Genomic DNA, 72,089 nt, shown 5'->3' on the forward strand with positions numbered 1-72,089 from the left:
AATAAATTTATACTAGTTAGTTGTCTTGTGAACACTGTATAGGTGCACAATTATTTGTTGGTGGTGATAAATTTATAGTTATTAGTTAGTTGTTTTAGGCACAATGCACGTGGACACAATTATATTAGTTATAGTATTTGAAAATATGTGTTAAAATTTCGCGCTCTTATAATTCTTTTTTTCGGTGTGTGAAACTCAAGGGCCTCATATTTGAAAGTTCGTCTAGGGCCTCTCAAAATATTTAGAATCTCAGGGCGGCCCTACACGGGTTCAAAGGAGAGCTTTTGCTAGCAAACTTGTTCATGATTGTGTTCAATTGTTTATGAACAAATTAAGTCAAATAAAGAGTGTTTTGATCTCAACTCATTTAATAAAACGATCATACATAAGAAATATTTGACCTCAACTTATTTAATAAACAAGCATATAAAATATTTTTGAATTCGCTTCGCTTGAATAAATAAAGATAAACCGAACACATTTTAAGCCGATCTCAAGTTATTCACAAATAATTTGGTTGGTTTGCAATTCAAATAATAGGACTGAAGATGATTTAAGACACAAAAAATCTCAATGGTTCTGAAAATATCAATAACCAAGTCAAAACCGTTTGGGCCAATAAAACCGAATCGATAATTAGTTGTTTCACTTTGATTATACGATTTTGGACTTTTTGATATATATATAGTTATATACCAATAAAATGAAATCCCAAAATTTGAAATATATATATATGTAAAGTAAAGTTATAATCTCTACAAATAATTAAAATTGAACAAATGTATTATACAATATATATCTATTGATCCCTTTCTTCAATTTTTAAAACCGCACCAAACCATATGTTCCAATTTGATTGCGTTTGCTAGATTTATAAATTTCATATTTTTTTATTTTTTTTTTATTTTTTTTTATTTTTTTTTCTAGATAGAGAAATTTTGAGCAGTTTGCTTAGGGCTCCTTATGCTGTTAGTTTCCTGTATTATAAAGACATGTATTGCAAATGATAAATTATTTATTCAATCATCAATAACATATCAGACTTTTCTTTTCTATACTTTGTGAGTTTAAAGTTGTTCTCAGCTTCTGTTTTCTCAGTTACACCAGGATTAAAAATTTTCAACCGTTAAAGTTCTAGTCTAGAAACCAAAAATCTAGAATGCAAAATAATTTATAAAATATTACGTTGTAATTAGTGTCACAGTCTCTGTATTCAAAGGCAAGTTTGAGCCAAAGACCTAAATGCCACAAGTTTAGTCTAACCCCGACAGAAGTTGACAAAGTTCAAAATTTTCATTCAGGACCAGACCCCAAATAGGACCATATGGACTCCAAAATTTTTCTGCCAGTAAGTGAGAATCTTCACTCATTTTGGATTTTAAGTAATCTGGACTTAAGTCACATAGCAGGAGCGCGAAAGTGACAAAGTCACTAAGTGAACAGAGCAGATCAAATTACGAATGCCATATATAAATACATTGAATAATTGGCTAAAAATTACAATTTTTTTTTGTAATGTGCATCACTAACTGGTCCAAATCTGACTCCATAATCAGGCTGTAGAAGTTATATAACTGCAAGAAATGTATATATAAAATAAAATAAATAAATACTTTTAATAGTAGTATAGAAAAAAACATAAAAAATATAATTTATATAATATTATACTTAACGTGCAATAACATTTTAAGAGGTGTTACTATTGCAATATTAAAAATAATATAAATTTAATAAAAGAAAACAAAAAAAAAAAAAAAAAACTATTGTAATATTTATTGAAGAGAGATTTATTTTATCATTCGCAAAAATCCAAAGGTGCAACAGTTCGTCAAACACGTGCCAAACATATTGTGGGGCTACCCAAATTCTATTCGATAATAATATATATAAAAATCAGAATTCTATACAATTCTAATAAAAGGAAAGATATAGATATGAGGGTAATGCGCCTTACAAGAAATGAGCTCGATAGGCCAAACGTTGATGGGTCGTAATTACAAAAAAATAAATGAGATTAATAGGCAAAACTTCATACCTCCTCCTCCTCCCTCCTTTTATTTATTTATTTTTTTCTTTCTTTCTTTTCTGGTAATATGGGATGGGATAAATGACTAATAAATTTGATAATTTTCTTTTCTTTTCTTTTGCTGTACTTTTAGGCTTCATTTGAATATACAGGAGAGAAAAGAAAGGAAATGATTATGAGAGAAAAGAAAAAAAAAAACAGGAAATGATTATGAGAGATATAATAATATTCATGTTTGAATGGGTAAGGGAGAAAAGAAAGGAATGAATAATATTCTTGTTTGGATGTATAAGAAAGAAAAGAAATGAATGAATAATTTACCATCTTACCCTTTTTTTGTGTGGTCAGTAGGGCAAATCATTTCAGCCTCCCCAATAGCCTCCATCTCTATTCTCGTTCTCAGCCTCCCTCTCTCTCTCTCTGCAACTGCAAACTACAAAATGGAAGTTCAATCTTCCAAATGTTTTTTCTATTATTATTATTAGAAATATATATATATATACACACACACAACATAATATACACATTGTATATATTTACTTGGAACTGATCCGGCCTCCAGTTCTCATATGTATTCCCCCCCTCCCCCTCCCCCTCTCTTTCTATATATATATATAAATATATCTTCTTTTTTTCAAAACCCATTTATTTCATGCCTCTCTCTCTCTCTCTCTCTATGCAACTACAAACTACAAAATCTACAAGAATCAGAAGTTAAAAACCCATATTTTAAATCATTTCAACCTCCCCAATCGCCTCCATCGCTATTCTCATTCTCATATCGTCATGTCATTTTAGATTGTTCAAAAAATCAAAACCCATATCTATCAGTTTTCATCACCCGCTGTTCGCAAAGCTTTAGCCGGCCTGCTGTCTCTCAACTCTCAAGCTTGCCCCTTTTTTCAATGGCTACTTTTGTCCTTAGTTCCAATTCTCTCCAAATCCCTCCAAATCTTGTCAATTTTGGAGGGATTCCAAATGAACTATCCCTCCGAATCCTTTCTTTTCTCTCATATTCTTCCCATCTAAATTAACACACTAATCACTATCCTTCCCTTTCTTTTTTTTCCAAGTCCCTCTAAATCCCTCGATCCAAATGAAGCCTTAAATTTTTTGGCTATAATCTTTGCAATCACAGATCATTTTTTTGATAAATGACACTGAAGGAATAATTAGTAAATGAAATTTACTAATTTGATTTTTCAGACAATTCCATACAATAAGTAAGGGTTAAATGGACAATATGTCATATAAATATAACTTATACCGTATTATTACACAAATATATCATATTATTATACACATGTAATACAACTTCAACAGTGTGCAGTGTGCAGTTACTTTTTTTTTACACACATTTTTAAGCAACGTGGCTATTTCTCCTCCACTCATTCCAAAATTGAGGAAATTGTGCACTGTGCGACTGGAGGTGATTTTCAGCCCTACATGTGTTACACGTTGTGGCAGTCTTAGTCCTAATTTCTTGGGTCCTAATCACCACTGTAGTACAATTATGAATTCGAAAATGCTATTTTTGAGTGAATATTTATGTTATATTCAAAGTACAGATAACCATAGGATGGAGTAACTGACAACTGAGGCATATAGATGCATTGTCTAATAAAAGAACAAAATGAATTCGAAAATGCTAGGCCATTAGGTCCATTGCTGATGATTGTCACACCAATTTTTATATATAGGCACAAGTATGCATATACACAGATATTTTACAAATATATATATATATATATTTGTAAAATTAATAGAGTAGAACATATAGCTCTCCCTTACCCACTTCAGCTCTTGGGCTTAACCGAAGAATTAACTTCAAGATCGATTATTCATTGAATTATACAATTAGTGTAAGAGATACAATCAATATAAGAGATGGAGTTACCCCTCATAATATATCTATGTGTGTGTGCGCGCGCGCGCCAGAGTCGCCATCGCTAGTTGTTGAAGTACCAACTCTGCCTCCGCTACTGCTAGAATTAGGCTGCGGCCAGTTTCTAACAAATGCGGGAGCAAAATATTTTTACCACTACATAACCAAACTCACACTCGTGAATATGAGTTTCGTAAATCAAAAGTTCAGTCCAATTTCAAAATTTGTATAACATTGTTCGTTAGGGTTTGAGTGTCACAGATGTGGAACCAATACCGATAGTGTTTACGAACAACCAAGTGTAGAGCTGAGCAGAGAGCGAAATATTATTGAGTTTTTATCGGATTATCGAATTACATATATTAATTCTAATAGTGAGAACTCGTGTCGAACTCGAACACTATGACTACATTATTGAGCAATGTTTTAATAAAACCCTATTCGCTCAACTCATTTGCAACTCTACCTATTATAACTTAGTTTTCAATGGAGGAGAGTTGCAACCATCCTATCTGCTCATTTTAATCACGATTTTGAAAACCTTTTTGTCTTTTCCTAATCGATATTGTATGTCCCATCTTAGTTGACCAAGAGGCTTAGCCCATTATGTTGAGCTAGAAGACCGTATTGTCAGGCGGCTCAATATAATTTGAGAGTTTTAAGTAAAAAATGATAATAATGTGGTCTTTTAATAAAATTTACCTAAATGCAGAGAGTCAAAGTTAGAAGTTAGTTTATGCTAGTAATATGTTTATTATTTGTTTTGTAATTTTAAAATTTAGACATAGTTAACAATATAAATAAAAATGATAGACAACCCAAAAAATATATATAATTTTATAATAATAAAAATTAACAAAAGTATAAACTAATTTAAATTATAGAATAATAGAAACTTCCTTTGATGATTTTGGTCCAATCCTCCAACAATTTCTTCAATAGAATAAAAGTGTATTCAATTGTAAAGTGGAGAAGATGCAAAAAATAAAATAAAATAAAATAAAAAAGAGGAAGAAGAAGAAGAAGAAGTTATATTGATAGAGGAAAAAAAATATGTGAAGAAGAAAAAAAAAGAAAATAAATAAACAATAAATAGAACGAATAGACAAAAAGAGAGCCACCTTTACCATGTGAATCAAATGGAAAACAAAAAAAAAGAAAATAAATAAACAATAAATAGAACGGATAGACAAAAAGAGAGCCACCTTTACCATGTGAATCAAATGGAAAACGCTAAACCTCCTAAATCTTTTCTTTCTTTACGAAATGGTTAGAGATCTGGCTCAGTGCTCACAATTGGTCAGCCAAGTTGAAAATATGGGGCCACTTTTTTAAGGTTGTGAGTTTGGACAACTGAGGTGACCTATTGATTGACCAAGCACCCGTGTTCACTGTTCGAAAGTTCTAGAGCAAAGTTTTCCATTATTTTAAAAATGCTAAACGGCATTCACCGTGTTCACAGTTGTTGAATTGTAAACTTGGCTGTGGGATCCACAAGATTCATTATTTTTGATCCCTGAACTGTTTTTCAACTATCCTTCTTATTCCGTACTAAAGTGGTGGGTGTTTGGGATTACTTCTTTAATATTGAAAAGAGATGCTTGGGATTGTTTCTCTAATAATGAAAATTGCTTTCATTACAACAACAAAAAAAAAAAAAAAAAAAAAAAAAAAAAAACAAAACGGTCCAATGTATTTGGTGAAAAAACAAAAAAATAAAAAAAAATAAAAAACCCTTATAAGTGGTCAAAAAAGCACGTATCTCAATTGTTGAATTGTGAACCTGGCTATGGGATCCACTGGATTCATTATTTTTTATCCTTGAACTGATTTTCAACTACATTTCTTATCCCAGTTGTAAGTACCATTGATTTATGTTATAAAGCATAAAATGAAATTGAAGAGATAAATAAAACAAATAGAACAAACAGATATTATGTGATTCAACTATTATGACTTATATTTACAGTGCAAAGAGTCCAAACAACTATATCACTCTTATAATACTCTCTCAATACATATACAATACAATAGTGGAATCTCTTTTATATTAGAAAAGAAATTATGAGAATGGAAATAATTAGAAAATAAGAAATAAGGAGAATTTTTCTCCACTCATTCCTCTAGTAACACCAAATCTTCATCATGCACCGTGTCTACAATAAATCCTGCAATAATTGCATCCAAATTAACACACATTGTTTTTACAAATGAATTAATCAACCATCCCAACAAATAAAACATGCTACTTAGTACTAAATCGCCAATTCATCAATTCAACTAGTAAAAGTGATGCAAATTGAACACTTCCTCACATAAACACGTGCTACACGCAGTGGCAATCGTCTTCTAAGTCCACCTATGCTGGATGAAAGAGAGAGGATAAGGGATGGATGACATATCATTTGGGGAACAAAAGAGAATAAATATATATTTTCCTATGTTAGTTAAGATGGAAGGAAAAAGAAAGTTTTAATTATTTTTATAATTATATTTAATAATATTTATAATATTGTAATTTATAGAAGGTACTATTGTAATTTAAAGTTTATATAATTTAGGATAGTGTTAAATTTAAATTTAAATTTTATAATATTTCATTTGCCTTCCTTCATTTCTTCTGCTCCATTTTTTAACCAATAAAAATTTGTAAAGTAAAAAAGATGGATCATTCTTCCTCTCTATTCTCCATTTTGTCCTTTATCATTTCTACTGAACAACAAAATTTTGTTTCTTTTCTTTTATTTTTTTTTCACACTCTTTGTTTTTTTCCTACCGAACAAATTATTACTCACCTTCACGGGGCCATTCACCTTGAATTCCTTCATGATTGCTAGCAAAGGTAGGGCCAAAGTTTGAAATGTGGTTCTCATTTCATAAGTACAACTATCGGTTTACAGCCTCACAATTCAAGATTGAAAACGTATGGCGCGTAGCTGCATAGTCTGTTGTACACCTCAATATTAGATTCTTCGTGTCATAAGGGGCTCTACTAATTTTGTGCCATTTTCTTTGCAATAATAACTTCATCAACCTCGAGAATGATGAGGCAATTATAGTTCCGAGGATGATGGTGGTAAGGCAACGGACTGAATTTTAATATGTTTCCACTTCGAACTCCAATACTTTCATTATAATTTTTGATTTAATTGATACTGTTGTTGTTGAATTGGTTATAAAATCCTCAATTTGTAGCTCAGGTGAATCTAAAGAACCTGTCCAATAGAGTTCCGAGTTCTTAAAAAAAAAAAAAAAAAAAGGTAGTATGATGAGGCAATAGACCAATATATTCACAGTAATGGTAGCAAAAGAAGAATGCCCATAATAGATTCAAAAAATCATCACAAGCATAAACCTTTTTGGCATGCAAATTAGTCAAGTTGCCCAACAAATAATGCATGGTACTCAAGTACAAGAAGAAGATAACAATCTTTTTATATAAACCATGTCATATAGATCTCTAATCACGGGAAAACCCTTACCTCGCGAAAAATACTTTAGTGTTGTTGAAATATCGAAGACATGATATCACCGACTGATTAAAAACTCGAATATATTGATCTCACCTACTAAATAAATATATTTTTATTTATGTAATAAAATATAATTAGTTGATTCCATTCCTGATATGATATTACCAAGTCTTCCTCAAGTAAACGTGTTGCTTGTGGTGATGGTAATGATCACGCGGGCAAAGTACCACACGTCAACACGTGTAAAATGCGGTAATAACATCATTAGTCCACTTAGTCCAGTTTTATTGGCTCCCTATTCATCAGTACTCCATTATAAATATGTATGCAAGTCTTAAATGTATTACCATTCCAGCTTCACATGACCACAATGGATTTTTTCTCTCTTTTGCTAGAAATTATAGCACTTCTAGTTTTGGTGGTCCTCTGTAGTTTCAAAAGAATTAGACCAAACGGTACTAAAAATAGCAAGAGCATTGGAGCCCCAGAACCATCTGGTGCTTGGCCCATTATAGGTCACCTCCATCTTCTTGGGGGTGAACTCCCAATTGCCCGAACTCTTGGAGCATTGGCCGATAAATACGGTGCCATTTATTCACTCCGGCTCGGCAGTAGTCCAGCGCTAGTGGTGAGTAGCTGGGAGGCAGTAAAAGAGTGCTTCACTACCAATGACACAATTTTCGCAACACGGCCAAGCATGGCAGTGGGGAAGTACCTCGGCTATGACTACGCCCTCTTTGCTCTAGCGCCGTATGGACCATATTGGCGTGATATGCGCAAGATGGTTGCATTGGAGCTCATGACAAAGCATCGCCTTGAGCAGCTCAAGCACGTACGAGTCTCGGAAGTGGACTCATTCATTAAAGATCTGCACTTGCTATGTGTAAAGAACAGAGACTTCCCAGCCAAGGTAGTCATCAACAAGTGGTTTGAGCTTCTGACATTCAATATAATCGTCAGGATGCTAGCTGGAAAGCGATTTGCTGCTGACGAAAGCGACGGCAAGGATTTGGATTTTAAACAAGCAATAAAGAAAGCATTGTATCTTGGTGGGGTTTTCGTTGTGTCCGATACCATTCCATGGCTTGAATGGGTTGATATTGGAGGGCATGTCAAAGCTTTGAAGCAGACTTCTAAGGAACTTGACGCAATCTTCGAAAGATGGCTGCAAGAACATATTCAGGATAGAAAACAGTGCAAATCCAGTGGCGAACGCGACTTCATGGATGTGATGCTATCAACCCTTGCAGAAGACACCGATGCATCCAGCTACAAGCGCGGCACCATAATCAAGGCAACAGTACTGGTAAGAGTCTTAGTTATAGCATGAAAATTTCTAAATTTCAATTATTTGGACAAAAATTAGGACAACATAGTCATTAAAAACATTGGTGTCATTAGAAAACATCTTACCAGTTACCATGTGGTCAGATTCATGGGGTGAGCAATGAAAGATTGAGAGAGCTGTGGTTCAGAATAATTCTATCATTTGGTAATATTTATTGATATTAAAAAGCAAAAAAAATGATTTTTTTTTTTAATAATTAACAAAAAAAAAAAATTGATTTTATCCCTATGTAAAACACTAGAGTGTCATAATATTAAAAAGCTTGGTTCAACTTAATAGTGTGTGTGTGTTTATAGCATCTATAATCTTTTCCCAAATGAATAAATCATGTAGGAACATTGAAGATCTGGAAATCTCTTTAATTCTACACATTCTTTATAGATTTCCATAACTAACAAAGATATAATCTACTTTCTCAATTTAATAAGAACTAGAAACAGCTTAATTTTCCTACCTCCTCATTTTTTTTCTCTTCAAACTTCTAATTTATCATTATATTATTTAGGTTATTAACCCATAAAAACTAACTTTTCTATGAGTCTTGAAGTTTGTGTGGACTATATCACTATGAAAGAATGATTTTTATTCTATTTGTTCTGTATCACTATGAAAGAATGATTTTTATTTTATTTCTTCCGTCTTTTAATTAAGACCTTTTTTTCAATAACAATCCAATCACCATATCTATAGATTCTTATCATGACCGGTTCAGAAAGCACGGCTGAGACACTAATATGGAGTCTCTCCTTACTAATGAACAACCGCCACGTGTTAAAAAAGGCCCAAGATGAGCTGGACATCCATGTAGGAAGAGACAAGTGGGTTGAAGAATCAGATATCAAGAACCTAACATACCTACAAGCCATTATCAAAGAAACATTGAGATTATATCCACCAGGTCCGGTATCAGGGCCTCGTGAGGCCATGGAAGACTGTTACATAGGTGGCTACCATGTCCCAAAGGGCACACGTTTAATTGTTAACCTATGGAAGCTACATCGCGATCCGCGCCTGTGGTCAGATCCTTCTGAGTTTCAGCCCGAGAGGTTCCTAACAACGCATGCAACTGTCGGTGTTGGGGGTCAGAATTTTGAGTACATACCATTCAGCTCTGGCAGAAGAATGTGCCCTGCTGTCAATTTCGGTTGGCAAGTGATTCAATTGACACTTGCTCGTTTCCTTCAAGGGTTTGACATAACAACACCAATGAACATGGAGGTGGACATGAAAGAAGGCCCGGGCATTGCCTTGCCCAAGGTAAGTCCACTCGAAGTTGTCCTCAAGCCGCGACTTCCTTTGGAGCTTTATCAAAAATTATGAACCAGCAGCATCGCTAGTCTAGAGTGTGTATATGGATCATAAAGATGCATGGTATATGTAGTATTAGTATTACAAAGATCGCATTTGCAGTGTGAAACTAAAATAATGGTCAGAAAGGGACCAAGTTACTATGTTAAACCTAAGCTTTTCTCTTTGTGTAACCTTCTAATACTCCTAATCTGGGATGGGATTACATGTTCAATAACTTTTAGTATCCTCTATAATTTTATGTCTTCACTGTTGTTAAAAGTAACTATTAGTCCAAAAACATTCATTAAGATAAAAAGGAATGAAAAAGTACTAGGGACTCATGTACTATTCATTATTCATTCAATACAATACATACTATTTCATACATTCTAAAATGTGTCACTTAATACCCAAAAGTTTCTAGATACACTAGAAACGGCTAATAAATTCTGTGCACTACATTTTCGCTCATACTATTCCAAGTAATTGGGACTGAGACTTTGTTAGTTTGTTAAATTGTTAAATGGAGTTTCAATCTAAATCACATAATTTTTTTAATCATGTGACACTCCCACACTCTGCGCTCCCAAATTTTGTCGTTTTCGTACTTTGCACTCACCCACACCAGCACTGAGCACTGTGTGACTTAGGTTTCAATCCTTTACAATTTTCTCAACGAGAGTTTGAGCATTGTTTTAAACAATTAAATGGCACATCATGGAGGGAGTGGGGGCAGAGATATTTTATCGTGAATTCAGAATTTCTGCTTACAGTAGGGAGAGAAAAAATAAATAAATATATATAGACACATATATATACAGAGACATTTTACAAATATATATATATATATATTTGTAAAATTAATATAGTAGAACATATAGCTCTTCCTTACCCACTTCAGCTCTTGGGTTTAACCGAAGAATTAACTTCAAGATTGATTATTCACTGAATTATACAGTTATTGTAAGAGATACAATCAATATTGGAGATGGAGTTACCGCTTATAATATATATATATATATATATATATATGCCAGAGTCGCCATTGCGAGTTCGCTGAAGTACCAACTCCACCTCCGCTACTGCCAGAATTAGGTGGCGGCCAATTTCTAACAAATGCGGGAGCAAAATATTTTTACTACTACACAGTCGAACTCACACTCGTGAATATGAGTTTTGTAGATCAAAAGTTCAGTCCAATTTCAGAATTTGTATAACATTGTTCGTTAGGGTTTGAGTGTCATAGTTATCGAGCCAATAATGATATTGTTCTTGAACAATCAAGTGTAGAGCTGAGCAGAGAGCGTTTGGAGATCAAGTCATTTCATAACAATCATACAAAATATTATTAAGTTTTTATCGGGTTATTGGATTACGTACCTGTGACTTAGTAGTATAAGATTTTTACTTTTCAAAGGGAAGTCAGGGATTCAAACCTCATTAAAGGTACTGTGTGTGAGTCTCAACTAAAGAAAAAAAAAAAAAAAAAAAAAAAAACGAAGGAGAAAAAGAAGACGAGAAGAAGAAGAAGAAGAAGAACTCAAGTTCAACTTGAACACTATGACTACATAATTAAGCAATGTTTTAAATTTTTAATAAAACCCTCTTCTGCTAGCATCAGCTACTTTTCAATGGAGGAGGTACAACCCTCCTGTCTGCTCGTTTTAATCACGGTTTTCAAAACTTTTTTGTTCGTACCCTAATCGATATTGTACGTCCCATCTTAGTTGACCAAGAGGCTTAATGCTAGATGTCCATAATGTCATCGCGGGTTCAATAGAATTTGAGGGCTTTAGGTTAAAACAAAATAATGTGGCACTTTAATAAAATCTATATGTTTATGCTTTTTATTTTTTTATTTTTTTATTTTATTATTATTATTATTTTTAAAAAGAACGGTTAAAAGTTAAATTAGTAAATACAAAAAGTCAAAACTTGATACTTTAAAATCTACCGAAGGTATTAAACCACTATGTTATCGAGGTTAGAAGTTAGTTTAAGCTGATAATATGTTCATATATTATTTGTTTTGCAATTTTTAAATTTAGACATATTCAACAATATAAATAAAATTGATGACAACCCAAAAACAAAATATATAATTTTATAATAATAAAAATTAACAAAACTATAAACTAATTTAAATTATAGAATAATAGAAACTGATTTCGAAGAATTTGGTCCAATCCTCCAACAAATTCTTTAATAAAATAAAAGTGTATTCAAAATCTTCTAACCGAGTGAAATAGTGAGATTGCAAAGTGGAGAAGTTGAAAAAAAATAATATAAATAAATAAATAAAATATACTAAGAGAGGAGAAAAAATATGTGAAAAATAAAAAAATAAAAAATACAAGAAAATAAAAGTTAGGAGTCTTAGAAAAATGCAGTAGAAAGTTTCACCACTTTACACCATAATTGTTAAATATATTTTTAATATTTACTGTTGATGTAATTAATCTAAAGATAATGAGGTGAAATATATATATATATATATATATATATATATATATATCTATATATATATATATATATATATACTGATTTAATGACGATGGAAGAGAGAGAAAAAAAATGTAATATAAGGATATAAATATTTTGGGTCTAATATTAAATTTATTTATTGGTTGAAGTTTAATAATATAAAGGAAAAAAAATTCTTAGGTTGGTTTAATATATAAAGGAAAAAAAAAATGGGTGCCCTTTAAAAAGGAAGGTGAAAAAGGATAAAAATCTTTGACCAACTATCAAATCTCTCTATTTGTTGAAGTGTAATAATTAAAAATAACAATTATTGTAGAAAAATTATAATATATAAAGAAATGAAAATTTATGGGCCTTCTAACTTGGCTAGAGACGTATGTCGAAAGTTATAGAGCAAAGTTTTCCAATATTTGAAAAATGCAAAGTGGCAGTCACCATTGTCATGATTTCACGATCTCAATTGTTGAATTGTAAACTTGATTGTAGAACCCATAAGATTCATTACTTTTTATCCGTGAACTGCTTTTCAAATACCTTTCTTATCCAGCTCTAATTACCATTGACCCATGTTGTAAAACATGAAACAGAGGTGAAAAGATGAATAAAATAAATAAATAAAAAAAAACAGAGGTGAAGAGATGAATAAAATAAAAAAATATTTAGCAATTATCGTAAACAAAACAAGTCTATGTCGAGTTGTAATTCCAGTTACTTGTAATGCAAGTCAGCAAGATCGACGGCGATTACGGAATTAAAAAGGTTGTATTAAGTTACCATAATTGAAATCATTTCAAATAAGATAAAAAAACATATTAAGAAGAATTCTAAACAGGGTAAGACACATTCAACACTTTCCATATTTTTCAGAACTTACCGCAGAATGTTTTTAAGCGGAATGAACCAAAATTCAAGTTCTGGCCAACTTGAACCGGTTCAACCTTTCTGAATCAGTTCAAGGATTCAAGTTAGTTTCGAATTCACCAACTGCCAAACTTGAACCGGTTCAAGTAGTCCTGATCAATTTCCAACTTTTAATTTCCTGTTTCAGAATTGTTTGCTAGTTGGTCTAGAATTGTATCAAGTCCTATGCACGATTTTTCATATTTTCAGAGGGACTAGGATATTCTAAACTCTATTTAAACCTTGTCATACACATAGGTTTATTCACGGCTTTTACATTATCAGTTTATTATTCTTAAAAAGCTTTAGAAAGATTTTTGTCTCAGAAATTCTTAGAGAATTTTTTGTTTGTTTTTCTAAAACACATACACATAAACACATAGTGAGTTTAGAGTTATGGTGTTCGAATCTTGATTATGATCATACAGTTACATCTACATTGATCAAACAAAAATATATCTACTTCTACATCAAATCCAGAAGTTGAAGAACAGAAGTAAATGCGATCACACTTTGAAAGGGTTGGAGTATTCAAGGAATGTTATCTGATCTACCTGGTACTTTTCTACAAAGATCAAGCATAAGTCTGAGGTCAAGTTGCTATTGGAAGGGAAGTCGCAAAGCTAGGGGATTGTCAGCAATTGGTGTTTGATAGAACGATAGGGTGTGAGCCAGAGTCAAAGTTCAGTGTACTTTGTTTCAAGCGTAGTGGATCAGTTTACTTTGGACTGTACAGTCCACGAGGTTTTTCTCACGCAAACAGTTGACGTATTTTATCAACTGGGGTTTCCTTACTAAAATCCTAGTGTCATCTCTAACTTTACTTTGCTTTATTTTATATTGCATGATATTAATTTATTAATTACTAAAATAAAGAAAGTTAGAAAAATACAAGATCTGTTTTTAAAATAATCAAAACTTTCTATATATTCCGCTGTATACGACTCACAATTTGGTATCAAAGCCAATATCTACACATTGAGTTGATCCTTGTTGAAAAGTTTTGTTTTGATTTCAAAAATTAATTTTTAATCATGTCTTATGCGTTGAAAGAATGTGGTTCTAATCAACTTGATCATTTGTTTGAAAGAGATAATTATAATTTTTGGAAATCAAAGATGAGAGTCTATTTGCAAAATTCAGGTGGTAAAACTTAGGCAATAGTTGAATCTGGCAATACACCACCTATAGTAGATAAAACTGTGGATGGTAAAAAAGTCAAAGAGTTAAAAGATGTTTTTGCTTTTACTGCTATTGAAATTAAGCGTGGTGATGCTAATGAAAAAGCTTTATATACAATTATTAATTATGTTGTTCGATCTGAATATGCTAGAATTTCTTATTATAAAACTGCTAAAGTAGCTTGGGATATTTTGCAGGTTACTCATGAAGGGACTTCAAAAGTGAAATTATCCAAAATTCAGATGCTTTCTCATAACTTTGGGAACATCGTGATGAAAGAAGATGAATCTTTTTTTTTTTTTTTTTTTTTTTTTTAATTCTAGTCTTCTTAAAATAATTTCTGAACTGCGTCACTTAGGAAAAAAAGGTTAGTGATAAGAAAATCTGTTAGAAAATCTTAAGGCCGTTACCTAAAAGATTTCAGATTAGGGTTGAAACCATCACTGAACATTGGGATTTAATTTCCTATAAAGTTGATGAAGTGGAAGGTTCATGTGATACCCTCGAATTTCTGAATGCGGGTTGGCCAGACCCACGTCCAAATACTCAAGGATATCACAAACAAATCGGCAATAATCAAACACAGAATACAAATATGATCAATAATAATAAATAAAATGATGAAAAGAAACTAACATGACAATCCAATAATTCCTCAGAATAAACTTTCATTAATAAATTTCTTTGATACAAGTAATCTTCCACTTTATAATACAACTCGGGAATCCATACTATGTGGACCCCTAGAAAATCCCAATTGAAGAATAAACCCAACTAAAAAGGAATCCAAAACTAAATCATATATAGAAGTCCTACATAGTCGGAAGAGTGAGCGACTGTCTTTGCTCAGTACGAACAAGCTCTAAGACTGTTGGAACCGTCCAATACCTGAAAAATAATCGTGGATCAGGCCCACGAACAAGTTCTACTCTACTACAATCCAAACAGCGACTCGATATGCAGATACATCCTAGATAACTCAACAATAGCTAAATAGTCCATATATGTATTAATATACACTATAGGACGCTCACTAGTCCATAGGTCTATCTCAATATGAATAGAAGGTAACATGCAAATCGCACATAAAGTAGGCATATATACCTAGACCTACCATGGCACTCAGATGTCTATTATGTCCAGTTATCCATCCTAGGCGATACGCACTCTAACCATGATCCTGAGACTCAAGGTCATATCATGGCTCATAACTATATATATATATATATATAATCCATCCTAATCCAAAACATAAACTAAACATCCATCCAGTATGTTATCCAACTGTTCCGTCGATTTGATATGAATATAAGTAGGATTTAACATTGTAGTTAATCCATTCCCTTATTCCAGAATAGGTAGGACTTAGCGCTTTGATCTAGTCTATCCCTAATATGTCACCGTCTCATATCGGTGCATATAATCCACAAACCAATCCAATAATTGATAAAATAGAAATAAGTAGTTCAGCAATTAAAATCTAAAAAATAATATAATGTGTAATGACCCGGTTATTTCTCTCCTTTCTTTTTTCGACACTTTTCTTTTTTTCCATTTTTGTCTTTTTCCCGATTTTCGTTTTCATTTGCATAACCTCACTTTTTGTGCTCGGATTTGATTCTGGCTTTACATGCATCCATGATATGTATAATTTTACTGTGGTAGAAAAGCATACTAAATGTTTACTTTTCTTATAAATGGTATGGATGCATAACTTCTTCGAAAATATTCTTGACTTTTAGGGGTTTTATGTAATTAAATAAAGTAATTATTTTTCACCTTGGGGACCACTTTGAAATTTAATTTGGAAGGTAATTTCAAAAATGACCTTTTTGCAATTTCCAAAAAATGTGACAAGTGTCACACTCCAATGGAGCTACTTGTTGACATTGTGGTTATAATGACCCGATCATTTTTCTTCCTTTCTTTTTTTTTCGGTAATTTATTTTTTTTCGTCTTTTTCCCGTTTATTGTTTTTCTTTGCATAACCTCACTTTATGTGTTCGAATTTGATTCCGACTTTGCATGCATCCATAATATTTGATTTCCAAGGTATTTGCATTTTTACTTTTGTAGGAAATCACGCTAGTTGCTTACCTTTTTCATAAAGGGCATGGATGCATATATATATATATATATATATATATATTCTATTCTTTTGGGGTTTTAGTGTAATTATGTAAAATAATTATTTTTCGTCTTAGGGACCATTTTGTAATTTCATTTAGAAGATATTTTGAAAAATGACCTTTTTGCAATTTTTGAAAAGTGTGACAAGTGTCACACTCTCATGGTGCCACTTGTTGGCATTGGGGTAGAGTGACTTGGAAGCTTAATCGCTTGACATTTGGGGGGTGGAGATTCACCCACTTGTTGGCCTAGGATAGGTGCACTTGTTGGCTTGGATGGTTGACAAGTGTAGGCTTAGGATTAAGTCTAGGAAGGAGCCATGGATTGGTGACAAATGTAGGCATCAAATTGAGTCTTGCATTATGTGTGTGTGAGAGGTAGTGTAAGAACACCTAGTGAGTGGAGGTATACTAGATCCTTTACCCACCACATTTCATTTATCTTATCTTCATTCCCTTTTGCCCTCATCCGAACCTAAACTCTATTGAAGGGGAGCTTGGTTTAAAGCTTACTTCTTCACTTTTGGCCTTCTTCCACTCACCTTAGACCTTTAACATTAGGAAGTAAAAGTTTCCTCTCACTCTCCTCTATAAAACCCTAGAATTATTTTCCGTTTTAAAGCTTGGTTGCTTGGATTATAGAGATTCAATTCTCTATTAAGGTAGGGGTGGTAGTATGTTTATACTTTGAGTGTTTTATGATCCTTTGGGGTTTAATATGTATTGTGTACATACTTATAATATTGTAGTCTTGCATATTATTAGAAATCCTCACATATGACTTATGATTTATTGATTTAAGCATGTATGATAATTCTATATTCTTGTTGATTGCTTTTTAATATATAAAGCTTATTATTGAAGCATGATTTAATTGATAAGTTGGTGGTATTGTTTATATATTATATCATGATGAGAACTTGTCATTTATTATGCCATTCTAGACTTGGAACCCTAAGACATGATTTGTGTGGTTTCAAATTACTTGTGTATAGAAAGTGATTTGCATGCCCAGATTTTTGCTCTCTGTTTTGTCGTTCGGAGGTCAGAACGTCCGAAGGTCAGAACGTCAGAACGTCAGAATGCCTAACCACGTAGGTTAGAACGTCTGAACGTCAGAACGTCTGACCATGAAGGTCAGAACGTCCGAACGCTTAACAGGTCATAATGCCTGATTATTGTATATAAGTTTTGAACTTAATCATGATTGTGGATTCTCTTGGGACATTGTTGTTATTCATATGGCTAAAGTTTGGCTTTAGTGTGGCAGGTACGAGTTCTCCCCATTTTGTATCATGCACACTAGGGTGGTATTCCGAGCAGGTTAATACCCGGAATAACCGTTTAGGTCTTGGTTTACTCCGGGATTTGATCTCCAAGTTTTCCCACTTTTTGGTTTCGCATTCAATTCCAAGTTGACAACCAATGCTTAATTGTGACTTGTAATTTTGGTTATTGGCGATTTGATATTGTTTAGTACATCCATATTGATGTTGTGTTGTTAAAGAATCATTTAGGTTTACTTAAGATGATCCCTTAGAACACCTAGAACATAGACGTTAAGTGGAATGATTCCTTGTATTCGTCTATATTGATCTTGCAACGATATTGAAACTTTAGGGTATACGCATATACTTCTTCCTACGAGTAACTTGATTACTCACCCTAGTTGTTTGGGTTATTTTACTGGTAAGGAGACAATATTCTCGGATGCTCATCATCCTTAGAGGTTTATGAGCACTTTGGAATATTTTTGTGTATTGACATGCAAATGTTTAACACGCTTACTTTTGATGTTATATTTTTGCATACCATGGATATATGGTATTTTATAAGCTAAGATGGCTTCCTTGATATGTAATGTGTATCTAAGTTCACTTTTTGATGCATGTTTTGTATGTATAACATGAGGCCAAGAGCCATTAGTTTTAAAAGTTCATACAAGTATATTTTTAAATTTGTTTTGGGTCATCGGGATTGCATGTATAGCCTCAAGGTTGCCTTAAACTTGCTTACTATTTCGTCGTTCGACAGTCAGAACGTGTGAACGTCTAAACACTTGAACCTTTTGTCAAAACGCCTGAACGTTAGAACATCAGCGTCTGAACGCTTGAACCTTTTGTCAGAACGCCTGAACGTCAGAACGCTTGAACCTTTTGTCAGAACGCCTGAACGTCAGAACGCTTGAACCTTTTGTCAGAACGTCTGAACACTTGAACCTTTTGTTAGAACGCCTGAACATCAGAACGTCTGAACGCTTGAACCTTTTGTCAGAATACCTGAACGTCAGAACGTTCGAAGGCTTGACCATGTAGGTCCGAAAGCCTAACCCAATAGGTCAGAACGTCCGAAGGCTTGACCATGTAAGTCCAAAGTATCATAACGTCAGAACGTCCAAACGTTTGACCATGAAGGTCAGAACGCCTGACCATGTAGGTCAGAATGTTTGAACACCCGACTATATAGGTCAAAATGTCTGAACACCCGACCATGTAGGTCAGAACGACCGACCTTATTTGAGTGCCGAATAGGTGCTCAGTATTGAGTGCAGAGTGGGTGCTTAGAACCTTTCTTTTCTTTTTCTTTAATCATCTTTCGCTTCTGCGTTTCGGATCCGTTATCGGGTCATCTTTAAGCCATCACTGACACACCGAGTTTATAAAACTTGGGCCATCACAGTGGTGGAACCACTTGGAGGCTTAGTATGATGACACATGGAGGGTGGATATTTACCCACTTGTTGGCCTAGGATAGGTGCACTTGTTGGCTTGGATAGTTGACAAATGTAGGCTTAGGATTAAGCCTAGGAAGGAGTCTTGCATTAGTGACAAGTGTAGGCTTCATTTTTGGTCTTGCATTGTGTGTGTGAAGACCATGGTGTAAGATTACCTAGTGAGTGGATGAATGCTAAATCCTCCACTCACCTCACCTTTTTGTATCTTTCTCATCACTTTGCTCTCAAGCTACCTAGCCTCCATTGAAGGAAAAGCTTGGCTTAGAGCTTTGGACTTCATTTTAGCCTCCTTCCACTCACCTTAGACCATAAAGCTTGGAATACAAAAGCTTTGCCTCACCTTCCTCTTCATAACCCTAGAAGGAAAACTTGAAATTCCTTTGCTTCCCTTGGATTCAAGAGGAACAATCCTCTTATGAGGTAGTGGGTGATTTAAGTTTATAATCTAAGTGTTTAGATTGCTTTTATAGTTACTATAAATTGTTTTCATGTCTTTTACTTGATTTTTAAATTTGTAGGTTGTCACACCTTGCATGAAATTAAGCTAGGACATGATCTTCTTAAAGGCCATGACTTAACACTTGTTATATATTGATTTGGGATCATTTGAATCACTTTTGAATTCTAGAGAAATTAATTAATTAGTTTGATTAATTTCTAGTTAATTGTCCTAATGACTTAGTTATGTAATTCATGGAGCCTTCGTGTCTTTATCATGTATCATGACTTATTGCAACTTAGTTTCATTAATGTAGTTAATGAACTTGCACCCTTACATTGGAATGAGTTAATTGTTCAAGTGTTGTTAAACAAATGATTAAATCAACAATTTTATACTAGTGGTATATTTACATCGATGGATCCATTATGTTATATATCATAGTTTGTAGTCTATGCAGATGCATACTACGATTTCTTGACATTTCGCATGCCAGTATAGTTGAGGACTTAGGGCATGACTTATGTGTTTCCATAATCTTGGTTGTGCATGGAATGTAGTTTACTGCATTACTTGTATCTTGATACTATCTTGATTTGCACAACTTGTTGATTTTAGAACTTGGGATATCAATCAAGAATTGACATGGCTAGAATTTGGTTCTAGTATGGGAGATAGAGAGCTCCCTACATTATAGTGCACACTAGGGGAAGGTACCCATGGGTTCATAGCCCTAAAGTGATCTTAAGATGACAGTTTAATCCGAGCGATATCCAAGAATCCATGTTGGTTGATTTCACTATTTAAATTTCAAGTTGTATTTCTTGAATATTTGAACCTTGTCATGTTGTATGGATTACTCCAATTTTGTTCAATCTCATTGATATTTTAATTCATGTGCCTTATGCTAATATGACTTAGGAATGATCTTATGGAAACATTTTGACATAGACTTTATGAGCTATGACCCCTCTTGAATTGTTCCATATTAATGTGATAAGTTTGTGTACAGCTAGGTCAATGCATGCTCATTCCCTACGAGTAACTTATTTACTTATCCCAAAGTTATCGGGTTGTTTTTCAGGTAAAAAGACGTTTTTTGTGGGATGCATAACACCCCGAGGCTTGCTTGACTACTTGGAGTATTTTTGTTATATTAGAATATGCACTTGTTAGCATATCATGCTTCATTTTGGGTTACCATGTCAAAGGTTATAAACTTTGTTCAAACTATGTAATGTGCACTTAAGTGTACCTTTTGATACTCTTTGGATGTGTATGTAATGAAGCAAAGGGCCAAAGATATTTATATGACATGTATACTAATTTACTTTCATAGTTTGTTTATAAACCTATTTTCAATCATTGGGAATGCATATGTAGCCTTAAGGTTAGCCTTAAACTTGCTTCTGTTTTGACATTCGACTGATTCCTTGCTTTTTGTTTTGTCGTTCGGCTGATTTCTTGTTTCTATTTTGCCGTTCAGCAAATTGTTGCTTTCTGTTCCGTCGTTCGGCAGTTAGAATGCTTGGCTATAGGTCAGAAAGCTTGACCTTTCTGTCAGATCGCCTGACATTGCAAGTCCGAACACTTAACAATAGGTCAGAACAACTGACCTTGATGACTGTCGAATGGGTGCTCAGCCTTAATGAGTGCCGAACAGGTGCTCAGCCTTGATGGGTGCCGAATGTAATACCCCTTAATTTCGGAACACGGGTTGATCAAATCCGCACACAAAATCAGGGAATATCAGCCAATCAATAATAAGCAAGCATAGAATACAAAAAAATAATGATAAAATAAATAAATACCACTGAAAGGGAAAGCTAAATTAATAATTAAATAATAAATTTTCTAATATCGTAATCTCCAATAAATTCTCATTAAAAGAAAAAAACCTCCAGATTACAAGTTGAGAATCCATACAATGTGGACCCCTAAATAAAATCCTAAACTAATAGATGAATAATAAATGTCTATCTTATAAATAATAAAAATATAATGTAAAGTCCTACGTTGATGACACCGGAAGAGTGAATAAGGCCTCTGTTCGTCACGAACTAACTCTACACCTGGAACTAACAAGGACCTGAAAAGATAACAACAAAGGTGAGTTAAAACCCACGAACAACCCTTTTCTACTACATCCTTAATAGAGACCCGATAAATGATACATCCTAGTCCGACTCATGTAATATCTATGTAAGTCCATATACATAAGTAAAAACACTATAGACTCTTACTGGATTATAAGATAGCCTCAATCGGATAGTAGGTCTCATGCAAGCGCACACAAGGTGGTCATGAGTACCTCTTCTACAAGGGCACACACATCCCTATGTCCAGCTACCCATCTCATCTGGCAATATACGCCAACCCTAACCATCGATCCCGAGATCTCAAGCTCGTATCATGGTACCCAATTAAAATATATTTATGTAAGTAACTATAGCTATATCCTGACAATGACACAATTTATGGTCACAACTATATCCTGACAGTGGTATGACTAAACATATAGGTCTAAACCTAATAGCCGGCCCATAAATGTATCAGCAAGCCATATCTTAACAATGGTGCTGTTAAGACCATATCCTGACAATGGTCATCCATCATACACATATATATACAAATATGTATAAGTTTATAAGTTGGTACAAGTATCATGAGAATTGACTTGCAACAAAAGTAAAGCCATTTACTGTTACATGAACAATTAATAAAATACATCATCTACGAAAATTGATATAACAATGTAACTTAATAGACATTAAATCAGTAACTTACCATCCAAATAAGTTCCTTTATGTCCCTTATTGTCATTAAATTATTTACTAGATACAACATGCTATAACTGTCCACATGTAAATAAATCAATGTCCAAACTATGACTATATTTTAATATCATAGCATACTAATAAAAATGTTAATTGTTATATATATAAACCATACAACACTTCATATATATTTATACTATTTTATCATAGCAAATTTACAAAACAAAAACATATATATATATATATATTTGTTATATATATAAAAAAGTGCTATATAAAAATAATATGAAACTATCCGCCAATGTACAACCTATATATATAAACTAGCTATATATATAAACCACCTCCCAACATGAGATTTTTGGGCACTACTGACTGCCATATAAATATAATACTTATCATACAAATAACAAACAAAACATATATGTACTTTGCCGTATATGTTCACAACATCATCCTTAAACTTCGGCCCACTTGGCTAACTTTAAAAATTTTTGCAGAAAAATCTAGATAAAGACAAAATAGATATCCAATACCCCAAAATCACCTAGGCCGATTTTTCCCAACTAGGCCGACAAGAAGTCGGCTTTATCCCCTCTTACCACTTCAAATTAAATCAAAATGCTATATATACAAATTCATTTATGCATTAAAATAAACTAAAATTTCATTATTAGTTATGCACTAAAAACTTATAACAGCAACAATATAAACAAGAACATACATATACACAAATTTCACACCGTCATGACCCAATTTAAACATGAAATTCTAAAATTTCTTTTCTGAAATTAAATCCTACAATCCTTCTAGAGATGAACTGAACATAGATTTAAAGAGAACGAATAGAATAAGGATTTGCCTTTTTTTTAATTTTGGATTAGAACTCTTTTCTCTTTCGATTTTCCTTTTGACGCTGGCAGTTTTCGGGTTGCCGTCGATGCCCCTAGTGGTCCTAATTCACCCACAATAACCGGGCTTACCACTCTCCTCCTTCCTCTATTTTTTTCTCTCCTCTTCTTTCACTCTTTCTTCCTCTTTTTCTCTCTCCGCCGCTCTCTGTTTTGTGGCTTTCCTTGCAATACCTAGTTCTGCCGAACAATAACTATATATATATATATATAATGCAATTAACTAAGATATTTCTAATCTATATATATCAGGCCCACAACTAATCAAAACCATCCAAAATGCCACAAACCATTGAAAACTAACAAACCTATTAAATAATAATAAAAATAACTTTAAATAATATTAATAAAGTTATACACCTATGCAATATATACATATATATGAAAATGTGCATATACATATATATAATAAATTAATATAGTTTATATATATTTATAATATACTAAACATACACACACACACAAACACACACATATATATATATATATATATATCACACTTTAGTATAGATATATATACTTATATAAATTTATATATTTTCCTATCCATACAACTAACTAAAAAAAGATAAAATAAAATACAATAGCATCGATAAAAATTTACAATTAACTAAAGAAATCCAACTAAATAAGTAACATTTAAATCTCAAATAAATAAACACTTCACAAACAAATCAAATAGCCAAGTAGATAAAAATAAAAATAAAATAAATAATTAATAATTATTAACTAAATGACAATCAAATAAAATCCTAAAATAAATACACAACAATTTAAGTAGCCACGTAGATAAATAAAAATTAAATAAAACAAATAAATAAAAGCCTTAAAAAATTTACGGGAATTACATTCTTCCCCCCTAACAAAGGAATTACGTCCTCAGAATTCAACATTTACTTTAATTCAGCAATTCTAGAAATTTTGAACGGATGACATCTTCCCGTTCCCAAGTGGACTCAGCCTCATTATGATGGCTCCACTGAACACGCACAAGAGGAATAGTCTTGTTGCGAACCACTTGCTCATGACGATCAAGAATACGACAAGGTGGCTCGACATACATCGCATCCGGCTGCAACTCAATCTCGCCAACATCTATATGCTGATAGCGATCCTCATCTCGCAGAAATTTCTGCAACATGGACACATGGAAGACATTATGGACCCAATGTAAATGATCTGGAATTGCTAACTAATAAGCTACAGCTCCCACTTGATCTGTAATCATAAAAGGACCGACAAAACGTGGTGACAACTTCCCCTTATTCTTAAAGCGCATTACTCCCTTCATGGGAGACACTTTGAGCAACACCTGATCCCCTACCTGAAACTCTAAACTGTGAGTACGATGATCTCCATAACTCTTCTACCTACTCTGGGCAGTATGCATGCAGTCACGAATAAGAACAATCTTCTCAAAGGTATCCTTAATAAATTCAGGACCTAGAAATCTACTCTTATCGACCTCTAACCAACAAACAGGAGATCGACATAGTCGACTGTATAACGTCTCAAACGGTGCCATACCTGTGACAGCCCTAGTTTTTCAAGCCAGTGCGTCCTGTGATGAACTGAAGATTGACCCGATAACGGATCCGAATGCGGAAGCGAAAATAGAAAACAAGACTCTAAGAAGTTAAAGTGACCTTCCATGAGGTCGAGGAACTCAATGAGAACTGATGCGGAAGCAAAAGATCAAAAATATGACAAATAAGCCCCCAGGGGTAAAATAGTCATTTCTGAAAACTGTGGACTCGGGTGCCACCGAGCACACCGCTGGAAAGACAACGAAAAACTAATCAAGATGGACTCAAGAATCACATGATTCGGAGTCCGGACGAAGGAGAAACGGCATGACAAAGAAAAATGAACACTTAAAGTAAAAAGGGTAAACTGGTAATTATCCAGGAAGATTCATGTGAAACCTAGCACACTGTTGGAAAGACAGCGAAAAATTAGTCAAGTTCAAAACAAAGTTCACTCGATTTGGAGTCCGGACGAGGGAGAAACGAGGGTTTGAAGTTGAGACGTCGTGGCGGCCCGACGAAAGCCATGGCGCGCCCGGCACCCATGCCGGCACCTAATGGTATGCACATGATGACAACAGGAAGAAAAAATTAAGTGTCCAGAACTGAGGCTTGAAACGGAGGTCGAAACGAGTTTTTCTAGAAAAACACGAAGAAGAAACCCCCCCTAAAACTGAGTTTTCTACCCGACAATGAAGACGGAAACGAAAAAAATTCACTGTGAAATCCCCAAAATGCCCCTAGATCAGAACTGGACAAAAGGCAAAAAGCTGCTACAGGATCTGAGAGCAGAAACGGGCTAGAAGATGAATTTTTCTGGAAAAACACGAAAAAGAAACCTCTCCCGAAATCAAATTTTCTACCTAGACTCTTGATAAAAAATGAAAAAAACTCACTACAAAGTGGCCAAAACGCCCTCCTAAGAAATTTGGTCAAGAGAGCTAAAAAGCTGCTAAAATGAAAACTGGAAGTTGAAACTTTACGAGGGATTTCCGGTATCAAGACGACATTTTTTGGAAAAATATGAAAAAGAAATCCCCCCCTAAAATCACGTTTTCTAAGTGCCATGTGAAGACTGGAATTTATTTTCCGAAGCAAAACTCCAAAAGGCCCTAAAATCAGATTATGCAAGAAAATATTAAAATGAGTCTATAGGAGGCTCAAATCACAAAGGAAAGGGTTTGTCTTGAAAACGATCATGCACACAAACGTAAATGATGATTTTGAGTGCACGGAAATGGTCTGTGGCCCCCAGAAATGGCCGAGTCAAAATCCGACCCCCCGAAAACTAAAAAGGCGAAAATGAACTTGAAATGGAAAATATGGAAACCAAAATTAGGAAATGGTTTCAAATGACCGTTTGACCCTTGGCCACACTTCATACAAGATGAATGAGACCTAGTGGAGGTGTCAGAACACAATTTACACCACCCAATTTGAAAATGAACCCTTAAAGGCTCAGTTTCTACTATTTTAGCCCAAAAATGCAATATGTGAACTAAAATGCAAAAATGAAAACTAAATAGTGTTTGGCCCTTGGCCACACCTCATACATATTAAATGAATACTAGATAATGAATTTCTTACATAAAGCACACTCCGATGCAAAATAACATACTAAAACGCATGTTTTTTCACATATTCTCATTAAAGGCAAAATATAACCATTATGAATAAACATAGGCTTCAAACGAAATTTGGCCCGTGGCCTTATATCATATACATAAAATGAGAATCAAAAAGTGTGCTTAGACACACATTACAAGTTTAGAATCAAATATACACATTTGACAAATAAGGCTACAGATGGCAATTCAAGCCAACCTTTACAAGAATGGAACCTTCAAGTCCACAAATCATCCGAGCATAATGAGAATCTCAACCTTGATTCATGTACCTGAAATATGCCCCAGTAAGATGGAGGTTGGCGAGAGCCAATTTTTGTCTGTATAGTGTCCACAAATCGTGTCGATCACTTGTTTGTTAGATGGAGGTTGGCGAGAGCCAATTTTTGGGTTCTGAGTTCATTAAGGATACTTCCGAGAAGATCGCTCTTATTAGGGATCGCATGCATACTGCCCAGAGTAGGCAGAAGAGCTATGCTGATCGTCGCACTCGAAGTTGTCCTCAAGCCGCGACTTCCTTTGGAGCTTTATAAAAAATTATGAACCAACAACATCGATCTAGAGTGTGTCTCTGGATCATAAAGATGGTATCTGTAGTATTAGTATTACAAAGATCGCATTCGCATTGTGTAACTAAAATAATGGTCAGAAAGGGACGCAGTTAGCTATGTTAGTCGTATATAGTCTGTAACACATAAGTTTTTAACATCCCAGTATTCCTAATCGTCTATAGTCTGTAACATATAGCAAGGTTTATGTCCAAAAGTCACGTCACCAAATCCCATGGTTGACAAGTTCCCTTCCATAGTTTCAACTTATTCTTTGAATTAACCAGTTAGCTTAGCCTTACTTGAACAAAATGACAAACACGGATTAATTATATGTGAGCAATGATGCATCCTTTGAATTCGGAAATGCCGTATAGGAAATATGTGAATGGAGTGTGGGATCCACCACATGACATCACCCTCACATAATGTGATTGGACTTACACCCCACTCACATAACACCTAGTCGGTATCCTCCGAATTCGGAGAATGTATCATTTTTCAATATACATAAAACATAATAAAAAGCTTCACTTAATACCCAAAAGTTTCTATCTACAAGAAACTAGAAACTGCTAATAAATTTTGTAATTACGTTTTGCCCGCTCATACTATTCTAAGTAGTTGGGGGCTGAGGCTTTGTTAGTTTGTTAAATTGTTAAATGGAGTTTGAGTCCTTTATCATTTTCTTAAAGGGGACTTGAGCCTTGTCTTAAACAATTAAGGCTCCGTTTATTTGGATGTAAAATATTTTTTAAAAATATTTATTTTTTATTTTTTGGTATTTGGTTGTTAGGAGAAAAAAAAACTTAAAATAAAAAAATAAATTAACCAAAATAATTTACCCATTAATTTTCGATAAGTTATTTTACATGCCCCACCTAATAGACTCGTCCTCGCTTTCGTCCTAGACTTTTGTCAAATATCGAAAAAGTAAAAATAAATAAATATATATTTTACCTAAAAAAAATAAAAATTTCCAGAAAAATATTTTGCGTCGAAAGGCTCCTTTTGGATTAAGGGATTTGGAGGGATAGTGAGGAAAAAGAAAGGAAATGATAGTGTAGATCTCTGTTATATGGACTCTTCAAAAGTGGTGAAGTACCCGTCTCTCGGACATGGAATATGTGTCCGACACTTTTGGTTGGACATGTACTTAAAAAAGCATATCCATTCATTATATTAAATGTCTATATTGAACATTATATTAGATAAAAACATTAATTTACTCTAGAAAATAAAATAAAGTAATTAATAAAATAAATATTTAGCCGTGTCCTTCTCCAATGTGTAGATTGTGTTTGGATTGTTTAAAATGGGAGAAATGAAAAGATTATGAGGAATAAAGAGGGATTGAGAAGATTGAGAGGGAAAGGATACTGAGTTAAGTGGTATTTTATAATTTCGAAATTGCTCTTAACAATTCGAAGGTGAAAATTGTTATTTCACTCATGTCTCATCTAATTAAAAGGTGTGATAGTAATTTAGTTGTTATCTTTTATTTTATTTTCTTTTTTTTCTCTTATAACTAATGCTTTCAGTTCTTTTCTTTTCTCTCCTGTGTGTATTCAAAGCTTAAATGATACTAGTACTTTATAATGAATTCGGAATTTCAGCTTACAGCAAATAAAAAATAAAAAAAAAGGTCAATTGGGCCATTAGAGTGAATTTGTGTGTTATAGCCAAGTACATATAACCACAAGATGGAGTAACATACAATTAAGGCACAGAAGCATTGTTTTATAAAGGAACAAAATGAATTAGAAAACGCTAAGGCATTAGCCCCATTACTGATGATTATCACACCGAGTAATATATATACACACACACATATACACAGAATTTTACAAATATATATTATCAGAGAATAAATTCTTACGAAAAGAAAGAAGATAGAATATAATTAATAATTAAACAATTCTTAAATTAATAGAGTAGAATATATAAACGAAGAATCAAATTCAAGATTGATTATACAATATAAAAAAAGAAACAAAAAATAGAGGAGATTAAGTTACCTTTTATAATACTATGTGTCAGAGTCGACATCGGAAGCCGTTGAAATACCACAACCACCACCGCCGCCGCCGCTGCAGTGCGTCTACCAATTTCTAGCATTGGGTCCAGTTTCAGAATGTAAATTTTGTAGAACAACACATGGATTTAATGGTCCTAACATTGATTGGTAAGTAAACTATTGGGACGATATTAAGAAGACACGGGCTTAATGGAGCTTAGAAGACATACGCTTAATGGGCCTAACACGATATATATATATATATATATATATATATATATATATATATATATATTCTGACAAATTATGGGAAGAGAGATTCGAACATCAACAGACCTGCTCGGGAGATAGGTGCTCCATCACTAGACCACCGAGTAATGCTTCTAACACAATAATATTTTATGCCCAACAATAAATAGTGAACTAGGAGTTATATTTTCACGGGTTCAGGGCCGGCCCTGGCCCAAGGCGACCAAGGCGGTCGCCTTGGCCTCAGATTTTAGAGGGCCTCAAAATTTGAGGCCCATAGGGGATGGAAATAAGATAAAATAAAAATAAGTTAGGGCAAGTTTCAGACAACCCAATCTGCTTCGACACTCCGCAGGGCGCAGCCTCCGCTATCGCCTCAGGTGACCAGGTATGTTCATCCTCTCTCTCCTTTTGCATGAATCGATCTTTTATATATGTTTCTTTCTTTCGTTCATCTCATCATTTGATTTGTTCTAACTTTGGTTCGTTTGATTCGTGCCTTTACCTTTGTTCCAATAGTGAAAAGTCGCTAGGGTTTTGTGTGTGTCACTGTGTGTGTGATGGCTATCAAAAGCTGAATGAATATATTATGGTTCTCTTAATTTTTTAATAAATGTGAGCCTTTCTACATGCGTCTTTAATGGCGATCGAGTCCATAATCTATTTCCCTCTCCCTAAGTCCACTCCAATCTCACAACAGCAGCAACCATACCCCTTTTCCTCATAATTTTTTGCATTTTCGCATTCAATCCCACGAAATTTAAGGATCCCTTCTAGTGGGTTGAGGTAATAATTAACTTTTTCGATCTCTAAATTATGCTCATACTTAAAAGTGCCAAATTAAGGGGTTTTTTTTTATTTTTATTTTTATATGAAGATACATACCACCATTATTGATGTTATTTGAAGTTGGCTCAGCTAGAATTTCAGTTAATAATACTGTCAAAGCACTTGCCATCAGAATGTACAAACACATGGAAATCAATAGCATGCTTTAACAAAACAAAAGTAAATGGTTTTTTCTATTAATTTGCACAGGTCTTCTGTAGCAATGATCAATCAATCACCGCGGTAATTGACTCCCAAAAAAACACACAACAAAGTGTAGTGTAGTTCTTTAGTAATTTGTTCACTTCATTTTTTATTTTGTGCCTGTGAAAATTTCGCACTCTTTAATCGATAAATTTATTGTTATTAGTTAGTTGTCTTATGCACACTGCAATTATTTATTGGTAGTGATAAAAATTTATAATTATTAGTTAGTTGTCTTAAGCACATAGCACATGTGCACAATTATTTATTGGTGGTAATAAATTTATACTTATTAGTTATTTGTCTTATGAACACTATACAGGTGCACAATTATTTGTTGGTGGTGATAAATTTATAATTATTAGTTAGTTGTCTTAGGCACAATGCACATGGATACAATTATATTAGTTATAGTATTTGAAAATATCGTGTTAAAATTTCGCGTTCTTATAATTCTTTTTTTCCGTGTGTGACACTCAAGGGCCTCACATTTGAAAGTTCGTCTAGGGCCTCTCAAAATATTTAGAATCTCAAGCCTGCCCTACACGGGTTCAAAGGAGAGCTTTTGCTAGCAAACTTGTTCACGATTGTGTTCAATTGTTTATGAACAAATTAAGTTAAATAAAGAGTGTTTTGAACTCAACTCATTTAATAAAACGATCATACATAAGAAATATTTGAGCTCAACTTATTTAATAAACAAGCATATAAAATATTTTTGAATTCGCTTCGCTTGAATAAATAAAGATAAACCGAACACATTTTAAGTATTCACAAATAATTTGGTTGGTTTGCAATTCAAATAATAGGACTGAAGATGATTTAAGACACAAAAGATCTCAACGGTTCTGAAAATATCAATAACCAAGTCAAAACCGTTTGGGCCAATAAAACATAATTAGTTGGTTCACTTCGATTATACGATTTTGGACTTTTTGATATATATATAGTTTTATACCAATAAAATGAAAACCCAAAATTTGAAATATATATATAAAAGATGATCCTATGTAAAGTAAAGTTATAATCTCTACAAATAATTAAAATTGAACAAATGTATTATACAATATATATCTATTGATCCCTTTCTTCAATTTTTAAAACCGCACCAAACCATATGTTCCAATTTGATTGAGTTTGCTAGATTTATAAATTTCCCTTTTTTTTTTTTTTTTTTTTTTTTTTTAAAAAAAAAGATAGAGAAATTTTGAGCAGTTTGCTTAGGGCTCCTTATGCTGTTAGTTTCCTGTATTATAAAGACATGTATTGCAAATGGTAAATTATTTATTCAATCATCAATAACATATCAGACTTCTCTTTTTTATACTTTGTGGGTTTAAGTTGTTCTCAGCTTCTGTTTTTTCAGTTACACCAGGATTAAAAATTTTCAACTGTTAAAGTTCTAGTCTAGAAACCAAAAATCTAGAATGCAAAATAATTTATAAAATATTACGTTGTAATTAGTGTCATAGTCTCTGTATTCAAAGGCAAGTTTGAGCCAAAGACCTAAACGCCCCAAGTTTAGTCTAACCCCGACAGAAGTTGACAAAGTTCAAAATTTTCATTCAGGACCAGACCCCAAATAGGACCATATGGACTCCAAAATTTTTCTGCCAGTAAGTGAGAATCATCACTCATTTTAGATTTTAAGTAATCTGGACTTGAGTCATGTAGCAGGAGCGCAAAAGTGGCAAAGTCACTAAGTGAACAGAGCAGATCAAATTACGAATGCCATATATAAATACGTTGAATAATTGGCTAAAAATCACAATTTTTTTTGTAATGTGCATCACTAACTGGTCTAAATCTGACTCCATAATCAAGCCGTAGAAGTTATATAACTGCAAGAAATGTATATATAAAATAAAATAAATAAATACTTTTAATAGTAGTATAGAAAAAAACATAAAAAAATATAATTTATATAATATTATACTTAACGTGCAATAACATTTTAAGAGGTGTTACTATTGTAATATTAAAAATAAAATAAAATAAATAAAAGAAAAAAAAAAAAAAAAAACCTATTGTAATATTTATTGAAGAGAGATTTATTTTATCATTCGCAAAAATCCAAAGGTGCAACAGTTCGTCAAACACGTGCCAAACATATTGTGGGGCTACCCAAATTCTATTCGATAATAATATATATAAAAATCAGAATTCTATACAATTCTAATAAAAGGAAAGATATGGATATGAGGGTAATGCGCCTTACAAGAAATGAGCTCGATAGGCCAAACGTTGATGGGTCGTAATTACAAAAAAATAAATGAGATTAATAGGCAAAACTTCATACCCCCTCCTCCTCCCTTCTTTTTCTTTTCTTTTCTGGTAATATGGGATGGGATAAATGACTAATAAATTTGATAATTTTCTTTTCTTTTCTTTTGCTGTACTTTTTAGGCTTCATTTGAATATACAGGAGAGAAAAGAAAGGAAATGATTATGAGAGAAAAGAAAAAAAACAGGAAATGATAGATATAATAATATTCATGTTTGAATGGGTAAGAGAGAAAAGAAAGGAATGGGTAATATTTTTGTTTGGATGTATAGGAAAGAAAAGAAATGAATGAATAATTTACCATCTTACTCTTTTTTTGTGTGGTCAGTAGGGCAAATCATTTCAGCCTCCCCAATAGCCTACATCTCTATTCTCGTTCTCAGCCTCCCTCTCTCTCTGCAACTGCAAACTACAAAATGGAAGTTCAATCTTCCAAATGTTTTTTCTATTATTATTATTAGAAATACACACACACACACACACACACATCATAATATACACATTGTATATATTTACTTGGAACTAATCCGGCCTCCAGTTCTCATATGTATTCCCCCCCTCCCTCTCTCTCGATATATAAATATATCTTCTTTTTTTCAAAACCCATATATTTCATGCCCCTATCGTCATGTCATTTTAGATTGTTCAAAAAATCAAAACCCATATCTATCAGTTTCCATCACCCGTTCTAGCTCGATCGCCGTTCGCAAAGCTTTAGCCGGCCTGCTGTCTCTCAACTCTCAAGCTTGCCCCTTTTTTCAAAGGCTACTTTTGTCATTAGTTCCAATTCTCTCAAAATCCCTCCAAATCTTGTCAATTTTGGAGGGATTCCAAATGAACTATCCCTCCAAATCCCTCTGAATCCTTTATTTTCTCTCATATTCTTCCTATCTAAATTAACACACTAATCACTATCCTTCCCTTTCTATTTTTTCCAAATCCCTCTAAATCCCTCAATCCAAATGAAGCCTTAAATTTTTTGGCTATAATCTTTGTAATCACAGATCATTTTTTTGATAAATGACACTGAAGGAATAATTAGTAAATGAAATTTACTAATTTGATTTTTCAGACAATTCCATACAATAAGTAAGGGTTAAATGGACAATATGTCATATAAATATAACTTATATCGTATTATTACACAAATATATCATATTATTATACACATGTAATACAACTTCAACAGTGTGCAGTGTGCAGTTACTTTTTTTTTACACACATTTTTAAGCAACGTGGCTATTTCTCCTCCACTCATTCCAAAATTGAGGAAATTGTGCACTGTGCGACTGGAGGTGATTTTCTGCCCTACATGTGTTACATGCTGTGGCAGTCTTAGTCCTAATTTCTTGGGTCCTAATCACCACTGTAGTACAATTATGAATTCGAAAATGCTATTTTTGAGTGAATATTTATGTTATATTCAAAGTACAGATAACCATAGGATGGAGTAACTGACAACTGAGGCATATAGATGCATTGTCTAATAAAAGAACAAAATGAATTCGAAAATGCTAGGCCATTAGGTCCATTGCTGATGATTGTCACACCAATTTTTATATATAGGCACAAGTATGCATATACACAGATATTTTACAAATATATATATATATATTTGTAAAATTAATAGAGTAGAACATGTAGCTCTCCCTTACCCACTTCAGCTCTTGGGCTTAACCGAAGAATTAACTTCAAGATCGATTATTCATTGAATTATACAATTAGTGTAAGAGATACAATCAATATAAGAGATGGAGTTACCCGCCAAAGTCGCCATCGCTAGTTGTTGAAGTACCAACTCTGCCTCCGCTGCTGCTAGAATTAGGCTGCGGCTAGTTTCCAACAAATGCGGGAGCAAAATATTTTTACCACTACATAACCAAACTCACACTCGTGAATATGAGTTTCGTAAAAAAAGTTCAGTCCAATTTCAGAATTTGTATAACATTGTTCGTTAGGGTTTGAGTGTCACAGATGTGGAACCAATACCGATAGTGTTTACGAACAACCAAGTGTAGAGCTGAGCAGAGAGCGAAATATTATTGAGTTTTTATCGGATTATCGAATTACATATATTAATTCTAATAGTGAGAACTCGTGTCGAACTCGAACACTATGACTACATTATTGAGCAATGTTTTAATAAAACCCTATTCGCTCAACTCATTTGCAACTCTACCTATTATGACTTAGTTTTCAATGGAGGAGAGTTGCAACCATCCTATCTGCTCATTTTAATCACGATTTTGAAAACCTTTTTGTCTTTTCCTAATCGATATTGTATGTCCCATCTTAGTTGACCAAGAGGCTTAGCCCATTATGTTGAGCTAGAAGACCGTATTGTCAGGCGGCTCAATATAATTTGAGAGTTTTAAGTAAAAAATGATAATAATGTGGTCTTTTAATAAAATTTACCTAAATGCAGAGAGTCAAAGTTAGAAATTAGTTTATGCTAGTAATATGTTTATTATTTGTTTTGTAATTTTAAAATTTAGACATAGTTAACAATATAAATAAAAATGATGACAACCCAAAAAATATATATAATTTTATAATAATAAAAATTAACAAAACTATAAACTAATTTAAATTATAGAATAATAGAAACTTCCTTTGATGATTTTGGTCCAATCCTCCAACAATTTCTTCAATAGAATAAAAGTGTTTTCAATTGTAAAGTGGAGAAGATGCAAAAAAAAAAAAAAAATAAAAATAAAAAAGAGGAAGAAGAAGAAGAAGAAGTTATATTGATAGAGGAAAAAAAATATGTGAAGAATAAAAAAAAGAAAATAAATAAACAATAAATAGAACGAATAGACAAAAAGAGAGCCACCTTTACCATGTGAATCAAATGGAAAATAAAAAAAAAGAAAATAAATAAACAATAAATAGAACGGATAGACAAAAAGAGAGCCACCTTTACCATGTGAATCAAATGGAAATAAAAAAAAAGAAAATAAATAAACAATAAATAGAACGGATAGACAAAAAGAGAGCCACCTTTACCATGTGAATCAAATGGAAAACGCTAAACCTCCTAAATCTTTTCTTTCTTTACGAAATGGTTAGAGATCTGGCTAGGTGCTCACAATTGGTCAGCCAAGTTGCAAATATGGGGCCACTTTTTTAAGGTTGTGAGTTTGGACAACTGAGGTGACCTATTGATTGACCAAGCACCCGTGTTCACTGTTCGAAAGTTCTAGAGCAAAGTTTTCCATTATTTTAAAAATGCTAGACGGCATTCACCGTGTTCACAGTTGTTGAATTGTAAACTTGGCTGTGGGATCCACAAGATTCATTATTTTTGATCCCTGAACTGTTTTTCAACTATCCTTCTTATTCCGTACTAAAGTGGTGGGTGTTTGGGATTACTTCTTTAATATTGAAAAGAGATGCTTGGGATTGTTTCTCTAATAATGAAAATTGCTTTCATTACACAAAAAAAAAAAAAAAAGGTCCAATGTATTTGGTGAAAAAACAAAAAAATAAAAAAAAATAAAAAACCCTTATAAGTGGTCAAAAAAGCACGTATCTCAATTGTTGAATTGTGAACCTGGCTATGGGATCCACTGGATTCATTATTTTTTATCCTTGAACTGATTTTCAACTACATTTCTTATCCCAGTTGTAAGTACCATTGATTTATGTTATAAAGCATAAAATGAAATTGAAGAGATAAATAAAACAAATAGAACAAACAGATATTATGTGATTCAACTATTATGACTTATATTTACAGTGCAAAGAGTCCAAACAACTATATCACTCTTATAATACTCTCTCAATACATATACAATACAATAGTGGAATCTCTTTTATATTAGAAAAGAAATTATGAGAATGGAAATAATTAGAAAATAAGAAATAAGGAGGATTTTTCTCCACTCATTCCTCTAGTAACACCAAATCTTCATCATGCACCGTGTCTACAATAAATCCTGCAATAATTGCATCCAAATTAACACACATTGTTTTTACAAATGAATTAATCAACCATCCCAACAAATAAAACATGCTACTTAGTACTAAATCGCCAATTCATCAATTCAACTAGTAAAAGTGATGCAAATTGAACACTTCCTCACATAAACACGTGCTACACGCAGTGGCAATCGTCTTCTAAGTCCACCTATGCTGGATGAAAGAGAGAGGATAAGGGATGGATGACATATCATTTGGGGAACAAAAGAGAATAAATATATATTTTCCTATGTTAGTTAAGATGGAAGGAAAAAGAAAGTTTTAATTATTTTTATAATTATATTTAATAATATTTATAATATTGTAATTTATAGAAGGTACTATTGTAATTTAAAGTTTATATAATTTAGGATAGTGTTAAATTTAAATTTAAATTTTATAATATTTCATTTGCCTTCCTTCATTTCTTCTGCTCCATTTTTTAACCAATAAAAATTTGTAAAGTAAAAAAGATGGATCATTCTTCCTCTCTATTCTCCATTTTGTCCTTTATCATTTCTACTGAACAACAAAATTTTGTTTCTTTTCTTTTATTTTTTTTTCACACTCTTTGTTTTTTTCCTACCGAACAAATTATTACTCACCTTCACGGGGCCATTCACCTTGAATTCCTTCATGATTGCTAGCAAAGGTAGGGCCAAAGTTTGAAATGTGGTTCTCATTTCATAAGTACAACTATCGGTTTACAGCCTCACAATTCAAGATTGAAAACGTATGGCGCGTAGCTGCATAGTCTGTTGTACACCTCAATATTAGATTCTTCGTGTCATAAGGGGCTCTACTAATTTTGTGCCATTTTCTTTGCAATAATAACTTCATCAACCTCGAGAATGATGAGGCAATTATAGTTCCGAGGATGATGGTGGTAAGGCAACGGACTGAATTTTAATATGTTTCCACTTCGAACTCCAATACTTTCATTATAATTTTTGATTTAATTGATACTGTTGTTGTTGAATTGGTTATAAAATCCTCAATTTGTAGCTCAGGTGAATCTAAAGAACCTGTCCAATAGAGTTCCGAGTTCTTAAAAAAAAAAAAAAAAAAGGTAGTATGATGAGGCAATAGACCAATATATTCACAGTAATGGTAGCAAAAGAAGAATGCCCATAATAGATTCAAAAAATCATCACAAGCATAAACCTTTTTGGCATGCAAATTAGTCAAGTTGCCCAACAAATAATGCATGGTACTCAAGTACAAGAAGAAGATAACAATCTTTTTATATAAACCATGTCATATAGATCTCTAATCACGGGAAAACCCTTACCTCGCGAAAAATACTTTAGTGTTGTTGAAATATCGAAGACATGATATCACCGACTGATTAAAAACTCGAATATATTGATCTCACCTACTAAATAAATATATTTTTATTTATGTAATAAAATATAATTAGTTGATTCCATTCCTGATATGATATTACCAAGTCTTCCTCAAGTAAACGTGTTGCTTGTGGTGATGGTAATGATCACGCGGGCAAAGTACCACACGTCAACACGTGTAAAATGCGGTAATAACATCATTAGTCCACTTAGTCCAGTTTTATTGGCTCCCTATTCATCAGTACTCCATTATAAATATGTATGCAAGTCTTAAATGTATTACCATTCCAGCTTCACATGACCACAATGGATTTTTTCTCTCTTTTGCTAGAAATTATAGCACTTCTAGTTTTGGTGGTCCTCTGTAGTTTCAAAAGAATTAGACCAAACGGTACTAAAAATAGCAAGAGCATTGGAGCCCCAGAACCATCTGGTGCTTGGCCCATTATAGGTCACCTCCATCTTCTTGGGGGTGAACTCCCAATTGCCCGAACTCTTGGAGCATTGGCCGATAAATACGGTGCCATTTACTCACTCCGGCTCGGCAGTAGTCCAGCGCTAGTGGTGAGTAGCTGGGAGGCAGTAAAAGAGTGCTTCACTACCAATGACACAATTTTCGCAACACGGCCAAGCATGGCAGTGGGGAAGTACCTCGGCTATGACTACGCCCTCTTTGCCCTAGCGCCGTATGGACCATATTGGCGTGATATGCGCAAGATGGTTGCATTGGAGCTCATGACAAAGCATCGCCTTGAGCAGCTCAAGCACGTACGAGTCTCGGAAGTGGACTCATTCATTAATGATCTGCACTTGCTATGTGTAAAGAACAGAGACTTCCCAACCAAGGTGGTCATCAACAAGTGGTTTGAGCTTCTGACATTCAATATTATCGTCAGGATGCTAGCTGGAAAGCGATTTGCTGCTGACGAGAGCAACAGCGAGGATTTGGATTTCAAACAAGCAATAAAGAAAGCATTGTACCTTGGTGGGGTTTTCGTTGTGTCCGATAACATTCCATGGCTTGAATGGGTTGATATTGGAGGGCATGTCAAAGCTATGAAAGAGACTTCTAAGGAACTTGATGCAGTCTTCGAAAGATGGCTGCAAGAACATATTCAGGATAGAAAACAGTGCAAATCCAGTGGCGAACGCGACTTCATGGATTTGATGCTATCAACCCTTGCAGAAGATACCGGTGCATCCAGCTACAAGCGCAGCACCATCATCAAGGCAACAGTACTGGTAAGAATCTTGATTATAACATGAAAATTTCTAAATTTCAATTATTTGGACAAAACTTAGGACAACATAGTCATTAAAAACATTAGTGTCATTAGAAAACATCTCACCAGTTACCATATGGTCAGATTCATGGGGTGAGCAATGAAAGATTGAGAGAGCTGTGGTTCAGAATAATTCTATCATTTGGTAATATTTATTGATATTAAAAAGCAAAAAAAAATGATTTTTTTTTTTCGATAATTAACAAAAAAAAAAAAAAAAAAATGATTTTATCCCTATGTAAAACACTAGAGTGTCATAATATTAAAAAGCTTGGTTCAACTTAATAGAGTGTGTGTGTTTATAGCTTCTATAATCTTTTCCCAAATGAATAAATCATGTAGGAACATTGAAGATCTGGAAATCTCTTTAATTCTACACATTCTTTATAGATTTCCATAACTAACAAAGATATAATCTACTTTCTCAATTTAATAAGAACTAGAAACAGCTTAATTTTCCTACCTCCTCATTTTTTTTCTCTTCAAACTTCTAAATTATCATTATATTATTTAGGTTATTAACCCATAAAAACTAACTTTTCTATGAGTCTTGAAGTTTGTGTGGACTATATCACTATGAAAGAATGATTTTTATTCTATTTGTTCTGTATCACTATGAAAGAATTATTTTTATTTTATTTCTTCCGTCTTTTAATTAAGACCTTTTTTCAATAACAATCCAATCACCATATCTATAGATTCTCATCATGACCGGTTCAGAAAGTACGGCTGAGACATTAATATGGAGTCTCTCCTTACTAATGAACAATCGCACGTGTTAAAAAAGGCCCAAGATGAGCTGGACATCCACGTAGGAAGAGACAAGTGGGTTGAAGAATCAGATATCAAGAACCTAACATACCTACAAGCCATTATCAAAGAAACATTGAGATTATATCCACCAGGTCCGGTATCAGGGCCTCGTGAGGCCATGGAAGACTGTTACATAGGTGGCTACCATGTCCCAAAGGGCACACGTTTAATTGTTAACCTATGGAAGCTACATCGCGATCCGCGCCTGTGGTCAGATCCTTCTGAGTTTCAGCCCGAGAGGTTCCTAACAACGCATGCAACTGTCGGTGTTGGGGGTCAGAATTTTGAGTACATACCATTCAGCTCTGGCAGAAGAATGTGCCCTGCTGTCAATTTCGGTTGGCAAGTGATTCAATTGACACTTGCTCGTTTCCTTCAAGGGTTTGACATAACAACACCAATGAACATGGAGGTGGACATGAAAGAAGGCCCGGGCATTGCCTTGCCCAAGGTAAGCCCACTCGAAGTTGTCCTCAAGCCGCGACTTCCTTTGGAGCTTTATCAAAAATTATGAACCAGCAGCATCGCTAGTCTAGAGTGTGTATATGGACCATAAAGATGCATGGTATATGTAGTATTAGTATTACAAAGATCGCATTTGCAGTGTGAAACTAAAATAATGGTCAGAAAGGGACCAAGTTACTATGTTAACCTAAGCTGTTCTCTTTGTGTAACCTTCTAATACTCCTAATCTGGGATGGGATTACATGTTCAATAACTTTTAGTATCCTCTATAATTTTATGTCTTCACTGTTGTTAAAAGTAACTATTATTCCAAAAACATTCATTAAGATAAAAAGGAATGAAAAAGTACTAGGGACTCATGTACTATTCATTATTCATTCAATACAATACATACTATTTCATACATTCTAAAATGTGTCACTTAATACCCAAAAGTTTCTAGATACACTAGACACGGCTAATAAATTCTGTACACTACGTTTTTTCGCTCATACTATTCCAAGTAATTGGGACTGAGGCTTTGTTAGTTTGTTAAATTGTTAAATGGAGTTTCAATCTAAATCACATAATTTTTTTAATCATGTGACACTCCCACACTCTGCGCTCCCAAATTTTGTCGTTTTCGTACTTTGCACTGTGTGACTTAGGTTTCAATCCTTTACAATTTTCTCAATGAGAGTTTGAGCATTGTTTTAAACAATTACATGGCACATCATGGAGGGAGTGGGGGCAGAGATATTTTATCATGAATTCAGAATTTCTGCTTACAGTAGGGAGAGAAAAAATAAATAAATATATATAGACACATATATATACACAGACATTTTACAAATATATATATATATATTTGTAAAATTAATATAGTAGAACATATAGCTCTTCCTTACCCACTTCAGCTCTTGGGTTTAACCGAAGAATTAACTTCAAGATTGATTATTCACTGAATTATACAGTTATTGTAAGAGATACAATCAATATTGGAGATGGAGTTACCGCTTATAATATATATATATGCCAGAGTCGCCATTGCGAGTTCGCTGAAGTACCAACTCCACCTCCGCTACTGCCAGAATTAGGTGGCGGCCAATTTCTAACAAATGCGGGAGCAAAATATTTTTACTACTACACAGTCGAACTCACACTCGTGAATATGAGTTTTGTAAATCAAAAGTTCAGTCCAATTTCAGAATTTGTATAACATTGTTCGTTAGGGTTTGAGTGTCATAGTTATCGAATCAATAATGATAATGTTCTTGAACAATCAAGTGTAGAGCTGAGCAGAGAGCGTTTGGAGATCAAGTCATTTCATAACAATCATACAAAATATTATTAAGTATTTATCGGGTTATTGGATTACATACCTGTGACTTAGTGGTATAAGATTTTTACTTTTCAAATAAAGGTCAGAGATTCGACCTCAATGAAGGCACTGTGTGTGAGTCTCAACTAGAGAGAAAAAAAAAAAAAAAAAAAAGGGAGAAAAAGAAGAAGAAGAAGAAGAACTCAAGTTCAACTTGAACACAATGACTACATAATTGAGCAATGTTTTAAATTTTTAATAAAACCCTCTTCTGCTAGCATGAGCTACTTTTCAATGGAGGAGGTACAACCCTCCTGTCTGCTCATTTTAATCACGGTTTTCAAAACTTTTTTGTTCGTACCCTAATCGATATTGTACGTCCCATCTTAGTTGACCAAGAGGCTTAATGCTAGATGTCCATAATGTCATCGCGGGTTCAATAGAATTTGAGGGCTTTAGGTTAAAAAAAAATAATGTGGCACTTTAATAAAATCTATATGTTTATGCGTTATTTATTTATTTATTTTTTATTTTATTATTATTATTTTTAAAAAAAGGAACGGTTAAAAGTTATATTAGTAGATACAAAAAGTCGAAACTTGATACTTTAAAATCTACCGAAGGTATTAAACCACTATGTTATCGAGGTTAGAAGTTAGTTTAAGCTGATAATATGTTCATATATTATTTGTTTTGCAATTTTTAAATTTAGACATATTCAACAATATAAATAAAATTGATGACAACCCAAAAACAAAATATATAATTTTATAATAATAAAAATTAACAAAACTATAAACTAATTTAAATTATAGAATAATAGAAACTGATTTCGAAGAATTTGGTCCAATCCTCCAACAAATTCTTTAATAAAATAAAAGTGTATTCAAAATCTTCTAACCGAGTGAAATAGTGAGATTGTAAAGTGGAGAAGTTGAAAAAAAATAATATAAATAAATAAATAAAATGTACTAAGAGAGGAGAAAAAATATGTGAAAAATAAAAAAATAAAAAATACAAGAAAATAAAAGTTAGGAGTCTTAGAAAAATGCAGTAGAAAGTTTCACCACTTTACACCACAATTGTTAAATATATTTTTAATATTTACTGTTGATGTAAATAATCTAAAGATAATGAGGTGAAATATATATATATATATATATATATGCTGATTTAATGACGATGGAAGAGAGAGAAAAAAATGTAATATAAGGATATAAATATTTTGGGTCTACTATTAAATTCTATTTATTGGTTGAAGTTTAATAATATAAAGGAAAAAAAAATTCTTAGGTTGGTTTAATATATAAAGGAAAAAAAAAATGGGTGCCCTTTAAAAAGGAAGGTGAAAAAAGATAAAAATCTTTGACCAACTATCAAATCTCTCTATTTGTTGAAGTGTAATAATTAAAAATAACAATTATTGTAGAAGAAAATTTATGGGCCTTCTAACTTGGCTAGAGACGTATGTCGAAAGTTATAGAGCAAAGTTTTCCAATATTTGAAAAATGCAAAGTGGCAGTCACCATTGTCAGGATTTCACGATCTCAATTGTTGAATTGTAAGACCAACTATCAAATCTCTCTATTTGTTGAAGTGTAATAATTAAAAATAACAATTATTGTAGAAGAAAATTTATGGGCCTTCTAACTTGGCTAGAGACGTATGTCGAAAGTTATAGAGCAAAGTTTTCCAATATTTGAAAAATGCAAAGTGGCAGTCACCATTGTCAGGATTTCAGGATCTCAATTGTTGAATTGTAAACTTGATTGTAGGACCCATAAGATTCATTACTTTTTATCCGTGAACTGCTTTTCAAATACCTTTCTTATCCAGCTCTAATTACCATTGACCCATGTTGCAAAACATAAAACAGATGTGAAGAGATGAATAAAATAAAAAAAAACAGAGGTGAAGAGATGAATAAAATAAAAAAAAACATAGATATTATGTGGTGTGAGATATTATTTTATATTTAGCAATTATAGTAAACAAAACAAGTGTATGTCGAGTTGTAATTTCAGTTACTTGTAATGCAAGTCAGCAAGATCGACGGCGATTACGGAATTGAAAAGGTTGTATTAAGTTACCATAATTGAAATCATTCAAAATAAGATAAAAAAAACACATTAGGAAGGATTCTAAACAGGGTAAGACACATTTAACACTTTCCATATTTTTCAGAACTTATCCTAGAATGTTTTTAAGCTGAATGAACCAAAATTCAAGTTCTAGCCAACTTGAACCGGTTCAACCCTTCTAAACCAGTTCAAGGGTTCAAGTTAGTTTCGAATTCACCAACTGCCAAACTTGAACCGGTTCAGCCCTTCTGAACCGGTTCAAGTAGTCCTGATCAATTTCCAACTTTTAATTTCCTGTTTCAGAATTGTTTCCTAGTTGGTCTAGAATTGTACCAAGTCCTATGCACGAATTTTTCATATTTTCAGAGGGACTAGGACATTTTAAACTCTATTTAAACCTTGTCATACACATAGGTTTATTCACGGCTTTTACATTATCAGTTTATTATTCTTAAAAAGCTTTAGAAAGATTTTTCTCTTAGAAATTCTTAGAGAATTTTCTGTTTGTTTTTCTAGAACACATACACATAAACACATAGTGAGTTTAGAGTTATGGTGTTCGAATCCTGATTATGATCATACAGTTACATCTACATTGATCAAACAAAAATATATCTACTTCTACATCAAATCCAGAAGTTGAAGAGCAGAAGTAAAAGCGATCACACTTTGAAAGGGTTGGAGTATTCGAGGAATGTTATTTGATCTACCTGGTACTTTTCTACAAAGATCAAGCATAAGTCTGAGGTCAAGTTGTTGTTGGATGGGAAGTCGCAAAGCTAGAGGATTGTCAGCAATTGGTGTTTGGTAGAACGATAGGGTGTGAGCCAGAGTCAAAGTTCAGTGTACTTTGTTTCAAGCATAGTGGATCAGTTTACTTTAGATTGTACAGTCCACGAGGTTTTTCTTACGCAAACAGTTGATGTATTTTATCAACTGGGGTTTCCTTACTAAAATCCTAGTGTCATCTCTAATTTTACTTTGCTTTATTTTATATTGCATGATATTAATTTATTAATTACAAAAATAAAGAAAGTTAGAAAAATACAAGATCTGTTTTTAAAATAATCAAAACTTTCTATATATTCCGCTGTATACGACTCACAATTTGGTATCAAAGCCAATATCTACACATTGAGTTGATCCTTGTTGAAAAGTTTTGTTTTGATTTCAAAAATTGATTTTTAATCATGTCTTATGCGTTGAAAGAATGTGGTTCTAATCAACTTGATCCTTTGTTTGAAAGAGATAATTATAATTTTTGGAAATCAAAGATGAGAGTCTATTTGCAAAATTCAGGTGGTAAAACTTAGGCAATAGTTGAATCTGGCTATACACCACCTATAGTAGATAAAGCTGTGGATGGTAAAAAAGTCAAAGAGTTAAAAGATGTTTTCGCTTTTACTGCTATTGAAATTAAGCGTAGTGATGCTAATGAAAAAGCTTTATATACAATTATTAATTATGTTGTTCGATCTGAATATGCTAGAATTTCTTATTATAAAACTGCTAAAGTAGCTTGGGATATTTTGCAGGTTACTCATGAAGGGACTTCAAAAGTGAAATTATCCAAAATTCAGATGCTTTCTCATAACTTTGGGAACATCGTGATGAAAGAAGATGAATCTTTTTTTTTTTTTTAATTCTAGTCTTCTTGAAATAATTTCTGAACTGCGTCACTTAGGGAAAAAAGGTTAGTGATAAGAAAATCTGTTAGAAAATCTTAAGGTCATTACCTAAAAGATTTCAGATTAGGGTTGAAACCATCACTGAACATTGGGATTTAACTTCCTATAAAGTTGATGAAGTGGAAGGTTCATGTGATATCCTCGAATTTCTGAATGCGGGTTGGCCAGACCCACGCCCAAATACTCGAGGATATCACAAACAAATCGGCAATAATCAAACACAGAATACAAATATGATCAATAATAATAAATAAAATGATGAAAAGAAACTAACATGATAATCCAATAATTCCTCAGAATAAACTTTCATTAATAAATTTCTCTGATATAAGTAATCCTCCACTTTATAATACAACTCGGGAATCCATACTATGTGGACCCCTAGAAAATCCCAATTGAACAATAAACCCAACTAAAAAGGAATCCAAAACTAAATCATAAATAGAAGTCCTACATAGTTGGAAGAGTGAGCGACTGTCTTTGCTTAGCACGAACAAGCTCTAAGACTGTTGGAACCGCCCAATATCTGAAAAATAATCGTGGGTCAGGCCCACGAGCAAGTTCTACTCTACTACAATCCAAACAGAGACTCGATATGCAGATACATCCTAAATAACTCAACAATAGCTAAATAGTCCATATATGTATTAATATACACTATAGGACGCTCACTAGTCCATAGGTCTATCTCAATATGAATAGAAGGTAACATGCAAATCGCACATAAAGTAGGCATATATACATAGACCTACCATGGCACTCAGATGTCTACTATGTCCAGTTATTCATCCTAGGCGATATACGCACTCTAACCATGATCCTGAGACTCAAGGTCATATCATAGCTCATAACTATATATATATATATATATATATATATATATATATATATATATATATATATAATCCATCCTAATCCAGAATATAAACTAAACATCCATCCAGTATGTTATCCAACTGTTCCGTCAATTTGATATGAATATAAGTAGGATTTAACATTGTAGTTAATCCATTCCCTTATTCCAGAATAGGTAGGACTTAGCGCTTTGATCTAGTCTATCCCTAATTTGTCACTGTCTCATACCGGTGCATATAATCCACAAACCAATCCAATAATTGTAAAATAGAAATAAGTAGTTCAGCAATTAAAATCTAAAGAATAATATAATGTGTAATGACCCGGTTATTTCTCTCCTTTCTTTTTTCGACACGTTTCTTTTTTTCCATTTTTGTCTTTTTCCCGATTTTCGTTTTCGTTTGCATAACCTCACTTTTTGTGCTCGGATTTGATTCTGGCTTTACATGCATCCATGATATGTATATTTTTACTGTGCTAGAAAAGCATATTAAATGTTTACTTTTCTTGTAAATGGTATGGATGCATAGTTTCTTCGAAAATATTCTTGACTTTTAGGGGTTTTATGTAGTTAAATAAAGTAATTATTTTTCACCTTGGGGACCACTTTGAAATTTAATTTGGAAGGTAATTTCAAAAATGACCTTTTTGCAATTTCCAAAAAATGTGACATGTGTCACACTCCAATGGAGCTACTTGTTGACATTGTGGTTATAATGACCCGATCATTTTTCTTCCTTTCTTTTTTTTTCGGTAATTTATTTTTTTTCGTCTTTTTCCCGTTTATTGTTTTTCTTTGCATATCCTCACTTTACTTGTTCGAATTTGATTCCGACTTTGCATGCATCCATAATATTTGATTTCCAAGGTATTTGTATTTTTACTTTTGTAGGAAATCACGCTAGTTGCTTACCTTTTTCATAAAGGGCATGGATGCATATACATACATATATATATATATATATATATATATTTGTAAATATTCTATTCTTTTGGGGTTTTAGTGTAATTATGTAAAATAATTATTTTTTGTCTTAGGGACCATTTTGTAATTTCATTTAGAAGATATTTTGAAAAATAACCTTTTTGCAATTTTTGAAAAGTGTGACAAGTGTCACACTCTCATGGTGCCACTTGTCGGCATTGGGGTAGAGTGACTTGGAAGCTTAATCGCTTGACATTTGGAGGGTGGAGATTCACCCACTTGTTGGCCTATGATAAGTGCACTTGTTGGCTTGGATGGTTGACAAGTGTAGGCTTAGGATTAAGTCTAGGAAGGAGCCATGGATTGGTGACAAATGTAGGCATCAAATTGAGTCTTGCATTGTGTGTGTGTGAGAGGTAGTGTAAGAACACCTAGTGAGTAGAGGTATACTAGATCCTTTGCCCACCACATTTCATTTATCTTATCTTCATTCCCTTTTACCCTCATCCAAACCTAAACTCTATTGAAGGGGAGCTTGGTTTAAAGCTTACTTCTTCACTTTTGGCTTTCTTCCACTCACCTTAGACCTTTAACATTAGGAAGTAAAAGTTTCCTCTCACTCTCCTCTATAAAACCCTAGAATTATTTTCCGTTTTAAAGCTTGGTTGCTTGGATTATAGAGATTCAATTCTCTATTGAGGTAGGGGTGGTAGTATGTTTATACTTTAAGTGTTTTATGATCCTTTGGGGTTTAATATGTATTGTGTACATACTTTTAATATTGTAGTCTTGCATATTATTGGAAATCCTCACATATGACTTATGATTTATTGATTTAAGCATGTATGATAATTCTATATTCTTGTTAATTGCTTTTTAATATATAAAGCTTATTGTTGAAGCATGATTTAATTGATAAGTTGGTGGTATTTTTTATATATTATATCATGATGAGGACTTGTCATTTATTATGCCATTCTAGACTTGGAACCCTAAGACATGGTTTGTGTGGTTTCAAATTACTTGTGTATAGAAGGTGATTTACATGCCCAGATTTTTGCTCTCTGTTTTGTCGTTCGGAGGTCAGAACGTCAGAAGGTCAGAACGCCTAACCACGTAGGTCAGAACGTCTGAACGTTAGAACGTCATAACGTCTGACCATGAAGGTCAGAATGTCCGAACACTTGATAGGTCATAATGCCTAATTATTGTACATAAGTTTTGAACTTAATTATGATTGTGGATTCTCTTGGGATATTGTTGTAATTCATATGGCTAAAGTTTGGCTCTAGTGTGGTAGGTACGAGTTCTCCCCATTTTGTATCGTGCACACTAGGGTGGTATTCCCAGCGGGTTAATGCCCGGAATAACCTTTTAGGTCTTGGTTTACTCCGGGATTTGATCTCCAAGTTTTCCCACTTTTTGGTTTCGCATTCAATTCCAAGTTGACAACCAATGCTTAATTGTGACTTGTAATTTTGGTTATTGGCGATTTGATATTGTTTAGTACATCCATATTGATGTTGTGTTGTTAAAAAATCATTTAGGTTTACTTAAGATGATCCCTTAGAACACCTTGAACATAGACGTTAAGTGGAATGATCCCTTGTATTCGTCTATATTGATCTTGCAATGATATTGAAACTTTAGGGTATATGCATATACTTCTTCCTACGAGTAACTTGATTACTCACCCTAGTTGTTTGGGTTATTTTACTGGTAAGGAGACAATATTCTCGGATGCTCATCATCCTTAGAGGTTTATGAGCACTTTGGAATATTTTTGTGTATTGACATGCAAATGTTTAGCATGCTTACTTTTGATGTTATATTTTTGCATACCATGGATATATGGTATTTTAGAAGCTAAGATGGCTTCCTTGATATGTAATGTGTATCTAAGTTCACTTTTTGATGCATGTTTTGTATGTATAACATGAGGCCAAGAGCCATTAGTTTTAAAAGTTCATACAAGTATATTTTTAAATTTGTTTTGGGTCATCGGGATTGCATGTATAGCCTCAAGGTTGCCTTAAACTTGCTTACTATTTCGTCGTTCGACAGTTAGAACGTCTGAACGTCTGAACGCTTGAACCTTTTGTCAGAACGCCTGAACGTTAGAACATCAGCATCTGAACGCTTGAACCTTTTGTCAGAACGCCTGAACGTCAGAACGCTTGAACCTTTTGTCAGAACGTCTGAACACTTGAACCTTTTGTTAGAACGCCTGAACGTCAGAACGTCTGAATGCTTGAACCTTTTGTCAGAACGCCTGAACTTCAGAACGTTCGAAGGCTTGACCATGTAGGTCCGAAAGCTTGACCCAATAGGTCAGAACGTTCGAAGGCTTAACCATGTAAGTCCGAAGTATCATAACGTCAGAACGTCCAAACGTTTGACCATGAAGGTCAGAATGCCTGACCATGTAGGTCAGAATGTCTGAGCACCCGACCATATAGGTCAGAATGTCTGAACACCTAGCCATGTAGGTCAGAACGACCGACCTTATTTGAGTGCCGAATGGGTGCTCAGTATTGAGTGCAGAGTGGGTGCTTAGAACCTTTCTTTTCTTTTTCTTTAATCATCTTTCGCTTCTGCGTTTCGGATCCGTTATCGGGTCATCTTTAAGTCATCACTGATGCACCGAGTTTATAAAACTTGGGCCGTCACAGTGGTGGAACCACTTAGAGGCTTAGTATGATGACACATGGAAGGTGGATATTCACCCACTTGTTGGCCTAGGATAGGTGCACTTGTTGGCTTGGATAGTTGATAAGTGTAGGCTTAGGATTAAGCCTAGGAAGGAGTCTTACATTAGTGACAAGTGTAGGCTTCATTTTTGGTCTTGCATTGTATGTGTGAAGACCATGGTGTAGGATTACCTAGTGAGTGGATGAATGCTAAATCCTCCACTCACCTCACTTTTTTATATCTTTCTCATCACTTTGCTCTCAAGCTACCTAGCCTCCATTGAAGGAAAAGCTTGGCTTAGAGCTTTGGACTTCATTTTAGCCTCCTTCCACTCACCTTAGACCATAAAGCTTGGAATACAAAAGCTTTGCCCCACCTTCCTCTTCATAACCCTAGAAGGAAAACTTGAAATTCCTTTGCTTCCCTTGGATTCAAGAGGAACAATCCTTTTATGAGGTAGTGGGTGATTTAAGTTTATAATCTAAGTGTTTAGATTGCTTTTATAGTTACTATAAATTGTTTTCATGTCTTTTACTTGATTTTTAAATTTGTAGGTTGTCACACCTTGCATGAAATTAAGCTAGGACATGATCTTCTTAAAGGCTATGACTTAACACTTGTAATATATTAATTTGGGATCATTTGAATCACTTTTGAATTCTAGAGAAATTAATTAATTAGTTTAATTAATTTCTAGTTAATTGTCCTAATGACTTAGTTATGTAATTCATGGAGCTTTCGTGTCTTTATCATGTATCATGACCTATTACAACTTAGCTTCATTAATGTAGTTAATGAACTTGCACCCTTACATTGGAATGAGTTAATTGTTCAAGTGTTGTTAAACAAATGATTAAATCAACAATCTTATACTAGTGGTATATTTACATCGATGGATTCATTATGTTATATATCATAGTTTGTAGTCTATGCAGATGGATCCTATGATTTCTTGACATTTCACATGCCATTATAGTTGATGACTTAGGGCATGACTTATGTGTTTCCATAATCTTGGTTGTGCATGGAATGTGGTTTACTGCATTACTTGTATCTTGATACTATCTTGATTTGCACGACTTGTTGATTTTGAAACTTGGGATATCAATCAAGAATTGACATGGCTAGGATTTGGTTCTAGTACGGGAGATAGAGAGCTCCCTACATTATAGTGCACACTAGGGGAAGGTACCCATGGGTTCATAGCCCTAAAGTGATCCCAAGATGACGGTTTAATCCGGGCGATATCCAAGAATCCATATTGGTTGATTTCACTATTTAAATTTCAAGTTGTATTTCTTGAATATTTGAACCTTGTCGTGTTGTATGGATTACTCCAATTTTGTTCAATCTCATTGATATTTTAATTCATGTGCCTTATGCTAATATGACTTAGGAATGATCTTATGGAAACATTTTGACATAGACTTTATGAGCTATGACCCCTCTTGAATTGTTCCATGTTAATGTGATAAGTTTGTGTACAGCTAGGTCAATGCATGCTCATTCCCTACGAGGAACTTATTTACTTATCCCAAAGTTATCGGGTTGTTTTTCAGGTAAATAGACGTTTTTGTGGGATGCATAACACCCCGGGGCTTGCTTGACTACTTGGAGTATTTTTCTTATATTAGAATATGCACTTGTTAGCATATCATGCTTCATTTTGGGTTACCATGTCAAAGGTTATAAACTTTGTTCAAACTATGTAATGTGCACTTAAGTGTACCTTTTGATACTCTTTGGATGTGTATGTAATGAAGCCAAGGGCCAAAGATATTTATATGACATGTATGCTAATTTACTTTCATAGTTTGCTTATAAACCTATTTTCGATCATTGGGAATGCATATGTAGCCTTAAGGTTAGCCTTAAACTTGCTTCTGTTTTGACATTCGACTGATTCCTTGCTTTTTGTTTTGTCGTTCGGCTGATTTCTTGTTTCTATTTTGCCGTTCAGCAAAGTGTTGCTTTCTGTTCCGTCGTTCGGCAGTTAGAATGCTTGGCTATAGGTCAGAAAGCTTGACCTTTCTATCAGAACATCTGACTTATATTAGAACGCCTGACATTGCAAGTCCGAACGCTTGATAATAGGTCAGAACAACTGACCTTGATGACTGTCGAATGGGTGCTCAGCCTTAGTGCCAAATGGGTGCTCAGCCTTGATGGGTGCCGAATGTAATACCCCCTAATTTCAGAACACAGGTTGATCAAATCCGCACACAAAATCAGGGAATATCAGCCAATCAATAATAAGCAAGCATAGAATACAAAAAAATAATGATAAAATAAATAAATACCACTGAAAGGGAAATCTAAATTAATAATTAAATAATAAATTTTCTGATATCGTAATCTCCAATAAATTCTCGTTAAAAGAAAAAAACCTCCAGATTACAACTTAAGAATCCATACAATGTGGACCCCTAAATAAAATCCCAAACTAATAGATAAATAATAAATGTCTATCTTATAAATAATAAAAATATAATGTAAAGTCCTACGTTGATGACACCGGAAGAGTGAATAAGGCCTCTGTTCGTCACGAACTAACTCTACACCTGGAACTAACAAGGACCTGAAAAGATAACAACAAAGGTGGGTTAAAACGCACGAACAACCCTTTTCTACTACATCCCTAATAGAGACCTGATAAACGATACATCCTAATCCGATTCATGTAATATCTATGTAAGTCCATATACATAAGTAAAAACACTATAGACTCTTACTGGATTATAAGATAGCCTCAACCGGATAGTAGGTCTCATGTAAGCGCACACAAGGTGGTCATGAGTACCTCTTTTACCAGGGCACACACATCCCTATGTCCAGCTACCCATCTCATCTGGCAATATACGCCAACCCTAACCATCGATCCCGAGATCTCAAGTTCGTATCATGGTACCCAATTAAAATATATTTATGTAAGTAACTATAGCTATATCCTGACAATGACACAATTTAAGGTCACAACCATATCCTGACAGTGGTATGACTAAACATATAGGTCTAAACTTAATAGCCGGCCCATATATGTATCAACAAGCCATATCTTAACAATGGTGCTGTTAAGACCATATCCTGACAATGGTCATCCATCATACACATATATATACAAATATGTATAAGTTTAAAAGTTGGTCTAAGTATCATGAAAATTGACTTGCAACAAAAGTAAAGCCATTTACTGTTACATGAACAATTAATAAAATACATCATCTACGAAAATTGATATAACAATGTAACTTAATAGACATTAAATCAGTAACTTACCATCCAAATAAGTTCCTTTATTTCCCTTATTGTCATTAAATTATATACTAGATACAACACGCTATAATTGTCCACATGTAAATAAATCAATGTCCAAACTATGACTATATTTTAATATCATAGCATACTAATAAAAATGTCAATTGTTATATATATAAACCATACAACACTTCATATATGTTTATACTATTTTATCATAGCAAATTTACAAAACAAAAACATATATATATATATATATATATATATATATATATATATAATTGTTATATATATAAAAAAAATGCTATATAAAAATAATATGAAACTATCTGCCAATGTACAACCTATATATATAAACTTGCTATATATATAAACCACTTCCCAACATGAGATTTTTGGGCACTACTGATTGCCATATAAATATAATACTTATCATACAAATAACAAACAAAACATATATATACTTTGCCGTATATGTTCACAACATCATCCTTAAACTTCGGCCCACTTGGCTAACTTTAAAAATTTTTGCAGAAAAATCTAGATAAAGACAAAATAGATATCCAATACCCCAAAATCACCTAGGCCGATTTTTCCCAACTAGGCCGACAAGAAGTCGGCTTTATCCCCTCTTACCACTTCAACTTAAATCAGAATGCTATATATACAAATTCATTTATGCATTAAAATAAACTAAAATTTCATTATCAGTTATGCACTAAAAACTTATAACAGCAACAATATAAACAAGAACATACATATACACAAATTTCACACTGTCATGACCCAATTTAAACATGAAATTCTAAAATTTCTTTTCTGAAATTAAATGCTACAATCCTTCTAGAGATGAACTGAACATAGATTTAAAGAGAATGAATAGAATAAGGATTTGCCTTTTTTTGAATTTTGGATTAGAACTCTTTTCTCCTCCGATTTTCCTTTTGACGCTGGCAGTTTTCGGGTTGCCGTCGATGCCCCTAGTGGTCCTAATTCACCCACAATAACCGGCCTTACCACTCTCCTCCTTCCTTTATTTTTTTCTCTCCTCTTCTTTCACTCTTTCTTCCTCTTTTTCTCTCTCCACCGCTCTCTGTTTTGTGGCTTTCCTTGCAATACCCAGTTCTACCGAACAATAACTATATATATATTTATATATAATGCAATTAACTAAGATATTTCTAACCTATATATATCAGACCCACAACTAATCAAAACCATCCAAAATGCCACAGACCATTGAAAACTAACAAACCTATTAAATAATAATAAAAATAACTTTAAATAATATTAATAAAGTTATACACCTATGCAATATATACATATATATGAAAATGTGCATATACATATATATAATAAATTAATATAGTTTATATATATTTATAATATACTAAACATACACACACACACAAACACACACATATATATATATATATCACACTTTAGTATAGATATATATACTTATATAAATTTATATATTTTCCTATCCATACAACTAACTAAAAAAAGATAAAATAAAATACAATAGCATCGATAAAAATTTACAATTAACTAAAGAAATCCAACTAAATAAGTAACATTTAAATCTCAAATAAATAAACACTTCACAAACAAATCAAATAGCCAAGTAGATAAAAATAAAAATAAAATAAATAATCAATAATCAAAAATTAAATGACAATCAAATAAAATCCTAAAATAAATACACAACAATTTAAATAGCCATGTAGATAAATAAAAATAAAATAAAATAAATAAATAAAAGTCTTAAAAAATTTACGGGTATTACATTCTTCTCCCCTAACAAAGGAATTACGTCCTCGGAATTCAACTTTTACTTTAATTCAGCAATTCTAGAAATTTTGAACGGATGACATCTTCCCGTTCCCAAGTGGACTCAGCCTCATTATGATGGCTCCACTGAACGCGCACAAGAGGAATAGTCTTGTTGCGAAGCACTTGCTCATGACGATCAAGAATACGACTAGGTGGCTCGACATACATCGCATCTGGCTGCAACTCAATCTCGCCAACATCTATATGCTGATAGCGATCCTCATCTCGCAGAAATTTCTGCAACATGGACACATGGAAGACATTATGGACCCAATGTAGATGATCTGGAATTGCTAACTAATAAGCTACAGCTCCCACTTGATCTGTAATCATAAAAGGACCAACAAAACGTGGTGACAACTTCCCCTTCTTCTTAAAGCGTATTACTCCCTTCATGGGAGACACTTTGAGAAACACCTGATCCCCTACCTGAAACTCTAAACTGCGAGTACGATGATCTCCATAACTCTTCTGCCTACTCTGGATAGTATGCATGCAGTCACGAATAAGAACAATCTTCTCAAAGGTATCCTTAATAAATTCAAGACCTAGAAATCTACTCTTATCGACCTCTAACCAACAAATAGGAGATCGACATAGTCGACTGTACAACGTCTCAAACGGTGCCATACCTGTGACAGCCCTGGTTTTTCAAGCCAGTGCGTCTTGTGATGAACTGAAGATTGACCTGATAACGGATCCGAATGCGGAAGCGAAAATAGAAAACAAGACTCTAAGAAGTCAAAGTGACCTTCCATGAGGTCGAGGAACTCAATGAGAACTGATGCGGAAGCAAAAGATTGAAAATATGACAAATAAGCCCTCAGGGGCAAAATAGTCATTTTTGAAAACTGTGGACTCGGGTACCACCGAGCACACCGCTGGAAACACAACGAAAAACTAATTAAGATGGACTCAAGAATCACATGATTCGGAGTCCGGACGAAGGAGAAACGGCATGACAAAGAAAAATGAGCACTTAAAGTAAAAAGGGTAAACTGGTAATTATCTAGGAAAATCCGTGTGAAACCTAGCACACTGTTGGAAAGACAGCGAAAAATTTGTCAAGTTCAAAACAAAGTTCACTCGATTTGGAGTCCGGACGAGGGAGAAACGAGGGTTTGAAGTTGAGACGTCGTGGCGGCCCGACGAAGGCCATGGCGCGCCCGGCGCCCATGTGCAAGCCCACCGGCACCCATGCCGGCACCCAATGGTATGCACATGATGACAACAAGAAGAAAAAATTAAGTGTCCAGAACTGAGGCTTGAAACGGAGGTCGAAACGAGTTTTTGTAGAAAAACACGAAGAAGAAACCCCCCCTAAAACTGAGTTTTCTACCCGACAATGTAGATAGAAATGAAAAAAATTCACTATGAAATCCCCAAAATGCCCCTAGATCAGAACTGGACAAAAGGCAAAAAGCTGCTACAGGATCTGAGAGCAGAAACGGGCTAGAAGATGAATTTTTCTAGAAAAACACGAAAAAGAAACCCCTCCCGAAATCAAATTTTCTACCTAGATTCGCAACAGAAAATGAAAAAAACTCACTACAAAATGGCCAAAACGCCCTCCCAAGAAATCTGGTCAAGAGAGCTAAAAAGCTGCTAAAATGAAAACTGGAAGTTGAAACTTCACGAGGGATTTCCGGTATCAAGACGACATTTTCTGGAAAAACATGAAAAAGAAATCACCCCTAAAATCACGTTTTCTAAGTGCCATGTGAAGACTAGGATTTATTTTCCAAAGAAAAACTCCAAAAGGCCCTAAAATCAGATTATGCAAGAAAATATTAAAATGAGTCTATAGGAGGCTCAAATCACAAAGGAAAGGGTTTGTCTTGAAAACGATCATGCACACAAACGTAAATGATGATTTTGAGTGCATGGGAATGGTCTGTGGCCCCCAGAAATGGCCGAGTCAAAATCCGACCCCCCGACAGCTAAAAAGGCGAAAATGAACTTGAAATGGAAAATATGGAAACCAAAATTAGGAAATGGTTTCAAATGACCGTTTGGCCTTTGGCCACACTTCATACAAGATGAATGAGACCTAGTGGAGGTGTCAGAACATAATTTACACCACCCAATTTGAAAATGAACCCTTAAAGGCTCAGTTTCTACTATTTTAGCCAAAAAAATACAATATGTGAACTAAAATGCAAAAATGAAAACTAAATGGTGTTTGGCCCTTGGCCACACCTCATACATATTAAATGAATACTAGATAATGAATTTCTTACATAAAGCACACTCCGGTGCAAAATAACATACTAAAACGTATGTTTTTTCACATATTCTCATTAAAGGCAAAATATAACCATTATGAATAAACATGGGCTTCAAATGAAATTTGGCCCGTGGCCTTATATCATATACATAAAATGAGAATCAAAAAGTGTGCTTAGGCACACATTACAAGTTTAGAATCAAATATACACATTTGACAAATAAGGCTACAGATGGCAATTCAAGCCAACCTTTACAAGAATGGAACCTTCAAGTCCACAAATCATCCGAGCATAATGAGAATCTCAACCTTGATTCCTGTACCTGAAATATGCCCTAGTAACTTTGGGGTGAGAAACATAAAGCTACTCGTAGGAAATGAGCATGCATCGACCTAGCATTTTACAATTTTATCACCTTAAGGTGAAACATGTCAAAGGGGATCATGCCACTTAACGTCTATGTCAAGATGAGACTCAGAGAGTATTCTAAGCTACCCTAGATCATTTCTACCACAAATAACATCATCCATGGAATTCAAACAACATAGGAGCATGCTAGACAAAGTAATATGATATAGATTCTCAAAGTCATTAACTTGAAATCTAATATACAAAAACGACAAAGGTGGGTCATGCCACCTAACGTCTATGTTCCAAATGAATCTATAGGATCATTCCTAAGTCACATTTGAACAATAAAACACGAATCACAATATCTATGCAATTTAACTAACACAGAAGCATGCTATACAAAGCAACAAGATATAGATTCTCAAAGTTATCAACTTGAAATCTAAAAGTGCGAAATCAACTAAATATAGCAATTTAGTATACTTAGAATTTCTAATACCACACATCAAGATATAGATTCTCTAGATTATCAACTAGAAATCTAAAAGTGCGAAATCAACTAAATATAGTAATTTAATATAATTAGAATTTCTAATACCACACATCAAGACATAGATTCTCTAGGTTATCCACTAGAAATCTAAAAGTGCGAAATCAAATAGTGGAATACTTGGACATCTAAGTTCGGAATTCTGCCGAGACCTCAACAGCTATTACGGGCACTAACCCGCTAGTAATACCACCCCTAGTGCCCACTATCTTGATGGGGGAGAACTCATACCTCCCGCACTAGAGCAAAACTCTAGCCATATCGTAGTAACAATGTCCAAAGTGACTTCAAAATAAATAAGTTTACAACTTATATACGAAATATATATAAAGCACGAAACTACATTCCATGGACAAGTAGGTTGTAACCACACAGCTCATGCTCTAAATCCACAACTACTATAGGATGACAAATGTCGAATCTTCAGAGCGCGATTCGTTACGCGCTATAATAACACCTCATGTCGAATCTCCAGTGTGCGATTCGTTACACGCAATAACAATATAATTCAATATTGAAAACATAAACTAAAGAATCTTATACAAGTCCAAAATCATGATTTAAATATACTTCCAATGCCAAATTCATGATTAAATAAAAAATGCAATAGAAACGGAAATTAATCAAGTAAATTAATTAATTTCCCTAAGTTTCAAATCTCAACCTAATGGTCCCTAATTAACACATATTAAACAACATAGCATTGTCATTGCATATACCAATTCAAAAACTTAATTAGGCCATTAAAACAATAAGATGGAATTTAATTAAACCATGATAGTCAAATCCCTAAATTCTAAAATAACATCAATTGGTCCCAAACTAACATATACTAGTATACAAGCCCTAGTCATCACAAATATCAAGTTAAAAACTTAATTAAACCAATGGACCTTTAAAATAGATTTTAATTAATCATTTTAATTAAAATCTCTAGATTTTCATACTCATCTAAATGCTCTCAAATTAAAGTATGTTAAAGAACATGCCAAGACTTAATTTAATAGCCTATCACAAGTTAATTCCATGCAAGGTATGTCCATGATAATTAAACTTTCACAAAAGATAATTATTAAATAAAAAGTGCAATTCTTTATCAAATACTTCCAATTTAATATATGTTAACAAATATACCAAAGCCTAATATACTAGCATGTCACAATTTAATTCTAAGTTGAATATCATCATGAGAATTAAATCTTAAATATAGAAAATAATTAAATTAAATTCTAGATTATCAACAAAAGCATGCATACAAGTTGTATAATCATAGGAAACACTCAATACAACACATATGTAATCCTAAAACATCCCCTACCTCAATTTGAGATGAAAATCTCAAAAGGAACCAAAATGAAACGGCTCCAAATCCGACAATACTTCGGGGTTTTGTCGGGGACAACGCCGTGAACATTAAACTCCAAAGAGGACCTACCAAAATCCTAACTTGACCTCAAACCCGAACTCAAAAATTGGCCAAAAATGGGTTCTAATAAGGGGAAAAGAAACACGTAGTCAAGACAAACACAAAATGCGAAGGCACTATGACTTTATAACAAAGGGAAGGAGGTTTAAATGAGAGGAGAAGGGTGGCAGCCCCCCTTGGACTGCCATAGCAGGTTCTGGTCGTGCGTGGAGAGGGGAGAAGATGACTTTTTGACTATAAGTCTCCCTATTTATAGAAAATCTCAAAAAGTGCCCCGAAAGGGCCCCGCCGGATCTAGAAAAGTAAAATTTGAGCAGACGGGCTCAAACGGAAAAACTCTGTGAACAAAAAAGATTCAAAATGAGAAAATATGAAGAACAAAAGAAACGGCGTCAAAAACTGAGTCCCGAGCAGAGAGATATGCCCCAAACAAGTTCGGCGGCAACCGGGGCTAGAAACTCTGAAACTGGAGAAAAACGACCAGAAGGAAATTCTAAGAGTACACAACTCGACAAAATATAAAAATAAATCCCATACGAGGATCCAGGCTCAAAATGAGGCATTTTTGCAATGACTTTCATTAATTGCACAATGACCCCTCCAAAAAGTGAAAACTGCACTAATAGCCCAGAATGAAAATATCTTCCAAAAATATTTTCTTAAAAACCCCTGAAATAAAATATCTTCAAAAGATATTTATGAAAAACACCCCAAGAAATGAAAAAGATTCTGAAGAACTGTGCATCCATGCCCTTATGGACACCGGGAGCAACCAGAGTACTTTCTACAAAAGTAAAGATATGTATTTCGTGGAAACCACTTAGAATGAAGATATGTAAAGTCAAAAACTAACTCCGAGCACAAAAAGTGAGGTTGCGCCAAAAAGTGACAAACGGGGAAAAGGCAAAATAGGGAAAAGGACGAAAAGTGAATTGTGTAGAAAAACGAAAAATGTGGAAATGACTCGGTCTTTAAAGGAAGTTGTCACTCCAAAGAAAAGAGCCTCAGAAATTATTCCAGAGTACTCAAGATGACACTAAGTGATGAGAAACAGAACTTAGAAAGGAAAAGATCAACGGAAAAAAAATATCTGTGAAAATCTGAAAAAAGGGAAAGGAAAGAAAATGACCGGGTCATTACAACCTACCCTCCTTAAAGGGATTTCGTCCCTGAAATCAAGAACAGACAAAAGAGAACCGAACAAGATCCAAGCAAGATCAGACCAAAGGGTAAACTATAAGGTGCGAAAAGACAACCTCAAAAACCTAAAGGTTGTCCGAAAGAACACAAAAACCAAGAACTGGGTGACGCTCCCCAAACGAATCGGCATATCAACTCAAGTCAATCATCGAGAGAATCCCCAAGACAATGACAAGTCAAATCATGATAGATGGCTAAGAATGACATGGCAGTACGAATAATAACCAGAACCCGCTCACACTTACTCGACAGTAAGGTAGCATGACAGTATAAGGCACTAGTTCATAACATACCCTCATCAGATCAACCCAGAAAGAAACTTTTCGATACAAATGACATCAATGTCGAAAGTGATCATTACCAAAAACATTACGGGAACCAAGCATCCGCGAGAGTTGGGGTAGCTAATCCCAAATCTCTAACAACAATGTCATTGGCACCGTTACGCTTAAGGCCTTAAATCCCTAACGCTGGCGTAACTAACGACCCCCACATTTGAAAATGCAACAACAACAACACCAGTCCCGAATCCATAGCCTGACGAGTGTGCCCTCAAGCCAATGGATTGGACCTACAAAACCAAAAACCTATGCACCGATCTGAAGTAGACCTACCGTAAGGCTACATACAGAAGACAAAATATTGGATTAAAATCCCAATCATGGGCAACTAAAACCTTAAAACACAAGTCTACTACGTAGTTCGCTCATGACAAAACCGACATCCAAGGTCACAAAACCCTAACATAAGTGCAGGAAAGATGAAACAGTATAAACTAAATACTCACATAGTATATGCTCGCAAAATTTAAATGATATAAATCAAATAATATCGTAGCACTAAGCATAGTACACATAAAGTAAACCAAATAAACCACTTATCACATAGAGGTTAAACAAATAACAACGAGCTATACACCACCAACGGCACAAACATGATAAACAGATACAGTATAAGCAAACGTATCATATACATCTTCATACAACGATCACATAGTCATACACCCTAAACATGTTTTTAAGGTATGCCCGTCAACAATGGAGCTCATAAACATGTAAAAGTGATCACACAAATGGCAAGTTCGTAAAATCAAAAGAATGAATGCAATGCCTTTCTAAAGACACCATACATAAAATGTACAACCGAACCTAGATGAGTCCAATCTCTCATTACGAGGAAAGGAAACATCCTCCAAACCAAGATGCCAACGCGTTCGGTGGGAACTCTACAGGATTCTACTGGAACCCTAACACGATGCCCTAAAAGGAAACAAGATCAATAATAACACGAGTTATTATGATCGAATGCAACTCACGCCATGAATGCATGAAACAAGAAGTAAGGCAATATATGCAATATACAGTCATGTTAAAGCAGATAAGCATATACAACATGCTAAAACGAATTAAGTAAGCTTCAAAATAATTTGTTAATTAAGCATGTGACAGGTTATCAAACCAAGCATGTTATCAAGAAGTAATAAACATGTTATAATACTGAAACATGTTAACAAGTAGCATATGTACACGTATTATATAGCAACAAAAATGTGATATGTACCCAAAACCCGTCATCCAAGGTATTCAAACCTAGGAGCTCTGATACCACCTGTGACGGCCCTAGTTTTTCAAGCCAGTGCGTCCAGTGATGAACCAAAGATTGACCCAATAACGGATCCGAATGCAGAAGCGAAAATAGAAAACATGACTCTAAGAAGTCAAAGTGACCTTCCATGAGCTCGAGGAACTCAATGAGAACTGATGCAGAAGCAAAAGATCGAAAATATGACAAATAAGCCCCCAGGGGCAAAATAGTCATTTCTGAAAACTGTGGACTCGGGTGCCACCGAGCACACCGCTGGAAAGATAACAAAAAACTAATCAAGATGGACTCAAGAATTGCATGATTCGGAGTGCAGCGAAGGAGAAATAGCATGACGAAGAAAAACGAGCATTTAAAGCAAAAAGGTGAACTGGTAATTATCCAGGAAGATCTGGGTGCAACCGAGCATACTGTTGGAAAGACAGCAAAAAATTAGTCAAGTTCAAAAAAAAGTTCACTCGATTTGGAGTCCGGACGAGGGAGAAACAAGGGTTTGAAGTTGAGACATCGCGATGGCCCGACGAAGGCCATGGCGCGCCTGGCACCCATGCGCGAGCCCACCGGTGCCTATGCCGGCACCCAATAGCATGCACATGATGACAGCAGGAAGAAAAAAATTGAGTGTCCAGAATTGAGGCTTGAAACGGAGATTGAAACGAGTTTTTCTAGAAAAACACGAAGAAGAAACTCCCCCTAAAATCGAGTTTTCTACCTGACAACGTGAACGGAAACGAAAAAAATTCACTGTGAAATCTCCAAAATGCCCCTAGATCAAAACTGGACAAGAGGCAAAAAACTGCTACAGGATCTGAGAGCGGAAACGGGCTAGAAGATGAATTTTTCTGGAAAAACACGAAAAAAGAAACCCCTCCCGAAATCAAATTTTCTACCCAGACTCGCGAAAGAAAATAAAAAAAAACTAGCTGCAAAATGGCCAAAACGCCCTCCTAAGAAATCTGGTCAAGAGAGCTAAAAAGCTGCTAAAATGAAAACTGGAAGCTGAAACTTCACGAGGGATTTCCGGTACAAAGACGACATTTTCTGGAAAAACACGAAGAAGAAACCCCCCCTAAAAGCACGTTTTCTAAGTGACTATGTGAAGACTAGAATTTATTTTCTAAAGGAAATCCCCAAAAAGCCCTAAAATTAGATTATGCAAGAAAATTTTAAAATAAGTCTATTGGAGGCTCAAATCACAAAGGAAAGGGTTTGTCTTAAAAATGATCATGCACGCAAATGTAAATGATGATTTTGAGCACGCGAGAATGATCCGTGGCTCCCAGAAATGGCCGAGTCAAAATCCGACCCCCTGACGGCCAAAAAGGCGAAAATGAACTTGAAATGAAAAATATGGAAACCAAAATTAGGAAATGGTTTCAAATGATCATTTGGACCTTTGTCACACTTCATACAAGATGAATGAGACCTAGTGGAGGTGCCAGAACACACTTTACACCACCTGATTTGAAAATGAACTCCTAAAGGCTCGGTTTCTACTATTTTAGCCCAAAAATGCAATATGTGAACTAAAATGCAAAAATGAAAACTAAATGGTGTTTGGCCCTTGGCCACACCTCATACATATTAAATGAATGCTAGATAATGAATTTCATACATAAAGCAAATTTCGGTGCAAAATAACATACTAAAACGCATGCTTGGGTCATGTCAAAGGGGCTCATGCCACCTAACGTCTATGTCAAGATGAGACTCAGGGAGCATTCTAAGCTACCCTAGATCATTTCTAGTATAAATCACATCATCCATGCAATTCAAACAACATAGGAGCATGCTATACAAAGCAACATGATATAGATTCTCAAAGTCATCAACTTGAAATCTAATATACAAAAACGACAAAGGTGGGTCATGCCGCCTAACGTTTATGTTCCAAATAAATCTATAGGATTATTCCTAAGTCATATTTGAACAATAAAACACGAATCACAATATCTATGCAATTTAACTAACATAGAAGCATGCTATACAAAGCAACAAGATATAGATTCTCAAAGTTATCAACTTGAAATCTAAAAGTACGAAATCAACTAAATATAGCAATTTAGTATAATTAGAATTTCTAATACCACACATCAAGACATAGATTTTCTAGGTTATCAACTAGAAATCTAAAAGTGCGAAATCAACTAAATATAGCAATTTAGTATAATTAGAATTTCTAGTACCACACATCAAGACATAGATTCTCTAGGTTATCAACTAGAAATCTAAAAGTGCGAAATCAAATAGTGGAATACTTGGACATCTAAGCTCGGAATTCTGCCGAGACCGCAACGGCTATTACGGGCACTAACCCGCTGGTAATACCACCACTATTGCGCACTATCTTAACGGGGAGAACTCATACCTCCCGCACTAGAGCCAAACTCTAGCCATATCGTAGTAACAATGTCCCAAGTGACTCCAAAATAAATAAGTTTACAACTTATATACGAAATATATATAAAGCACGAAACTACATTCCATACACAAGTAGGTTGTAACCACACAGCTCATGCTCTAAATCCACAACTACTATAGGATGACAAATGTCAAATCTTCATAGCGCAATTCGTTACGCGCTATAATAACATCACATGTCGATTCTTTAGTGTGCTATTCGTTACACGCTATAACAATATAATTCAATATTGAAAATATAAACTAAAGAATCTAATACAAGTCCAAAATTATGATTTAAATATACTTCCAATGCCAAATTCATGATTAAATCAATAATACAATAGAAATAGAAATTAATGAAATAAATTAATTAATTTCTCTAAGTTTCAAATCTCAACCAAATGGCCCCTAATTAACACATGCAAAACAACATAGCATGGTCATTGCATATACTAATTCAAAAACTTAATTAGGCCATTAAAACAATAAGATATAATTTAATTAAACCATGATAGTCAAATCCCAAAATTCTAAAATAACATCAAATGGTCCCAAATTAACATATGCTAGTATAGAAGCCCTAGTTGTAATACCCCTAATTTTAAAAGGATAGTTCTAGTATTTATTACATTGTTTAATTGCATTTTTATTTTATTTTATTGGTTATTTGTTTGGGTGTTTATTTAATGGTTATTTTAATTAGATTTTGTTTTGCTTTAATTGATTAATTGATTTCTTATTTTATTTAAATTGGTTGATTATTATTTGTATAATTTTTTTAATTTCAGGGTTTATTGGATTAAGTTAAATGGTTTATTTATTAAATTAGGTTATAGTTTTAACTGTATAATGGAATTCACGTGCAGCCGTCACTGTTTTAAAACGTAGGTTTTGTTATGGGTCGACAAGGATTAGGATTTGGGCTCTGTCTCTACACATACAGGGAATAGGGTTTAGTTAAGCCTCTATAAATATAGAACAGTACGTCAACTTAGGGTTTTGAGAATACACAACCCCTATTCACGTACCAAAGATACAGAGATAGTAGAAACTTGTGAGAGAACCGAGCGAGAGAAAACAGAACAAGGCTTAGGAGGAGACAGAGAGGACCAAGGGAGAGTTGTGGTGGATTAAACCAAAACCATAGGAGGCTTGAAGGTGGTCAGTGTTTGCCAAAAATTATGAAGATGGTGACAAAGTTTGAGACTAAAACTTTAGGCAAGTTATTTTCTTTCTCCTTCCCTTTGGCTCGTGTTCTGTGCACCTAGATAGCCTCTAGGGTTTTAATTAATCAGTAATTAGGATTTACGTGTTTAGTATATGCTATATTGATGATCTGTTGTATTAAAATCAAATCTACTTACAATTTGTGCATGTCTGCTTCCGGTTTTGTTCCTTAGAGCATGTTAAGTTCTGTTGTGATTTTTGTTACTGTACTTGCTTCCATCTTCTATAAATGAACCATGGGGATGTTAATGGGATGATTTAAGATCTTAGGTTCAGTATTGAAGAGGAACAGAGGGGTTGGAATGGAACTGTTGTTGCAAAATAGTTTCAGTTTGTTCCTAAAGCATGTTTAGTTCGGTAACAAATTAAATCTTTGTATTTAATTCCAATTGTTATTATTAAACCATTGGGATGCTATTTGGTATTAATAAGACCCTTAGGATCAGTTTTAGAAACCAACTGAAGGGTAGAAAGTGGCCGGGGTCGAAGCAGATCATCAGAAACGAAGAAGGAAGCGGAACAGTGGGCTCCCCCTTTTTGGAGGAGGCTCCAAGCAATTTGGGCCTGTTCCAAAAGTATTTGGAGCCGGCTCAATGTTGGTTTGAGCCTGCTTTTTTTTTTTTTTTTAGAGCAGGCTCTTTCCATTTTGATGCGTACTGTAGGTTTTCAGCTACTGTTTGGGCATTTGGGGTTTCTGAACAGTTTTTAAACTTTTATGGGGTTTTCAATAATTAATTTAGGATATAATTAAGGTCTTGTATTGCATAAAATACCCTTTTTGTATTAATGGAATTAACAGTGCGCTATTTAACAACTTGTGCGCGGTTAACTGCTGAAAGGAAGTTAAATTATCTAATTTTAATTTGACAATTTAGGGTGCTATAATATGATTCTAAATTAAATTTTAGATGTATGAGGGAGTCTTTTAATTAAAAAATTGGACTTGTAGCACAGTTTATGGCTCGGTGCTAAAACAATAAAACAGTATACAAAGATGCAACCTAGCATGCTATTGATGGATAAAAGGAACTGAATTGCAAGAATTAATTTTAGCAATTTCTTGGACAATATTATGATTGTAAAACTTATTTATATACATGATAAAGTTGTTGATTTATTAAAACTAATCTATTCATGCTTTAGATGTTAGTCGTTGAACTGTTGAACAACACATGGTTAACTCTTGGATTTAAATTGCTGAACCTTTAAACATCTTTCTGCAATGATTTGGATATTGGTTTGGATTGTAAATTACTAGCTTAATATTTATGTGTCGTAGTTTACATGGATATGGAGGATTGTATGTACCGGTATGGGACGGTGACATACTAGGGATGGTTAGCTCAAAACGCTTAAACCTAACCTATCAGATTAAAGGAATGGATTAAAAAATATTAAATCCTAACTATGACTAAGTCAGATCAACTGTGATTACATTGAATGGCTTCCTGGATTAATGGATGGTGGTTAAGTCATATCAACTGAATAAGTTGAGTGACTAACTAATATGTTTTGTATGTCTCCTTAATAAATAATTGAATGACACATTATGGTTTTGGATGGATTTTAGATATATGATTATGGTACCATGATATGAGCTTGAGTCTCAGAGTCGTTGGTTAGGGTGCGTATATGCAGTGGATGCTTAACTAGATATAGTAGGTAGGTGTACCCTGTTAGGTCTAGGTACTCATGCCCACCTTTGGGTGCGTTTTTGCATGTTGCCTTCTATTTAGATTAAGACCCCTACTGTAGTCTAGTGAATGTCCCTTAGTGTGGATATATATATATATATATATATGTATGGACTAGATAGATATTGTGAGGTATCTACGGTGTATCTGCGTATCGGGTCACTGTATAGATTGGAGATAGTTTAGAACTTGCTCGTGGGTCTGACCCATTCTTCTATTATTTTTTTTCAGGTACAGGACGGTTCCAGCCTTAAAGCTTAATCGTGTTGTTTGAGGACAGTTTCCATTCGTCAGATTACATAGGACTTCTCAGATGTTTCAGTTTTATTTACTTACAGTTCTCAATTCAGTTGGGATTTTATTTAGGGGTCCACTGGATGGATTCCCGAGTTGTAATCATGGAGGTTTTGGATGTTGGATTTTATTAAGTTTTTTCAGTTGAGGATTCTATATTAGTATTCATTTCAGCTTTTAATATTTATTCTTATTTCATTTTGTCATCTGTGTTCATTATAAAATACTTTAATTGTTTGATATTCCCTCGGGTTTGGGCCTGGGCCTGATCAACCCGTGTCTCAGATCCGAGAGGTATCACAGTTGGTATCAGAGCACTCCAGGTTTAAGTGTCTCTAGGATGTTTCGTATTAAGACTTCCGCATAACGTTTTTTCTTGATTAGAACTTAAGTTTAGGATTCATCGTATTCTTTTCCGGTTCATTTAGAAAGTACTGATGTCAAGTTTATTCTGTAATTTCAGAATGTTTGGCACTAGGAAAAGGATGTGGTCCATGGTGAAAGCAAGAAGGACCTAAGGAAGAAGAAGGTTACTCCAACGATTCCCTTACGAAGGCTGACCCAAAAGGCAGAATTGGAGACTAAGAAATTGGTTCCAATAGGAGTTGCTTCAGAGTATAAAGCAAGGAAGGTTTCGGGTGTACAAGATTGGCCACCATACTGTGGACCCAACACAACTTCGGTGGTGCTTGAAGCTGAGCCAAGTGGAGAGGAAGACCTTGAAGAAGATCAGGGCGAAGGAAATACCGGAGCATCCGAGATGGAAGGCACCGGAGTTCAAGGGTGACTGCTCTTTTAAGAGTACTGATAATTACTAGTAGTGGAGGAGGTATTAGTAAGAATGTAGTACGGATTTAATCGCGTACACTAACATTATGTTAAAGATACTTTACGGTTATTTGTTTGACAGTTTTGGTTTGGAAAAGTTCTTAATAAAGTGAACCAACAGTTTTGGCTATTTTATTGTGTTTTGTGATGGCATTTTGTGATTTATACACATCTGGTTTTATTAAGCTGTATTAGAATGTGTATGTTGGGCTATTAGATGTCTATCACAGTGGAGTGCTTGGTTTTTGAACAGGCAAACAGATATTTGCTTGTGGTATGTTATTTTGAGACAGAATGATTACCAATGAGTTTATAAACGAACTTGTGTAAGTCGATATAGTAGGTTTGGTTTTGAAGGAGGAATTCTCAGGATAGATTGATAATTTAAAAATGGGAAGATTGCGGAGTATTTTTGCTTACTTTACGGATTTTGCTCTACGGAGTATTCAGAAACAGGAATTTTTTTTTTTATAGATTGGTTGGTGATACACTTATACAATAGTCCTTCGAATATTTGTTTTTAGGCAATACTGCCATATAGGATGGACTTGTGACACTAGATATTGGTAGACTCAGATTTTTAGCAAATCTTTTGGTCTTAGACGGGCACACTTATGACATGGGATGGATTGATTATCATTGCCATGCTCAAGTTATTTGTTTTGGATAGGTCTATTGTGTTCTCCATACCTGGTCAGTAAATGTACGTCGTCGCTATGCCACGTACTAGCGGGGTCACTAGCACCTATTTGTTTCATATGGAGGAGGAAACGGAGGAAGGGATTACTGTAGCTTTGGATAGCATACCAATTGTACAGGATTTCCCGGATGTTTTTCAAGAGATTCCAGGGTTGCCGCCTAGTCGCGAGATTGACTTTGTGATAGACTTAGCTCTAGGCACTACGCCTATTGCTAGGGCACCATATAGGATGGCACCGGTGGAGATGCAAGAGCTGAGGGATTAAATTCAGCAGTTACTCAGCCAGGGTTTTATTTGCAGGAGTACTTCACCCTAGGGAGCACCGGTTTCATTTGTGAAGAAAAAGGATGGCTTACTTCGGTTGTGTATAGATTATAGGGAGTTGAACAAGGTTACGATTCGTAACAAGTTTCCTTTGCCCAGGATCGATGATCTATTTGATCAGTTGAAGGGAGCTACTTATTTCTCTAAGATTGATCTGCGGTCCGGGTATCATCAACTTCGAGTTCGGGAGCAGGATGTTCCGAGGACAGCGTTTCTCACTAGATATGGATCTTATGAGTTTCGGGTGATGCCGTCGGGGTTGACTAATGCACCAACGGTTTTCATGGATTTAATGAACAGGGTTTTCAAAGCCTATTTGGATCAGTTTGTCATTGTTTTCATTGATGATATCTTGATCTATTCTAGGTCTGAGGACAATCATGCTAGACATCTACGGATTGTGTTACAGACGCTTCGTGAGCACCAGTTGTATGCCAAGTTCGAGAAGTGTGAATGTTGGCAACGGGAGGTGAAGTTTCTAGGTTACGTGGTGTTAGAAAAGGGAATAGCGATGAATCCGGCCAAGGTTTCAGTGGTGGTTGAGTGGGGACAGCCTACTTCACCTACTAAGATTCAGTGTTTCCTCGGTCTGGCAAGATATTACAGGAGGTTCATCCAGGGGTTCTCAAAGATAGCGGGACCACTCACTCATTTGACTAAGAAGGGTGTACGGTTCGTGTGGGATGAACATTGTTAGAAAGTTTTTGATGAGCTGAAGATTAAGTTGACTTCTACACCGGTTTTGTCTACCCCACAGAGCGGGATAGAGTATCTGGTCTACACGGATGCTTCGTTGCAGGGTCTTGGATGTGTTTTGATGCAGGAGGAGCGACCGATTTCGTATTGATCTCAGAAGCTTAAGCCTCACGAGCTTAATTATCCAACACATGATTTAGAGTTGGCAGCTGTGGTCTTTGCCTTACGTATTTGGAGGCATTATCTGTTGGGTGAGTCCTTCAGGTTATTTAGCGATCACAAGAGTTTGCAGTACTTGTTCACTCAGCGGGAGTTGAATATGAGACATCACAGATAGTTGGAGTTTGTGAAAGACTATCACTTTTTTATACAGTACCATCTAGGGAAAGCGAATGTGGTGGCAGATGCACTCAGTCGCTGACCTGTTAGTAGTCTTTCGCTCTATTCACTACTGAGTGGAATGCTTTGAGGACAGTGGATGAGTTGTCGGATGCTTTCATGGCTTGTATGGTAGTTACACCTTCTATCATTCATAAGGTTTTGAAGGCACAACTCACGGATCAGTAGTGCATTGACAAGGTTGCAGAGATAGCTTCTGGAGAGGTTCCATTCTACTATGTTAAGGCTGATGGGGGTTTGAGGTACAAGGGACGGTTAGGGGTACCTTCTGCTGATGATTTGAGGAAGGATGTGATGATTGAGACTCGCCATTATGAGTTTTCTGTTTATCTGGGAGGCGACAAGATGAATCAGGATATGAAGCGGCAGTTTTGGTGGGCAGGTATGAAAAGGGACATTGTTCTTTTTTTCTCCTGATGTAGTACTTGTCAGATTGTCAAGATTGGTCATCAAAGGCAGCCAGGAGCTCTACAGCCGCTGCCGATACCGGAGTGAAAATGGGAGAGTATTTCTATGGATTTTGTAGAGGGATTGCCAAACTCTTTCAAGGATCACAACTCTATTTGGGTTATCGTGGACAGACTGACGAAATCAGCTCATTTCTTACATATTCGTACTGACTTCACTTCGGAGCAGTTGGCAAGACTTTACATTACCGAGATTGTGAAGTTACATGGCATTCCATTGTCTATTATATCAGACAGGGATTCGAGCTTTGTGTCTGGATTCTGGAAGAGTTTCCAATAGGCTTTGGGTACAGAGTTGCACCTTAGTACTACTTATCATCCTCAGACTGGTGGACAGACTGAG

General features: G+C 34.3%; 1 protein-coding gene and 1 pseudogene across 1 annotated transcript; both read left to right on the top strand.

Moving 5' to 3' along the window:
- The first annotated feature begins 7,698 nt into the window (after positions 1-7,698).
- Positions 7,699-10,305, top strand: LOC132306640 (xanthotoxin 5-hydroxylase CYP82C4-like). The gene is made up of 2 exons (XM_059804105.1): positions 7,699-8,690; positions 9,423-10,305. Exons 1-2 carry the CDS (start codon positions 7,710-7,712, stop codon positions 10,050-10,052), a joined length of 1,611 nt encoding a protein of 536 aa, XP_059660088.1. The 5' UTR covers positions 7,699-7,709; the 3' UTR covers positions 10,053-10,305.
- Positions 10,306-38,413: 28,108 nt separating this feature from the next.
- Positions 38,414-41,023, top strand: LOC132306641 (xanthotoxin 5-hydroxylase CYP82C4-like; annotated as a pseudogene).
- Positions 41,024-72,089: the final 31,066 nt, after the last annotated feature.

Source organism: Cornus florida, unplaced genomic scaffold, assembly GCF_030987335.1.
Source record: "Cornus florida cultivar Cherokee Brave unplaced genomic scaffold, ASM3098733v1 CherokeeBrave_3.0.0_Hap2_Chr05, whole genome shotgun sequence".
In the NCBI taxonomy this organism is placed as follows: Eukaryota; Viridiplantae; Streptophyta; class Magnoliopsida; order Cornales; family Cornaceae; genus Cornus; species Cornus florida.

Excerpts from the sequence above, each read along its gene's own strand:
- LOC132306640 (XM_059804105.1), top strand. The coding sequence starts at position 7,710 with ATGCAAGTCTTAAATGTATTACCATTCCAGCTTCACATGACCACAATG. Across the intron at positions 8,691-9,422 it reads TAATCAAGGCAACAGTACTG|ATTCTTATCATGACCGGTTC; the intron begins GTAAGAGTCTTA and ends CCATATCTATAG.